Raw genomic sequence first — 67,917 nt, 5'->3', positions numbered from 1 at the left:
ACTCACTTACTTACTTACTTACACACTCACTCACTCACTTACTTACTCACTTACTCACTTACTCACTTACTTACTCACTCACTCACTTACTTACTCACTTACTCACTTACTTACTTACTCACTTACTTACTCACTCATTCACTTACTTACTTACTCACTCACTCACTTACTTACTTACTTACTTACTTACTTACTTACTTACTTACTTACTTACTTACTCACTTACTTACTTACTTTCACTTACTTACTTACTTTCACTTACTTACTTACTTTCACTTACTTACTTACTTTCACTTACTTACTTTCACTTACTTACTTTCACTTACTTACTTACTTACTAATGACATGTGCTAAAGACATTTGTATTACAACTGTGAAGAAACCTTATAAGGTCACAGACAGTGAGGCCAGATGAATTTAGTTAATTTGGCATCCTCAACTCGAAGTGAGCTTTACATGTTACATACACTATGTAGACACAATTATTGGGACACTCTGGTATATGGGGGTAGTTTTTCTGGGGTTGACCTCAGCCCCTTAGTTCCAGTGAAGGGGATACCTAAGGCTTCATCTTACCAAATCATTCTGGACAATTCTATGCCTCCAACTTTGTGGAAACAGTTTGGGGAAGGCCCTTTTCTCTTACTGTGCCCCAGTGCACAAAGCAAGGTCCATAAAGGCATGGTTGGATGAGTTTGGTGTGGAAGAACTTGACTGGCCTGCACAGAGCCCTGACCTCAACCCCATTGAACACCTTTGAGATGAACTAGAACAGAAATTGCGAGCCAGGCCCTCTCGTCCAACATCAGTGTCTGACCTCACAAAGGCTCTTATGGATGAATGGGCAAAAAGCTCCCACAGACACACTCCAACATCTTGTAGAAAGCCTTCCCAGAGGAGTGGAAGCTGTTACAGCTGCAAAGGGGCACCAACTTTATATTAATGCCTAAGAGTTTGGCATTTGGGTGTTATGTGTAGGTTTCCCAATACTTTTCTCTATATAGTGTATATGAGACATGAATACTGTGGACAATACCCACAGGATCAATTTAGGGTGAAGTGTCTTGCCCGAAGGACAAAACAACATGTTGATTGCAGTGGTGGTCAAGGTGGGATTGAACCTGTGCTTCCCTGGTCCCCTGATCTGATGATTAGCACTAAACCACTGCGCCACAGTCGCCCCATATATGATACATTGTCTTAATATGTGAATGTGTGTGTTCGCAGTAATGTGCTCAGTGGTCGGGCAGTGATGGATGCTTTAAGCTTAAACTTGCACACAAATGTCACTGGTCTCTTCACATCCTCCCTCTTGAGGTGCTGACAGGGAGCCTTCCTATAGCCTGCAGACAGAGCATTCACACAGGACGGCCGTGACAGCCTCGCACTTTGTTTGAGTCCTGGCTCCGTGCCCAGACTTGCCCTTGCATGATGTTGTGGGCAGCAGATCGAGCGCTTGGCTGGACTTCACATTGCTCATTAGCTGCCCCAGTGGCACACAGGCCAGCAAACAGAGACGGACCAGGGAATCCAGGCTCAGGCCCAGATGGAAGGCAGGACTCCTCTTCTGCACATGTGCTTGCATATTTCTATCAGTCACAGTAATCAATAGAGCCTCAAAATACAAATGAAGGTAGAAAATCTGTTGTTTACAAAGGATGAGATGTGGAATGTATCAGCATCTCTGGATAGCATGTTGTTGGGAGTCAAGTGGCGAGTGTAATTATGGAGTGTATTTAACTGAAGAGGTGGAGCGTAAATCTCACTGGAAGGCCAGTATCAGCGAGAGCAGATGGTGCAGAAAACACAATAATACCAAGATGGATTTGCATGGTCAGAGGCCAAAGTCAGTTCATTTAAATTAAATAAAATATTAGGTCATCAACCAGATGTAGATAAAGTTAGGTCCAGCGGTGTAAAAAGATAAATGACTAACGCTTGATGCTATTAATGTTAAAGGCTGTTCGATTTGTTTTGCTAACCTTTAAAATCAAATCACTAGACAGCCGTGAGTCACTGGGCTGCTAAAAGTGTAGCACAATGTCATGCTTGTTGCTTTAATAATGACAGAGGCTTGTGTTGCCACTGGCAAATTAATCATTGTCCTAGTCACCCGGCAAAATGTGCATGTCAAGTAAAGAAAGGAGCAATTAAAGGCGACTCACAATGACTATACCTCATTAACACCAAACACGCATGTTGACAATATTTCCCCTGTGTATAAACAACATGCCGTACTCTGATACAGCTGTGCTTTGTGGATCAAAGAAGCCCAACATCTTTGTTGGATTTAAAATGAACGCTCCAGCAACTTGTATCATTTTTAAATTTAAATGTTTCGTTTATTCATCGTTTTTCTGTATCGAGATAACTGTAAACCAATGCCACACACACACAGCATTGAGAGCCCAGAGAATACATCTATGTGGTATTTTAGATTGTTCTCTGATGTCTACAAAGAAGGTATATAACTTTGGTTGATCCATAAAATGTCCAGATGCGGTTTAACAGGCCCATTTACAACCCTATGATTTGGTCCTAGAATGAAACAAGCTGAATGGCCTTATTTGGGGCTCATTTAAATAATTTTGATGAGCTCTGCTCTGATTGGCTGGTTTACCAGGAGCAACCCATGGCTGCCTCAGAGCCCACAGAAGTAAGTGAAGTTCGCGAAACTGTGAGCGATGAACCATGGAGGCTATTGGCATCCAACCTTACATGTTTGAGCCTTTATCGGAGGAGGAAACCGATGAATTTGAAGAACAGCCAGTAGGTCGGAGATTGGAGAGCAACGTTACGGTGTGGTGAGTGTTAGCGTTAGTGTTTCAGCAGCTGGTGTATGCAAATGTTGGGGCTGGACTACCGTGTGTGACGTAACACACAGGGATTGTTGTAATACTCTTTTACTGCTGTGATATGCATAACCATGATTTGCACATGAAGGAGGAAACAATGGTGTTTGAGGTTCACTGTATGTCAGTTCAATGTATCGAGCTCTCCTTACATGACACAAACTAAAAAGCAGCATAATACAAGAAGCAACAATCATTCTCGACAACATGACTGGCCCTTATTTATTTCATGTAGCTTGGAAATAAACAGCAGTGCATTGCATTTGTTTACACTCATAGCTCTGCAGTAATGTCAGAGCAGTCTGTTCAGATGAGCGTGATAGAGACACAACATGAGGATGACCTGCAGCTGTCAGTTTGTTAAAGCACTGGACAAATGTTTTTTGACGTGACATTATATAATTAAATATATTTGGATTTGCTCTTTACACTCAGGGCTGTTTATTCTGCTGCTCCAGAGAGCTTCCTACAGCATCATCCTCCTCCTTCACCTCCTCCTCCTCGCCTCGCTCACTTAATTTCTGCCAACATCAGCTCTATTGAGGCATGAATCTGTGACTGATTCTCACCTGCACCTTCATTTGCTGGCTCAGCTTGTTTGGTGTTAAAAGCATTGCACGATGGATAATCCCAGCTGTTCGGTATTATCCTTGAGCTGCGGACATATTTGTGTACTACTATATTTCATTTTCCCACCAGTACAACCTTTTATGGGTTATTTTTTTTCTCTTCAGTGTGATAACACATTGTAAACAGGCCCTGTTATGCTTTTGGGGGTTTTCCCTTTCCTGTAGTGTGTTTTTTAGATGTGTGTGCATGTAAATGGTCTGCAAAGGCTAAAATCCCAGATACTTGCATAATATAGACATCACTATATAACAGTAGCGCTTTTATTGAGTAGCGCTCCAACACATTGAATGTGATAGGATAAGGGGCGGGACATCTCCAAGTGGTTGACCAATCACAACATAGCCAGCCAGCTAACCAATGAAAGCAGACTGAGCCCTGGTTTCAGACAGAGGGTGAAAAGAGGTGCTGCATCATAGGCAGTATGAGAAACATAAATACTTTTTTAACATTAAAGCCTGGAGACATGTCACAGTAGAGACACAAAATACTAATATGTCCTCTTTAAGCTTAGTCTCTCCCTTCTTTCTACACGATATGTTTCCCTCACATGCTCTTACACATACTGTATATACTCATCCATATATTCATTTCAAATTAAACATTCATTTAACTTAACTGTGTTATAAATAATTTCTGTGATTTAATTAGCTAACCTAGCAGGGGAATTACTCTCATCCACAGGGTTTCGTCTCGTCCCAAATCCTTGACTTAATTAAAAAATTCATACGGTGCCTGAGCCGGGTCGTATACTATGAACGGCATTATACCTGCTATTTTCTTATTGCCAGGCAACAATCAATTATTTACCATTTCATTGAAGCCGCCTGATCTGTGGAGCTCGGCTCCCCATCCCGCTGTCAGCTGCAAAGACTTATGTACTTATGCAGAGGAAAAAACTAAACAATCTATTCGTACTGCGTCTGTTTAATCAGAGATTTGTCACAAATGTGTCCTCGTGTCGCTCTCGGTTCCTCTCCCTGCTGTCGCTTTGGGTGTTTATATGCCCTGTGTGTCTCTGACATTGGCAGGAAGCTGCTGGGGTTATTCATGTGACGCAGTGATGTGTGCAGAGTTGGAGAGATATTCCACATCCCTTTTGGGAGGCATTGACCCTCAACGGCAAAGGGACTGTCTCTCAAGTGCAGCGCCGACCTCCCTCTGTAGCACAACTGACATTGACCCAGAAGCGTGCAGTCTGTTTTTATTTCACTATTGTATGCGTGTGTTGTAGTTGAGAAAAGTGTGGGCAGTTCAGATTTCATCCTTGAGGGGTTGAACATATTCATTTTCCATCCCTGCAGGCTCTACTGCTGCAGTGAAGTGAAATCTGAAAGTTGGTTTGAAAGATATCTCTGCTCACTGTGTGTTGCTAAATCTATTACTTCAATGGATTTATTTCTAAATTAGTTTTGGTTATTCATGGTTGCCCAACTCAATTAAAATTGAGCAAGAGGAAAGTGTCCTCAGATAAGTTAATTTGCATGGCTTTCACTAGAGGATTCAAATGCTGTTTATTTTCAACACTAGGATGGTAGATAGGTATCAAAGTCATAACTGTCTGGAAGCTGAACTGTCATTTACAAGCTGCACAAAGCATTCTTTTAAAAATAGTATAAAAAAGGGAAAACAAACAACAACCGAAGATTAGACAGAAAGGAGAACAAAGGAAACAAAAGACACAAGAAAAGAAGAGAGGTAATTATGGGGTACGTTGTGGGGAGTGTCTAAGCTTGTGTAAACAGGAATCAGCTCTGGATGTACTGCAGGAAAGGAGAACAGGCTTTATTGACGGGGTTGGATTATTATTTAGGGTTGTGAGAGTTTTTCCAAGGCAGAAGCTTCATTCTAATATAGTTTATCACATTTGTTTTATATGTTATCCTTTGCTAAGACAGTTTATTTGAGGCTTCAACTGTTTAACTTGTTTGACGCCAAACTGAGTTGGTAATATTGTCTTGGTCAACGTTTATAGCCAGTTTTTTGCCTTACAGGACGACATACCAGGAAGCATCCCTCCTCTCTTTCTCACATGTTATGTACAGGGCATGAATGGACAAAAAAATGATTGCAGTGACTTATACATATTTCAATGGATGTGCAAATATTGTATTCCTTTGAAATAACCTGTCTTTAAGGCTTTACAATGTGGTTGTTTTTAATTGGTTTGCTCAGTTTTTACACAGGTCTCTGGTCATGTTTCTCTTTCTTGTAAATGAGGCCCTCCAAATGATGATTTTTACTCCCTACCACAGAGATCCACTCATCTGCTTTTCGTGTAAAGCAGAGGCCAAAACACCACAGGGTGCCTTTGAAATGATGAAGCACTGAAAGTAAGAAGAAGTCTGATTAATCATCACGGTGATTCCCTGTGGGAACAGTTAAACAGCATACCTTTCTAGTTTTGGCCATGCTGAACTGCAAAACAGTCTGACATAATGTAAGAACTCAGAAGATGCTCGAGGCGCACTGCAGTCTCTGCTTCCTGTTTTATGTAAACACTGAAAGAAAACAAAGTGTAATCACACACACAGACACACACAAAGTCTATTGACTCAAGCAAATATGCTCTCCTGCCCACATCCAAAAGAAATTGTATGTGTGTTTGTCTTTAGTCTCCAGAGCTCTTCCAAGCTGCCTCTCTCTTCCTTCTTGCTGCTTCTCTCAGAGCCCCACTGGGTGCAGATTAGCCTCCCCCTTTTGCTCTCTATCTCTCTTTATTCACTTCATCCTTCATCCTCCCGACAGATCAGTCTTCAGGGCCCATGCAGACGTCCCCTCCCTACCTCTTAGTCCTTCTTCTCTCTCTGCTCACACAGTTCTCCTCTCCCTCTGGGTCTTTTGACTCCCTGTAGACCACTATCCCCTCCATCCTCCCCTCCTCTCAAAGTCACTGCTAATCCAGTCTCTCGTCGTCTCTATATCACTTTGTTTTTCTTCCTGCTTCGGCGGAGCTCTTGGTGAGTCACCAACCTTTGTCCGAGCCGGCGGCTGTGGGACTGTCCAGCCTACACATACACACAATAATATGTCAAGCAAACACTGAAGCACCAGCATATTACTCATCCTGCCTCTGCCTGGCTGCAGCATGGAACTCCTCACATGAAGTTATCACGTCATATTAAGAAGAAAAGTTTCAAATAGCCCGTTCACATGCACACTTCAGCCACAGAGAGCCGTGTAATTGAGGAGAAACTGCAGTGATAAGGATATCGAGCCACAGGCTGAATGAAATGAAGGTTAAATTTAGCAGAGACCTTAATGAAACATTTTTGAATGCATCATGTCTGTAGATTGTGTGTTACATTTCTTACATGCCTCATTTGGTTTTGGCATGTATTCAGATAAATCCAGCATTACAAATGTAGCGTTGTCACTTAATTTTTATCCATGTTTTCCTCATCGCTCCACAGATAGCACAGAGGAGAAATCAGCAGCTTACCGCACCAGCAGGGACAGATGCCTTTTGTGTACATTCATGTTTGTGGTGTGATGAATGTACTTGCCGCCGGAATATGTCTGCACTGTCCGTGAAGTACATGTGCCACCTCTGAGCTCGCCTCACCCGCAGGGAGTCCAAGACGAGCTGAGCAGCAGCGATTACTCAAGCAGCCTTTTTCACGGCTGCAGTGAAATGTAACACAGTGTTTGCATGCCTACTCACGCACAGACACACACTCAGCAACACACACATTTTCTGTAAGTTGTGTGATGCTGTTCTTGTCAGGGGTTCGCAGCTGCAGCGGTCTGGCCAGTCCAACAGACAGATGGGCTCAGCACGGCACTCAGTGTGAGGCTGCAGGAAACACTCCTGAACACACACTGGTGTGCATGCAAAGCAGGAAGGACACACATGGATGCAGAACAATTTGATGGATCATGCACACCCATTTAATAATATAATGGCATTTTAGTCCTGGTTTGGACGAGTACAAATAAACACTGTTGTTTTATTATAATGAGCTCCATCACAATACCTGATATCCCCGGTGTTCTGTAATGTATGTTTAGAAAGTAACTGAAAGATGATGAAATACGAAGGCATGTGGGTTGATAAACAATATATTTAATATATTCAGATTTTCTTTCTTTGTTTCTAGCCAGGCTATTGATGGCAACAGATGGCAACTGTTTGATGGATGCCATAAACAGTGAAAACAGATCCATTGTTTTTTTATCTTCTCATATGTTTGCCTTTTATTTTCTTACCCTGTGACCATATCATTTCTTAAAATGAAAACAGTGAAATGATTCATGCCCCCCTTAGGATAAATTATAATACGTTCTCTAACTTTGGTGAGAATCTAACTTCTCATCCAGTATGAAAATGTGAGCTTGTCAAATGCTTTGAGCAGATGCCTGCAAAACTAATGATAATCCTATCAACTGTAACTGGACAACCATTATGGTAAATGGATTTGCTGCACATGAACAATAAACCTGCCTCACAGAGCTGCTAGTATGGCTGTCGATTCTCAGTCTGGTTTATGGTGATAAAAGACATTGTTGAGCAGGTAAAATCTGCTCAAATGTAACATTCTGAAAAGGAAACCTTATATTTAGCTATAACTGCTTGCACCTCATAGACATTGCTTCACTATTAAAGGCAATAGGCCAAAGGTGTGGGAGTCAACAAACCAAATGCTTGCAAATCATTTCTTTTTCATGTACAAAAACATTGTTATCTTAGCACTTATATCACAATGACTCTACTACAGAATAGCATCTCTCTATATATAATAACATACTGTCCGTAACTTTTTCTAAAGTTTGTCAGAATTACTTTTAATGAAATGTAAAATCCCACTGCTGTGTATGTCTGTCCTTCATTCATGGAAAACTGCAGCGTTCCTCCTTGTTGTACGTTTTGGAGTGAGTGGGTGTGCATTAATGGTCAAAAATGCTTTAAGTTGCCCTGGGCCATTAGTTTATTTTTTGTCTTGTTTGAGTGGGTGAGTCTGAGAGATACGGTAAAACTGGCGTAGGGGTTCAGTAAGTATGGCCCTTCAGTCAAGGTGCTGTGGTTGTTGATGTTTTAAGCCTAGAGCAATACTACTGAAGTACATAATTACTGTTTAGAGGCGCTCATTGTGTTTGTTTTGCAGCTTAGACTGTGTTAAAGTGTTGGTGTTAATTTAGAGGCTGTGAAGTTGTTAAATGTCTGTCACTAAGTGCCGATAATGGTTTACTTTTAACTTCTGTAGTTTTCCTTCTTTTTATGACTCACTTCAAGTCTTTACAAGTTATTTACTTGACACACACTGTATACTGCTGATTACATAACAACTAAATATGACTTCCTTTTGCAGCTGCCTTGGTGACTGTGATTTATTGGAGTTGCAGCTTAATGTGCTGGTGCGGTACTTGCCAACACTTTAAGATTGATGTTGTCCATAGAAGATGTTTTACTAACCCTTCAAGCTGCTGTGGACTCAAATGATAACCCTTTTATTGAGACAGTATTTCTGCAGAGTAACAGTTTATATTACAAACCATTCATGTGATTTGTCTGCCTGTATACAAAGAAGGCATCATCACCAAATCTGAATACCCAGTAGGAATACAAATGTCCTGTATAACATCCACACATGCACATTTATGCAAAATTGTTGCATCTGTGATCTGAAAATGGAAGAGATAAGTTCTCAAATCCTTTAGATACACATATGCTCTTTGCAAAATTACAAAACTGTAACTTAATGTTAAAGTATTTAATGAATTGAAATCCCTGCCTGAGTGCCACCATGTTTCAATCATAGCACTTTGATTCTTTTTTCAGACTCTCACACCCACACAGAGAAAGCAAGCATAAGCACTACTTTCAATTTGACAAATTACTATAGAGCCCTGGAGTTAATGCACAGCCTTTTCGACCTGCACAGTAGGCAGATACATTGCCTTCATGTTTTATGTATAATGTATTTATCAACAACCACCCCCTCAATTCTTCTGGAGAAAACCGGTGAAAATATTACGCCAGAAACCAAGAGAGGACTTGGTTTCACTGCTTTCCTCAGGTATGAAGCTTGGTGATTATTACTGTGCTGTGTTGTTATTGTGAAACTGCTGCAGAGCAACTAAGCCAACACAGTTCCCTCCACCTCACAGCAAAGCTTCTACCTTGAAATGCTTGAGGGGAAAATGACATTCATGTGAAGGTCATTGTACCTCAGGATATTGCATTACAGCAGTTTGGGCTTAAGTTAACAAAACCAGTGTCAAAATCGAGATTCTGTAAAATGAAGAGACCAAACATGCACAGAGACTGCAGCATGCTCCATTATTTCTTCGAGGACCGCACCGCAGACTGCAGATAAGATGAAACATGGCACAGCCTCCATCTTCACCTGGATATGACACTCCTGCACTGCCTCAGGCACCGATTTATACTCTGTAAAAATAAAAAAGTGACAGAGAAATGTAAAAGATGTGTGAGGATGCCTGGAGGAAGAGTCCTTCCCGAGTCAGCATGTGAGCCCATTAAAGATCCTTTCCATTAAAGAGACTAGCACTTAGGTTAAGAATGAATGGTGGGGTAATATCTTCTTCACACTACTTAATGTGGACATATGATCATATTGACTGTCCTTGTAGGCTGTGGTGTCTTATAGGATTTGTGTGTAATCGATTATGAAACCAACATACTGAATGTATTTTGTTCTTGTATGATAACTTAATTTTGAATCATGTGTTGGATTCACAAGTGTCATATTGGTTCAAACGAAACATTTCCTTTAATAATAATAAAGCAAATAACCTGGATGTTATACAGTATATACATTCTTAAACCTTTTTGTTTAATTCACAGTATATATGATGCAATTCCCACGGAGATTTAAAGGGCAAGAGCTTCTTCCTCAACATGACATGAAATTCAATCCACCCCGAACAACCTAAAACGGTTTCAACCACATGACACAGCTCACCGACCTCTCTCCACTTTCACCGGAGTAAGAGCAGCTGTCGCTTAGTTTGTGGAGTTGGAGCAAAACACACATCCCCAAATTGCACCCGCTTTGTGGGTCTCATAGACTCAAAAAAGTAAGCTACATTTATATGAAGTAATATTCATTCAATCATTATTTCCATGTATTGAGATGTCTTTTCTATGGCAGTTTTTTAAAATCAATTAGGGGAATTTAGTAAACTGAATTGATCCAGGCAGGTTGAGGAGAAAGTCTGTTCAACACTTACCCTCAACTCTGGAGCTCTGAGTGTCTTTCAGCTCATTGATTTTGGTTTTACAACCCACAACTTTTCTATTTTGGTTCACTCTCAGCTGCAGGCAACTGATTTCAATGGGGAAAAAATTGGAAGAACAACCATGTGTGGTTTCTGCTTGTAGCTCAAATCGTGGTATGAGTAGTATTGACCAATCATTTTGCGCCGGCTTTTGTTGCATGCAGGTAAACACCTAGTTAGGGCATCTGCAGAAAGGAAATAGGAAGTATGTCAACCTCTATCAATTATTTTAAGGGATCTATTCTCAGAAATGTAATATTATAATAACATTTTTTTCACGAGTCTATAATCACCTGACACTAAGAATCTTTGTGTTTTTGGATCATCATAGGAAGTGGGTCCTCTTCACAGATTACAGAATGGACAAATCACACACAGCTCTATACCATACATGTTTAGCTGAAGGCCACTGTAGTTTTTTGACAAGCCTGTTAACTGTGGCAGCGTCCCTACCTGAATTTTGCATCTCCTATAGTAATGTTGTGATAATGATGGACTCTGAGTGAGGTCAAGGTCCCCAAAGATATCATTAAAACCTTACCATGGTTTTGCACTTGGCTTCCCATTACTGCATTCTTGTAAAGAGAGGGGTATACAGTTGGTTGCAATCTGCTACCCCATCGCTACATAGCTACTGCCAAATCCGACATCATCCTTTTAAGATGTGCAAATATCTCTTAAGTTAGTTAAGTATTTTGTTGCATTTCAAATTGCTATATTTAGGATTGCAATGACAGCCTAGATTAGTAAATACAGAGAATCATAAGAATAATTCATAAGTAAATGTATTGGTAGGCTACATTCATACGTTTCTCTATATTTATTCACATATTTATTTAGGAATATCTTATTTTTTCATACACTTAGTCCCTGCAGAGTGCTGTTAGTATACCATCCATCAGAAAGCTAAAGTGAGAAGAATTTTTAAGTAGAGATCTCATCTTTCGTTTCCCCCCCACAGGACGTGAATGCAGCACCAAACAGCCCGAGTACGAGAGAGGGAGAGAGACTGGAGAGAGAGAGAGAGAGAGAGCGCGCAGATGAGCCCCAATGAACAGCAGCCGGGTCCTCTTTCAAACACACACACACACACACACGCACGCACACACACACACACACACACACACACACACACGCACACACACACACACACACACACACACACACACACACACACACACGCTGACACACATGCAGCGCTCCACATCCCACACACATACATGCCAGGACACTCATACACGTGCAACCCAATAACGAGAGCACTGTCAGTCCGAGCTGCCTGCCGCTGTCGGTGGCAGAGGAAACCGCTTCACCGACACACAACGCGGGATCCCGCGGTGAGACGAGCCGCTGCTGCTGCATTCTTCCCACAAAGAGGAGCGGAGAGGGACCTCATTTTGGGGGCGGTAGATAATTCAACAGCAGGGCTAGGAGGAGAGGAAGGTGAGTGAATGCAGTCCAGTACTACAGCTGCTGTTACAGAAAGAAGAAGAAGAAGAAGAGGAGGAGGAAGCTCAGTGTTCAGTGTGTGGAGGAGCAACATCATCCTGCACACAGACTCAGAGACAGAGCAGACGGCCAACAGTGATCATAGCACTTCCAGGCTTGCAGATGTGGAAGGAGCACTGTGCAATATCTAGTCCTGGGTGAGCCAACTTCACACTAAAACACTCACACACACACACACACACACACACACACACACACACACACACACACACACACACACACACACACACACACACACACACACACACAATCATCTGGTGGTCCACTTGATGTGCTTTCTGGCACTTTTTACCACAGAGAGCTGAGAGAGATGGGCTTTAATGTCTTGTGTTTTTTTCCCCCATGCTGCCATGTCCCTCTCCAGATCTCAATGGTCAATTAAGCATGAGGACCTGCTGAGTGTAAGATTCACCCCGTGTTCACTGTGACACTAGTTCACCCCCTCAGCCTCTTCTCACTCTGTCATGGTGCAGTCTAGGCTGATCGATTTGCGCTCTAACTCGAATGGACGTTTGGTCTTATTATAACGCCGCCCGTGCTTTTCTTTTGTCATCCTTGAGATGTTTCATCCATGCAAGCACATCCTCTCTGTGTGTCTGTGTGTGTGTCTTTGGTTGCCAGTTCTCAATTAGGTTTTAATGATCTAAACGGGGCAGAAAGGGGAAGACAGCTTTTGATCGATCCCTGCAGTCATCTTAGTGTAAGAGGCTCGGTGCCTGTTGTCGCTGTGACACATCTGAGCCTCTGCCTGTGTTTGCTCAGCCCCTCTCCATCTCTGTTAGTGCCGTAATTGTGTCTCTGTTCAGTCCAATGTGCAGTTCTAGAAATAAACTGTTTCATAAGAAAGGTCTGCAGACAGTTTTGCTTTTATCTCATCTGTCAGGGTGTAACACTGTCCCGGCATTTCTTGCATACATTTGCCTAGATACATTGCAAAAACATGTAATAAATGCACATTTAAATTTGGATTTGCATATAAATATATTTGCATTAAGTTGATAGTCACAACTATAAAGTGTTTTTCTTCATGTAGCTTTCGCAGCATTATTAGAAAGTTGACAGCAGGGAAGAGACAGGAATTTAGGTGAGATTTTAATGTGGAGTGACATGCATCAGAAGTGCTTGGCACGATCCGAACTGCAGACATTAAACATTCATGGTTAATGCCTAAAACTCTTTGACTACCAGGGGCTAACAGGGTTGTCTGATTTGAATGTTTTGAGTAACAGACAGTTCACTTTTTGTTAACTGATGCCACTGCTATCCCCAAAAGAGTGCGACACCAATCACAGTAATGCAAAAACCCCACAAACCCACTGAATTGGGCATCTTTTAATTTGTCATTGCCGGTACATTTCTTTAATTAAAACCCCAACACTTTATCATCCTCTCTGTGGTGCTCAAGTGCAGTGAATGAGGCATTAGCTGATTTGTTAACCAAACAATTAAACATCTCATGCATTCATCCTGTGAGAAGATTAGGTACAAATGTGTTGTATGTATGGGGACTTGTCTAGTTTTTGGGCAAATGTTAGTCATTCCTGATTGCCATGTTCAACTGTTAGTTATCTAATGACTCAAAATATGATGTGCAATGGCTTTCACAGCCACCATTAGTGTGTGAAATAATGGCTTAATAAAAATCCCATTGTAAAGTGCTTTGACGTTCAATCACCATTTTTCATGTTTATCTCATCAAGTTAAAGCCATACTTGTCTCCCATGTGTCATTGTCGTCACACCCTGTTGAAAGCCACATTAGCTGCTACTGTCTAGAAAGCAAGAGGAGCAAACCAGCGTTGAAGTGAATGCAATTATACAACAGCACTTAATGGTACCCGAGGTGCCACTTCGCCTCGATAATTTGACAGATTTATGTATCTGTAATGAAATGTCTGCTGACGGCTCTATGTGGCCCTCGGAGTGCATTGTTGAATCAGGCCTGTTAGTCTACTCCTACACTTACCTCCTCATTTTGATGCTTTTTGCCACACATAAAGCTGTCAGCCGTGCTCAATAGTGACATAAGCTCAGCTCAACACTGCCAATGCTCGGCTTCATTGTTTTCAACTCTGGAGTATTTATGAGGGCAGTAAAGCAGAGATGCATTCGCTGTCAGCAAGACGAGGGCAGTGCTGCTCTTACGGAGGGAGTATGCCGGCTGATGAGGAAGGACTTTAAGGAGGAAGAGGAGCGAGCACCCCTATGAGCGGCTGTCAGATACCTGCAAGATGTCCAGCTGGAACGATCAAGGCCCCTGTGTGCGCTGGCCGTCCTCCCACACACAGACCACTGTAATGCCTTTATAGATGTTCAGATGAGGCTGTAAGCTAATGCAGAGCTTAGAGAGAATTTGGGCCCTACAAATCTTTTATTTACAAACTTGATTGCTCTTTTTTAAATTTGTTGTGATGACAGAAGCTGGCTGACCTGGTTACCTCAGGGAGGAGGTCTACTGACATTTATTCAGACAAGGCAAAACAAGACTCTAGTTGTACCTTTTATTGAAGCCGCTTGGTATGCTTTATTGGACTGTTGATAAAATGTTGATATAATTTTGTTACTGTAATTGTTAAGGTTAGTTTAAGGAAGCCCTTTTATGTTTTGGGGGGGTTTCCTTTTCTGTAGGTTGTTGTGCATGTAAATGGTCTTCAAAGGCTAAAATCCCAAAGTCCCCCCCCCCCCGAATCGCCTCCATTGGACTCCTGTGTTTACTTCCACAACATAGTGACATCACTATGTAACGCGTGTTCTTTTATTGGCTAGTGGTCCAACACATTGTACCTGGTAGGCTTATGAGCCTACCTATCTCTAAGCGGTTGACCAATCACAACAGAGCCAGCCAGCTAACCAATCAGAGCAGATTGTTTCAAATGTTCTTGTTTGTCAGAATTGCAACATGTGTTTTCTAAGTAATGTAGCTTATTTAAAAATTTGGATATACCCTTTTAATGTTACATCCTATTTTCAGTAAAAATCTAATGAGTTGAGCTACATCTCAATCAAGTAAGCCCTGGCAATCACTACCACGGTTTTTCCTTCCCTTTTAAAGGGCTTAGGCGCATCCCTAAGGCCAAAATAATGTAAAATCAATGAGCAGAGCATCAACTAACTTAATTACTTTTCCCAGACCTAATTGTATTGAATGTTAGTTGGTCCACAGTGGATTTCTTGAGCAAGTTCTGTACACAGGGCGATATGTTATGTTTAAAAATGATGTGAAATGAACAAAAAATAGTGCCAAAACACAAGCTTGGGGCTTTGAAACTTCAATGGGTGAGTATGTCCTCTTTTTATATACAGTCTATAGTCTTTTGAGGAATTGAAGTAATCATTTTGAGTTTGTTTAAGTTTTTCTTTCAAACTCATTTGATGGCTTTGTTTGTTTCGTCACTATCTATCGCACCTGCAACTAAAGCGTATCGCCATTGGGGCCGCCAAAATGAATAAAACCGATTCTTCCAGATTGTGAATTAAAGCCGAGGTAAATATAAGAGTTTTTATTCAAAGTAGAGGAGTACAATAATGGCGAGCGTACTGCAGTTTGTCATTGAGGTGCAATTTCTTTAAAATGACTTTAAAGGAGCTAGTAACTACTGAGCTTCTGTATCTTTAAACCAACTGGATCAAAGCCCAAGCAATAAATCAACCCAGTGCATTAAAGCTGACTAATAAAAGTGCTCTGATGTTGAGGAGTCCATTTATCTTCCTCATAATGTGGTTTTGCTTTTTGAAGATGTATGTGTCTCTTAAAAAAAAAAAATCTCTATAATTCAAAACCGCTCTTGTATTCGCTTGCATGCATGTCTAGTTGCTGAATCTATTTATACACTTAATGGCAGAGTACACACACTGTCACAGTGCTAGATGATCATCCAGCACAAGCACTCATCCAAGCTCCGACCATTTATGTCGGCTGTCTTACACTTTTCGCCTGTCTCAATGCTTTTCCCCGGTTCTCTCTTTCTCTAATGTATCTTTTGTAGAAGTTTTCTCTAAGCTAAATTTAACTCAGAAGCCGACTACAGGTCCTTTGTGACTTTATTGTACCGGCTCAGGAGGACTGAAGCCGTGGCACAGATGAGCGGAAGCGAAAGGTGTGAGAAAGAGCAGCTTTGCTCTTTGGATGCTGCATATTTTATGTTTCCCGAGGTCTCTGGAAGGTAGAAAGTGAGATGAGATGTCCGTAGTATTACATAAGTACTAAAAGCGAGGCTAAGGGGTCTCATGAGTATAGATAGGCAATGCTTACACACTCAAAGAGGAGTTAAGAAACGTCTCTTTCTCTTTTGCCGTAGTAAGTGTGAGGCAACCCTGACAATCCACATTTACACATCAACATGTAGAGCCTTTGGTGTGAGAGACCTTATATTTTTAAGTCTGGAAACAGAAAACAAAGCTTTTCCTCTACTGGGATGAAGAGCTGGGTATTTGTGGAGTTTATATACTTGTCTCTCCCTACGGCTCATTTCCTTTTATGTATTTCTATTGCTGCTGGCAGCTTGAAGTGATGCGACCCGTCCCACCATAAAACAATAATCTCCAGTATGGATCGAGCATATGAGAGTGCTACAGAAAATGGAGTTCAAGGCACCTCATCAGAAAGGTACCAGCTCTACCAGCCCAGGGAAACGTACCGCTTTGAATTGTTTGCGCTGACAGAAGAAGTCGATTGAGGAAGTGGGCTGGAGCTCATAAGTAATCTGCTTCAATCAACACCAACACTGCAAGACGGCAAAATACCCAACTTCTTCTGTACCTCTGGGGGGTTCACATCAGACTCACAACTCTACTGTTGGATGTTACTTGCTTATTATTACACTCACAACTTTTCCTGCGTAAAATAACAGAAGGCAGGAACTATATCTAATCTGTGAGAATGGGCATATAATAACCATTATACTTAAAGGCAGATTAAGTAGAGTTGGCCAACCAGACTGACTCTTGTTTTAGATTTGTCTGCTTGGCGTTTCACCGGCATCGCTGTTTTTGCATTTTTCCAGGGCTATGTCTGCCATTTAGTAGCTGCTTTTTGGATGCATTTTTACAATCAGGCATCTGGTTGCTAGGTTTTTATAGCAGAAGATGCCCAGAAATCTCCTAAATACAGCAAGAAAAATCAGGCAGACGGCGTCATTGTAGCTGAAAATAGTAAAAGTCTTTAAAGGAAATAATAACATATGAAGTAAAAGGTTATCCTCATTTAATTCTACACAACTCAAACATAAAATCGTGTCTAAGATAATCGTACATTGATATTGCACAACATAATCAAGTAAGCTAAATAAACTCATAATAATCCAGAGATGTCAGAAGTAACTATCTTATTAGTCTAAAATAGAGTCCATGTGTCCAAAAGGATATCACTTGTGTATAAAAGGTTATATTTCAATGAGCTTTCAATTGCTAGATACTAGTTTTACAAAACAATTGGTAGATAACACAGATATTTTAGTTATGGACCACATACGTAGCAGGTGAACCCGGCAGACGTGGGTTTCTGCATTTTGAACCACTGAAGAGCCAGCTGTTTACTCCGGGTTGACTCAAATTTCAAACATATTCTATTTCTCTCTATGGACACATAGCGACATGGGAAGCTCTTTAAACAGTTGTCTTTAATTATGGTACTGCGATAAAGATTAGATTAACACGTGCCATGCGGTGTGTTTTGTTGTAAGACTGAATCCAAGGTCTGAGCTACGACACACACATATTCACCCTTCTTTTTTCCTTTTGCCTCAACCCTGAAACACCAAATGGCTCTGTGGCATTTAGACAAAAAACATCCTGAGATTGGATTGAAATTTAATTACATTCAGATGCCTGCAGCTGCTCACACACACATGCACTCACTCATCACATCACCAGCTTCTCCTAATTGATTTTGAAGTGCTTGACGATGAAAGGTAGCTCTTTTTTGTTTCCCCGTCCCATCAGTCCCATCAGTCCTGAACCTACTAATGACAGAGACTCTAACAAGAACTTTTCGTGTTGTGCTCAGATGCGCTTAACACTGTGCAAGGTTATAAGGCGCATTATTAAGGGACCATTTTTCAAATGGGTCTTTTCGACCAGTGATGCTTATAAGTCAGTGTGTTCCTCCCTCAATCCTCAGTAAGAATTTGGTTTTTTAACCTGTTGAACCTGTTTGTATATCTCAGTGAGCCGTTGGTTTGAACGAAGATTAAAGTTCCCTTTTTTTATCTTTCGTATCAGCCATAACCCCCGATGCTCCCCGTCTCTCTACTCTGTGAATCATCAGAACTAAAGCCTTCTTTTATCTCCTTTTCAGCCGCTGAACATAGATCAGATAATCAGTTGATCAAATCACTTTCCTGAAGCGGAGATCAGTACAACTGAGGGATGAGAGGGAACTGCTCAGTGAGGCCGCTCACTCTCTTTGACTTCACTTGATTTGACCCTTCCTGTTTGTTGCTTTAAAAGTTGCTCTTTGGTTCTTTGTACTTTTGCACGGTTGCATTCATGGCGCAAACTTCACTTCTTTCTGGCAGCTCAATAGATTACCATTGTTTGTTGGCTGATGGGTGATGCAAATCTACTTCCCCCTTGCATGTGTGCCTCCATTTGACTGGTAAATTGTGCTCATTTGTATCCTGGTTGCATTTGCTTTGGATTTAAAACCCTGTCCATGTGTTAGTCAGAATCAGTGATCTATTCCCAATTGAAATGAGTAAATCATGATTTCGGAAAACCTGTTTTTCTGTTTTCATGGGGTGAGTCGGATGAGAGGATTAAAACCACTGTCGTGTCTCCATAGCAAATCTATCAGATACATTAGCTTAGCCTAGCTTAGCACAATGCCTGAAAACAGGAAAACCGCTGCTTGTCTGGATATAAAAATCCCCCTACCAGCACCTCTGAAAGCCCACTTATTAACACCTTTTATCTTTGTTTAATATGTGCAAAAACCACAGTATGAAAGGACAATTCGCTTTTTATGGGGGGTTATGTGACAGGGCTATTACTAGTATTAGTCACACATGGTCAGGCTGTACTGTTGCATGCAAGTACATAAGTAAAATATTTTCCCGCTCTTTTCAATTCGTATTCTTTGTTGGAACAAATTCTCCTCTCTGTATCACCAGGCTAACACATAGCTACCAAACTACCTCGAGCTAACTTCTAACCGCTTAAGGCATGCAAGAGATCATTTGCATCGTCCTTGGAGATTTTGAGCACCAGAGGGATTACAAAATAATGTGGATGTTTCACCGACCCAAGGTCAGAAATGTCCTGTTGCATTTTAGTGTTCATTGTGTTCATTAGTGCTTTTGAGCTTGTACCTCGAAGGTGTTAAGACCATCTGCCAGCTGACAGAAACTGAAGCACATTACTTCATTATGGAGATGTGTTGATAATAAACCAAGTGACCTTTTACTTTGACGAGAAACTGAAGTGTTCTCATTAATCGGATATATTGTGAAAATGTTGAACTTGATATCATTGGATTTGATGGCAGTAATGATTTTACATTCAGAGTGTGCATTATCAATACAAGGCCAGTTTCTATTCAGTGTTTGAATCAGATAATGAAAAGGTACTAAAGAGCATCTTAGAGCATATGTTTTGTTAGAAATCTAAAAATAATTACCCATTTTATTGTGCAGACTTCTGTTTTTGCATGCACGTTGTAGAAAGTGAGTCTCCTCATGAAGCCCCAGAGAGGCAGCAACATATTTTAAGGCAAAGGCTTTTTTCCTGACTCTTCTTTGAAAAGGAAGTCAAAGCCTGAAAGAAAATCTCTACATTGCTTTCTTTCTGCATCATTTGGAATGATAAATCTGCAGCTGTATGTGTCCATGTGCAACGCTGACAGATGGGTGTGATGAGTTGGTGCTTAACAGACTGTGCTTTCTCTTCCTCCCTCGCCTTCTTCCTCTCATCTTCCTCCCGCTTTCTTTAGGAACATACAGATTTGGTTTGCCTGTCAGAGGTGCTTGATCAGAGTTAGTCAGTGAGGCTGTTGAACTGACATCCAGCTGTGGTCAGTTTCTCTACTGTTATTTTTTTGGACCTTGTACAGTCTATACTCTGCTTCTGTGTTGTGTTTAGTCCATTAATATCTGTGGAGGCGGGTTGCGTGCGTTTTCTGAGGTGTAAAGGGTTATGCTTGTCAGACTAGATCACAATCTGTGGATTTGTGTGTCTATGAATATCTCACATGCATGCCGAATATACCAAAACATGTCTGTGTCTATTCAGTGCACCCCTGTCACATTCCCTCAGTCTGACAGGTGTACTTTGATCTGTGCTGTTTGCCACACTTTGAGGTGAAGAGGACAAGCTGCTCCTGGACATCAGGGTTATGAATTTATCATGGGGAGCTGGCAGAGAGGCAGCGAGATGGTGTTGCATGGGGCTGACGCTCCTCTCTTCTTCCCTAGCCTTCATTGGTTAGTGATGAATTATTCATCTTTTTATTTTTTCTGAGAAAACATTGATCGTCCTGCCTGCATGACAGTCGGCCTGTATGACAGCTCGCTGTTAGAGCCTGCGTTAGATCTTTCAAAGCCAACCCTGCCTGCTTTCCTTCCCGTCTGTCCCCTATACACCATGTACACCCGCAGCTTTCTTTCAAATAATTTTCTTTTACCGTCCCGCTGTTTCTTGCTTTGTCTCCCCTGAAACGTCACATCAGAACCACTTTCAATAGATTTCTCAGAGTCGGGAAGACTGCTTTTTACATGTCAGAGTAAACAGTTTCAAAAGTGGCTGTGAATAATTTCCACGTCGGGATGTAGCTCTGAGGTTGTGTCTGTTTGCATGGTCGAGGCTTTTTCTTTTTTTTTGGTGCGGTGCAGTGTGTGTTTCTTACTCTATCCGGCATGCCGTTTCATCCCTGCACATCCGATGCTTGGTTCCTGTGTGATGTCAAAACAGATCTATGTTTAATGTGCAGGCAGGGCCCAATTACTCTGTGCCCATAGCTGTACCTAGAGACTTTAAAGAGGCCCCTTTGCATGCTAGATAACCCATGATGTCGTAATCCCTGGTTGGTGAGATGGCACGGCACGGCATGGCGATCCCCTTTAAGGACACTGATGCTCATCCTCTACTCTGGTATTTTTGAGGTTAGTTGTCTGCTCTGGGGTGAATTTCCCCCTGAAGAGTCATTTGAGTCTGGGTTTCTCTTTTATTTTGAAAATTTGAGATTCTCTGTGAAGAGCACATCAACACCCCTGCTCTTTGGTGCCTCTTCATCTCTCTCTTCCTCCTGGAGGCTTTTAAAAAAAACAACAGAGATGTCTTTCCTCCCTCTCTTTAACCTCAATCTGCTCTTCCTCCACCTTCCTCCTGTTTCCCACACACAGACACACACACACACACACACACACACACACACACACACACACGGTTACAGTCTGTGTTTCTCTGAAGTGCCTCACTTTTGACAAATCCATTTCAAAGTCTCTCCTCCTTTCATGGCTCTGTCAGGATGTATAATCCCTCATCACCTTCCCTAAAATATCTCTGCTTTCCTTTATTCATCCATCATTCTTAAAAAAATGTAAGATCTTTCTGTTCTTCTTTTGCTTCTATTTCCAGTTTAATTTTGCTTCCTTGTATCTCATAAATGTAAAGGCATTCCCATTCTGTTATTTTTTCACGGTCATCACCTTCATGCATGCTGCTTTCCTCTTCCACCGGTTCCTTTCTTCAAACACTTGACTTCCTGCTTTCTTTCAACTAGGAGCTCCTGGTTGCATTAGCTAATCTCTCAGAAGACATGGCACAGATACAAGGTCTACTGCCTCTTCTACTTCAGCTCATTGCTCAGCTCATTAATCAACCGGCACAAAAAAGCGAATACGTTGGTGATTTAACAAATGAATGCTTTGGTCATTTCTGTGAAAACAGAGCACTGCATGTGATATTGATGTTTGAAGGGTAATCAACAATTAGCTGCTGATGTGCCAAGAGACTCCCTCTGTGACTCTGTACCGTGAGAGCAGATTCAGTGCCAGCGCTGTGGCTGAAGATCCTATAATTGCTTCAGAATTCTTCCTGTAATTAACAACTCATACATGATGTGGAAAAAAATAACAGTATGTGATTATTTTTGACCGATATTGCAAATGTGAGAAAAGAGGGGTTCTCATTTCTGAAACATTATTGACATTAGCATTGAAACATAATAAAGAGGACATATAATGTTCATTTTCAGGTTCATATTTGTATTTTGTGTCTCTACTGTGACATGTTTACCTGCTTTAATGCTCAAAAGGGCCTTTATGTTCCTCACTCTGCCTGTGCTGCTGCACCTCTCTCCACCCTCTGTCTGAAACCAGAGCCCAGTCTGCTCTGATTGGTTAGCTGGCCGGCTCTGTTGTGATTGGTCCAAATGTGGTCCATATCACCTACAATATATTGGAGCTCTAGCCAATAGGAGAATGAGTGTTGAGGCAGTTTAATGCAGGGGGGGGGGGGTGTGTGGGAGAGAAAACTCCCTCTGGAGGCGACTTTGGGATTTGAGCCTTTGCAGACCATTTACATGCACCAAAACCTATGTAACACACCAAATATTGCACTTACTGCGATTTTGATATTGCACATGTCCATGTTGCGATTTTGAGCAACAGTAGAATATTTCCCGCTCTTCTTAATGATGTGTAGGCTGTCCAAATGAAACAGTTCTTCCACTTGTTCCTCTAGCCTGGCTGGTTTTTTTTTCGACAGTGAGTTGTCCCAAATTCAGAGCTTGCTGTCTTTTTGCAGCGAGATTAAGAAGAGACAGGAAGTGAACAGGGCAGTGTGGCAGTTCCCGATGGCAACAGCACTAGAGGGTGGGACAGTGAAGTAGGCCGAACAAACAAGCTTAGCCGAAATATGAACAAGAGACCTTAACATGGAACAGGATGGCCCAGTACATTTCATCAGCATGTCATTATGCTGTAATCCCAGACCCGCTACTGTACCGACTGCATGCGGATAGTCATTGGTCAGGGACACTTGTGGATATTGCTTTTTCCACCTTGACGCAGAGGAATAGGAATTTGATCACAGATGTGCCCTATTTAATCAGAAACTTGTGTTATAGTGCAAGATTGCTTTTGTCAAGAAAAGAAGAATCCAATTTAAAGTTTGTAGGTATTTTAGGAAACATACATTTAGAACAAAGCTGCAGGGGATGTAGGTTTTCTCCTGATCTTTTTTGAACAGTCTGAGTTTTTTTTATCTGATTCATGTTGTTTCTATTCATTAGAAAAATGCAAGACTGGTGATAGGTATGTCTTCTCCTGGTGGTGTGTGCGTTGTTGCAAGATGTTAATTGGATAGAAAAAAATATCTTTGAAGGAACAACACATTTGAGTTTAAGATGACATGGGCTCTTTGAATTAATGACCTTTTTGAGGAGCAAGAAGGGGGAAAAAAATCTAAAGTCTTTTTAGGGTTTATTTTTGCCAATCAAATCCGGATGTTCAAAGAAGATTTAACAATGAACAATGGAACCACATAGAAATTATCCAACTGAAAATAGTGAGCGTTCACTTGTTTTTTCCTCAGTTCACAACCACTTAAGACCTTCTCAGATGCAGAGGAGATTTAATGAGACGTTCAACATGAAGTGACGTGATACAAACTAACTACACAGCGCTACGGTTCTTCGCTTTCCAGCGGAAATGATGATCCCATGATGCTCAGAGTCAGTGAAGACAGATACAAATGAGAGGTTTCAGAATGCCAGCTAGCATCATGTTACAGCTACTAAGGCACAGAATAAGCCAGCTACAAATCTCTGCTTACGATAATGCCTTATTTCACATAAGCTATTTCGGCCTCAGACACAAAATGTAATTAGCATACCCACAAGGAGCTGATGAAGCACATGTTGCAGTGAGCTGTAACAAGTTGTTTCTGTATATTAATGTCAGCTTTTAATCATAGAATCATTTTCAGATGTATTGTTCCACTTAACAAGACCTCTGTTTTGGTTCTTAAAGCAATATTTCCAGATTCAGGGAAAAACGTTTGTATACTTTTTGCAGATAGTGAAAAGAAAACCAGGACATTGATACAAGAAATGAATTCCAAAACAACATATTCTTACAGAGGGATTATGAGTCAGACTATATCTTGGCCAGGTTCTATTACTTCCAGGAAGTGGCAACAAGACTCAAGGAAGTCATTGGTCTCCAATAACATATTCTCCAGCACACAAACTCCCATTAAATCTTAACCTATTGATTTTAAACCTAATTATTTTATATATAAAGAGAACAACATGAAACATGTTAATAAGATACATTTAGAGGTGCTTTAAGGCATATTTTGTCACTTTTTTGACAGAGCCAAGCTAGTGTTTGTTTGTTTGTTTGCATTAGGCTTAGCGAACACGCTGCTATCTTTAGCTTTTTATTGACTGAACAGCCACTGAAAAGTGATTACACTCTCCTAATTTCAGAAAGAAAAGGAATAAACCTATTCCCTTATCATTAAAATAGACCTTTATATCTACACTCTTGTTGGCATTTGTGCTGGTGTACCCCACCTCACCTTGCCTTATTCGTCTTGGTCTCCATCTTCTTTCCTTCCTCTCCACTCTCAGTCTCCTGCTCTTTTTCAGGTCACTCTGGTGTCATATCTATGAGAGGCCGCACTGCAGGCCAGGCAAACATCCCAGACAACTAAAGTCACCTCCACAGAGTACAGTATGTGTTGTCACTACACAAGCTGTGCGTGTTTCAGCATTTTAGTGATCTTGGGTACTTGTGAATGTTGAAGGTGAAAAGCGTCTGCAGACTCTCCAAAGACGAGTCCACATTCTGTGTCTGCTCTGGTTTTATCTTTCATAATGTTGTCTGTTCCAGTTGAGCTGAGCTCAGTCAGAGCTCTGTCTGTCATCGTCTGTCGTCTTGAATCACTGTAGCTGTCCTCACAAACTGTCAGTATGTGACATGAGGGAGTTTTATTTTCAGCTTCAGTTATGTTCATTCAGATCTGCTTTGAAATATGAGGGACTAGATTTTTCTTCGAATTGGTCACAGATTTCCTTGATAGTTGCTTGACAAGGATGCTGAAATGAATCAAATCGGTATGTTTACGTAACAAATATCGAACAAGTAATGTGTAACGAGAAAGGGGTCGCCCTTACCCACAGATAACTATTACTTTTATGAAGTATTTGATCTATTTTAGCTAATTTAGGTTAAATTTCCTCATTAACATAACATTGTATGAAGACGCAGAGTGCAAAAAGCGTTAAGCTGCATTCATACGCAATTTCTCTTTCCTTTTTCAAGGTTGTTTCTCACAGCCTTGTGTTGAAAATAGCTAGTTAAGTTTTATTTACATTGTTATGTCCATACATACAGCTGTCATCTGATTGATTGCATGTTGAAAGGTCAGCCGCAAACAAGGTCAAAGTTGAAATAATTTGAACTTGGCGCCACTCTCCCTAGAAACACAACGGCAACGCCAGCCAGTGTTAGCACTTTTCATGTGGATTGAGCTTTAAGAACAAACTATATGATACTTACCCAGGGCAACAGTAGATAGACAAAGTCAATGGTTAGCTGGTGATCATAGTTTAGCATTAAGCAGAAGCATTTGGAGTTGGTGGAGACCAAAGCTGAGCTAAAATGAGAGTAAATATTGGACCTATTCATCTCACATGACTCAAAATAAGTACAAATGTTGTGCATCGTGTCTGCTGATGTATTTGCTAATAAGTTAAACAATGTCCAAAAGAAGATGATATTTAAGTGCTGTATTTCAGCTTGTTTCCACTGCCCCAAAATCCCCCCTAGAAGGTAATGCAGGTTCAAGTTTCAGCATTTATCCGCATGTCTTCCATTTAGTTTAGTGAGTTCACTTTCTAGAGGAAGGAGTAGTCTTTCTCCCTTGTGGTCGTGCGCATAAAAGCTTAAATGGCTCCAATTTGGGGAAACTTGAGTCCCAGTTAGAGAAATCTTTTGCTAGCGATGTTTGAATTCTATCTTATTAGGCTTTTGACAGTGCGTGTTATCCTGACAGGGGCACGGTTAGCTAATCTCTAGAATATTGTGGACGGACAGCTGTAGGATCTAATATGATGTGAAATACACTGACTCCCAGCTATCTGCTCCATCTGTCTCCCTGCTTATAACAAGTGCTGTGCCCACCTGGGACCCTCAACGGCACAGACTCTGATCTGACTGATTCAGTGCCTTTCAAAGATGTCTCTTCCTGGTTTATTACACAGACAGAACTTTCTCCACCTCACTGCTGTCGAGTGATGAATTATGAATGGATGCGGATCCAGCAGCACCGCCGGCCGGGCCTGAGGATTTCAATACTTTCAATTCGCACACCGCTCCCCTCTCTGCCTGGCTGGTTCGCTCCGCTAGTCAGACTTCTATCTCAAGGGACCTCGAGGGCAGTATTAGATTGCCGCCTGAAACTCTAACCCCCGCCAATCATGTAAAAAAAGTTTGAGAAATGAATGTACATGCACTGTATAGTAACACAATGCTGCCCCTGCGTTTGAGTTCTACGTGAGTGGCATCTCTTCTTACTCGCTGTTAACAATTCTCACTTTCTCGCAGGAAGAGGAAGGAGCGTTGCATGTGTGGCCCGTCTCAGATACTCGTTGACTCCAGATAACCGGTTGTAATTGGCCTGGTTGATGAGCAGGCGGCAGGCAGTGGGAAGGGAAGAAGAAACGACAGGGATCTTTTTAATGAAGCCAATGAGAAGGACATGGAGAGCCTGCAGGCTTCAAGAAGGATTAGAGCAGGCTCCAGCAGATTTAGGCTTATGATGCTTCCACAAGTCTCTCAACCTTGAGGGGCTGAAAAAGGACAAGGAAGGAAAGTATTGTAGCCAGAATATACAATGAGGGTTTACACTTTTTACATTTTTTTTACTGTGCATGTGATATGCAACACTCTACTTATCCCCTCCTTATTAATACCTTGATCTTTAGCTGCCCTTCATCCAGAGATGTTGGTAAACAAAAGGATTTTTTTAAAGGTCATTGTCCTCAAGACACTAACCTTTTAATACACAACTCACACGTATTCCTCTGCAGATTGAGGACAGTGTGTGTGTGTGTGTGTGTGTGTGTGTGTGTGTGTGTGTGTGTGTGTGTGTGTGTGTGTGTGTGTGTGTGTGTGTGTGTGTGTGTGTGTGTGTGTGTGTGTGTGTGTGTGTGTGTGTGTGTTCGAATATGCATGCAAGTCTCTCTGTATCTGTATCCCTGTCTGTGTGTGTGTGTATGTGTGTGTGTGTGTGTGTGTGTGTGTGTGTGTGTGTGTGTGTGTGTGTGTGTGTGTGTGTGTGTGTGTGTGTGTGTGTGTGTGTGTGTGCGGGGGTTGATGTGAAGTGCAAAGGACTGTAAGCTAAAATATCCCGTCTCTGCCTCTCTTGATGTGGCAAGGCGTCTAAGAGTGACAAAGAGTGGAGCCAATTGGCATGGAAAGACCCTGGGCTGAAATGACGGCTGGTAACACGGTAGACAAGCCAGCCAGGCAGGAAATAGATGCCACCAGAGATACTGATCACACTCACCTCCACCTCTTGATGACTTTGTCTCTCCGCTTCTGTCTATGTGCCATGTATCTAAGTGAAAACTGCAAAGTAGTTCAATGATACCGATGTAGTTGCACATTTAAGGGAGAAATCAGGTCGCATTCATGACTCCTCTGTGTTTACAGGGTTAAAGTTTCCTGCTAACACACTAGTAAACGGGCTCTTTGTGGTTTTCCCTTTTCTTTAGTGTGTTATATAGGTTTTTGTGCATGTAAATAGTCTGCAAAGGCTAGAATCCCAAAGTTCAGAGTTTCTCTCCCACACACTCCTCCCCCTGCCTCAAACGCCTCCATTGGACTCCCTTTTTATGGGATAAATGTGCTGAAATTATCCGTTAACTGATTATTTGGCCTAAAGCATTGACACCTGGTGATGAATGTCATTATTTTGGGTCTACTGTGTCAAACTAATTGGAAAGGAGAAAATACAACAGTAGTATTCTGTGTTAAAATTGTCCCTTGGTCTCAATTTCACCAGCATAATGAGAATAAAAGAGGGTATATACAGTAATAGGTTGAACAGGTGCCATGCATACGGAAGCAGGCACGGCAGAAGAGTTGACAACCAGCCATTGACTCTGAAGAGCCACAAAGTAATGGCAGTTTCCAAGTCATTACATTTAGTATTTGATCACTGTGCTTTCAAGGACACACATATCGTTGTTAAATGGCCCTTAACGCCTTCAGACAGGATTGTGTCATTCTATCAATTTATCAGTTTCTGCCAGACGGAGACTTAATCACAAATTCAATTTTATTTCTTTTTTAAAACAACCTTAAAAGATTCGGACAAGGACAAATGAACATTTCCATCTTTTTCACTGAGCACAAACTATGCTTCTGTTCTACAAGGTCCCCCAATTATGTCCTCTCTGTGCTGTGTCACTTCTCATCCCGTACAGAAGTCGAGTAAGAAGTTTGAGAAGCAGTCTGGGGGAGGTGGGGGGGGGATTTTCTGGCTGACACACTCTGTTCACAGGGGCTTAAAGGGAAAATGGACATTTTATACGATGACTGCCAGCCTGTTCTCATGATAAGCTGAACAGGAGCCGGGGGCTGACCGGAGTTGTCGTGTCACTGTGACACCCACATATCCCCCTGTCCAGAAACAAATGAGACCGACACCAAATTGATCTAGATGACCCCTAAAAAAGGGTATTTCTTCCCAAAAGGACATTTGTGAAAATAGGTTTCACAGACACTTTTATAATGTTTTTGGGACATTTAAATAATAGAGTTATGCTGACTCACTTGCTTGGCGGGAATAAGATAAGAAGATCAATAACGCGGGTCATGTCTGATCGTTAAATATGAAGCTTGCAATACATTACGATGCGGGAATACTTTGTCAGAATTTGGTCCTGCATCAAAGAAGCTTCATTAAAGAAATATTAAGACACGATACAGGGAAACAAACATTTAAGATAACATACAATCACTGAAGGCATTGTTCCAGACCTTAAACAGACATTTGATCTGGGTTTTTAATATGAAGATTGACTGGTGCACAAAACAGCGCTTCAGTCTAAAATGACTAAATCATAGGACCGTGTACCTCCGATTTGATGGAGTTCATAATCACTGTTCAAGACATGGTTAGGGTCAGAGATTAGTTGGAGATGGTCAGCTTTGCTTAGAATAAAGACCAGTATTTGGGGGAAATTTGTTGTTTACAGAATCCAAATTGTAAAATTGGGTTTATGGTTTAGAATACCTCCAAAGATAGTTCAGAGAAAAAGTGACTGGACTGTTTGGGTTTATTTACTCAAATGAGCCCAGGTTGTACAGATGTTAGCTGTAAGATTTTTGCGCAGTGGTCCGAATCTCCCGTCATCAATACAAGATCTTGGCGAAGAATTAATACATGACAGAATTAAATGTTGTGACATTGCAGAAGCTTGTGGAAACAATGCCACAGCGACTGCATGCCGTAAAGGCGGTCCAACGAATATTAGAGTGTGTGACCTTTTTGTTTGGCTAGGCAGTGTATTTTGGTGAGCAGTGTACTCCCAAATATTTACAATAATTTCCAAACTTTTTAACCAATTATAGGCCCATTTTTAGGACCCATAATCCCACTTTACTTCAAGACCTCACCAAACTCCAGTCTTTATTAATGGTTAGGCTTAGAGAGTCCTTTTGCAGGAAATAACATAGTGTGTTTTGAACTCTGTGCAAATAAGCCAAGAAACATATCTTCTAAAATGTGTTCCTTTGTGTATGGACGAGATCCACTCAGAAATGTTTTATAAATTACTTTTGAACACAAGTTTGATTTCCTTTTAAGAATTATCGTTCCCTCAAATCAAAAGAGAAATGAATCTGGACTTCAAACCGTTCAATATTAAAGATCAGCTCTTAAATGGGAATCATTAATTACTATAATTGGATTTTTTAATAAGCATAAGTCTATTGACTGTGAGCCCTAAGGTCTCATGAGGCCTTGGAACAAACAAGCACCGGAAAAATAAGTCTGCCACCCATGTAATAGGCCCAAATTGATGAAGCACTGTAATGAATTACTGTTACGGGAGGTTGATAATGAAAACGTGTCAGGTTGTGTGTCGATACAATAACACTACTCCAGGTTCTACAAGCTCGGACTGGCTGTGTGTGTGTGTGTGTGTGTGTGTGTGTGTGTGTGTGTGTGTGTGTGTGTGTGTGTGTGTGTGTGTGTGTGTGTGTGTGTGTGTGTGTGTGTGTGTGTGTGTGTGTGTGTGTGTGGTGTGTGTGTGTGTGTGTGTGTGTGTGTGTGTGTGTGTGTGTGTGTGTGTGTGTGTGTGTGTGTGTGTGTGTGTGTGTGTGTGTGTGTGTGTGTGTGTGAGAGAGAGACTGACCGGGGGAAGATGTGTCTTCCTCCAAGATTGGCATCGAACTTAATGTCCTTTTGAGCCACAGATCCCTTTGTGTTAACTCAAGCTGAGTGTGCTCTGAGGTTTTGGATTGTGCGGAGGTGTTTGTGTAGGAACCCCAATATTTGTTTTAACCTTCAGCTGTGAACTCACCTCAGTATGTATTGGTAAAAAATAAACCAGGAGAAAGTCTGTCCTAACACGATGCTCGATTGAAATGATTTCCATAAAGAAGAATTGATTTTAAAAAAACAAGGCAGTATGATAATTAGATTATATTACATGTTCTTTATTTAGCCCAAATTAGGAGATTATTTTTTTACAGCAGTATGAGTTTACAATATAAAAACAGGAACAGTAAATACCTGCATATCAACAGTAAAAAGATGTATTATCTATGGATAAATAAGTTAGAATACACTAAAAAGAATGGATATTGGACACTTCTGCACAAAGGACATTATATTATGTTTTGTTGTTTCTATTCAGAATATGTGAAGAGACATAATGTAATTGGACAAATATCCTAGCAGTAGTATGTTTGTTTCAACAACAGCATTAACATTGTAAGGCGACATGAACATTTTAGGGTTAAGATGAAAAAAAGTAACCTTTGTGGGAAGTGTTTCCTCTTGAATGCTACCACTTTCAGCCAGATGCAGTGTGATTGTGACTTAGATATTTCCCTCTTATATTTACCTAGAATGAGAACAGGTCTTAAAGATGCATTGCACTCTGGTCTATTGTGGTTACAGATATTGACCAAACTGGTATCCTCTGTAATGAATTTGCTTTGTGTCAATACTGGATTGTGGGTCAAACAGCTTTTCATTCATTAACCTGACATGTCATTTAATTAAGAACTATCCTAATGAAATCAGGTTTGTTATTGATCCGAAGATATCCGGCAATTGGCACTTCCTGCTGGTTGTGAAACAGTTATCCATAAGTGGTAAACAACCTTTGCAAACAAGCAGATTAAAATACCCATGTGCTCACTAAAATAAAACGACCATAGTTCATGTCTGAAAAAGTTGCAACCTGGAGACATGGCATACATGTATGGAAGGTTACAATACCTCACACTTTGTTTGAAAAGTTTGAATTAAAACAGAGGAATTCACTTCAGACTCTTCTTGCAGGTTGCATTATAATTTCATCGTGAACTTAAAAGAAGTCATCCCAAACTCCCCCCCCCATGACCACTGTCTGATTAGATATATGAGCCTAAAACTGTATGTTAATGAGGACAAAACCAAACAAGTTTTGACTTTTAATTACTAAAGAAATGATGCACTCTTAACACACACTCCCCTTTAAGTTGCGTGATTAATGAACCCATTAGCATAGATGTTATTTTCAGAGTGCCATACAGATTAATGTGAAATATTTGGCTGCTCGCATTCATCATGCTTAATGATGTTTGTCTTTTGTTTACGTTTGTTTTTGAAAAGGACACATTAGAAGCTGACAGCAGGTTATTAAATCTAAACAGATGGAGGTGTGCAACACGCAGGTCTGTGTAGCATGAATAAATGGATTGAGAGAGGCAGGCTATGACAAGCAAATCTCTATTATTCAGACCTCGGTCAAAACTGAAACTGCTCAATGTGTCTACAAATTGATACAGACCAATATTCACAAACTAGTTTAATAATGATTCATTTGTTTCAGTAATTTTGTTAGGCTCTGTTACGATTGGTCAACAGCTTAGAGATGTCCCACCCCTTAGCCATCATGTACAATATGTGTTGGAGTACTAGCCATGAGTGTAACATAGGGATGTCGCTATATTACAGGAGGAAACAAAGGAATCCAGTGGAGGCGTTAAAGGCCTCTGGAAGGAACTTTGGGATTTTAGCCTTTGCAGACCATTTATGTGCACAAAAACCTATATACCACACTACAGGAAAGAGAAACCCCCTCCAAAGCATAATAAGGCCTCTTTAAGTGAATATTCTATTAAATAATCAGCAGATGCATAGGTAATGAAAATTATGCAGCCTGAAACTAAAGTCTAGCAGCACAAAAGTTCAGTTCATGCATAACAAGCGCAGAATCAGTTACTGTAACATTATATTGATGAAGTGTTTTATCTGCCATCAGTCATGTACTGCAGGTCCGGGATGTTTATCAGTGCTGTTGTCGGTTGAATGAGAGTATCATGTGTTTGTCTCTCTGTCTGTACATCTATAAGCCCCGAAACAGGTCTCTCTTATCAAAGATTCATTGTACATGGCACGACACATTTTTAATCACCTCTTAGTTTTCAGAAGTGCAATTTAAGAACCTCACTGTAATCCATTATTATAATTAAAATCCCATTTGGCACCTTTTAAAACAATGTTCCATATGATTACATATGCATGTGGTGCATTGGTGTAATGGAAATTTCCCAACATGTCTTATCAGTGAACTGCTGCAGTTTTATTATGCGGGGCCGGAGGACAAAACCACATTTAATTAGTGGACTGTTTGCACACCATGACCCTCATCCATCTTTTTCTGACCTCTACTGTCACGTAAGGGTCCACAGCTGCTGGTCAAATACTTACACATATACTATAGTCATGTAAATGCATAGGCACACCCACACTGTACCACAGCTTTCTATTTTCCACGGGGTGGCTTTGCCTGTGGTGGGTGCCCTGGCTCTGCCTTTAATAACCATCCATCTGCACCAATCACTGCAAGGTGGAAGTTACAGGGTCATAAAAGGGAACAAACCACTCAGTAATACCTCTGTCTCTGTGCTTTTCTATCACTGCAGGTGAGTGTGTGTAATGTGCGTATGTGTGTGTTCCCTGGACCATGCATGCACTGCCAGGGATTTCAGGATGTTCCTATACAGATTGATAGACACTGGCGATGGAGTAATGTGTTTTCTCTTGTGGAAACACACGCACACGCACTTACAGTTTGTGCTTATGTAAAGCAAAATGAGTGGGCATTGTTGAAATCAGTGTGAGTGCAGCCATTTGAGGAGCTTTTGTGGATGCGATGCTTCGGCCTGTGCGTCTTTCTGCGTGAATACACCTACACACACTCTAAAATACACTTCCTGCTCATTTGTCATCGGGGAAACCTGCAACACGATTATCGGCCTGGCAGCCTTACCCTCTGTACTGCTGCTGTTCATTTATCCAGGCCCTCTCTTGTTTTAAATAACACACAAATAAATATACATTATATATAGAGATATATTCAAGCTTGTATTTGGAGGCCCTTACATAAATCTCTATAGCGATTCAAATGCTTGAACAATATTATACAACATGGTACATTTTTATGTCACTTTTTTAACCTATTGCAATGAATCCCCTAAAACTAATAAGAACAACCAAATATAGCTTATTCCATTGTGACACAGAGCTCCAAAAAACTATTAAAAAGACATCAGTCTGCCACACTGTTGCACTGGCTGACAGGTTCCTTCATTACTAGTAACATGGGAACTGCAGTTTATTTTGAGTACATCCCACATCCACCCTCCTGCTGCCGGAAACACTCACTAAAGCAGCACATGTGTATTAATCCGCAGCCTAAAATAGTCCCCAACAAATCCATTATTTCTTCCCATTTAAGTCATGTTTGTCGAGCACTACAGTGCCCGGCTGTTTTTTATTTAAAAAAAAGAAACTATATACCCGTTACATTTTAAAAGAATTTCAACAAACAGGCTTGGGGCTGAAAGTATGACGAGACTGACTAACGCTTTGTAGTTTTTGGTCTTTTCCTCTTTTTTTACTTTGCTTTCTTCTCCTTTAAGGTCTCACATTACACGAGTACGGCCCACACAGCTCTGTATTTGCAAACACAGGTCCAATCTACTTGCTGCTGGGCTGCATTTAAATCCTTTATCTCTCCACTCTCTCTTCCTCACACACACACACACACACACACACACACACACACACACACACACACACACACACACACACACACACCGTTTTCATCATATTAGAGAAGCTTTATGCATACGTTAGTAGGGTGTGTGAATGTGTAATGTGTACGATTGGTCCAAGCTTCGGCACTGCCCTCTGCCTGATCCCATCCTAATGTCCTTATGTTGAAACATGTGGGGGCCTCACCATCTATTATTTTTAATAGCCGAAAGGGAGCGTTTGCATAAAGCCCATTAGCGCAATTTGCTGTCATTCAAGCCCCTAATGGTGTCTGTTTAAACAAAAACGTGTCTGGTGGGAAGGTAAGGCTGGAGTTAGGGTAGTCTCAGGAATAAATGATGTAGTGCTTTGTGCAGTGGTTTGTGCCTAGTAAGGGGGTAGAGGAATGGCAGAATAATCGCCCGAGCCCCCTGCCCTTGAAACTTTAAAGCCCATTTACTGTCTAATCTGGCTCTGCTGCTGTCTAATCGAACTTTTGCTTTAGCTCAAAGGCCACACTCCCTCTCCCTCTCTTACTTACATTACAGGGATTTGGATGGTAATTGGGCTGCGGTCAGAGAACACATGAATACCGGGTCAGCCACTCTGCCATCTGTACTTTACAGACTCAGATAGATCCATACACAGAGAGAGAGGACACCTGGCAGGAAGAGCGGAGGGGTGTAATTGCTGGATGATTGCATACCACTCATGCAATTAAATGATTCACTTACAACTGTAATTAAGAAGGCCTAAAAATAAATCTATATCAAATAACTAATTAAAATGTTGACCTAACAGACACTATTAAAAGTTAAGGTATCCCAAAAATGATAGCATTTCAACTTAAAAGAGAGTTGTGTTTGAGAAACTGCGGCAATGCATCCGGTAGATTTTGAGACCACTCACCTAAAACAACAGTCAACCTCATCTGGTTTGCAAAAGACAAAAAACAGATGATTATCAAAGTCATTATGAATACCCGCTCAGCCACTCGGCCACCTGTACATTACAGACTCTGAGATGGACTCTGAGAAAAAGCACCTCTGGCAGGAGGAGCGGAGGGGTGTAATTGCTGGATGATTGCTTACCCCTCATGCAATTAAATGATTCACCTACAACTGTAATTAAGGAGGCCTTAATCAGCATTTAAATTTTGTTGCACAAGTATCAGAAATAAACTCAAAAGTGGAGTTATAAATAATTAAACAAGACTTAGAATCAGCCATGCTAGCGGCTCAGTGAGGATGCACTGGGAAGCAGCACTTTTTTAAGCTTAATGATAACATCAGCATTTGAACATGCTCATGTTTAACATGTAAACCATGTTCACCAGCTTTGTTTCGGGCGTTAGCATGCTTAGATCTGCACATTAGCGCTTACCACAAAGTACTGCTGAAACTGATTGGATTTCATGAGCTTTGAAAGTATTATTTAAAAATATATATATTATAGTTGTTTTTGACGGAGAAGGAATGATTGCGTCCTTGCTAACTCTGACGCCCTTACAGCTATGTCCATTCCTTTATAAGATTTCATGACAATCCGGGGGAAAGGTTTATTCTGAGATATTTTCCTCTAAATCAAAGTGGTGGAGCCAAAAAGTTCAGCAGGTAATTTAAGTTTGGCCGGTTCTGTGGAGGTGACCGTTATAATCACATGATCAATTGCAAAAAGACTGTGTTTATGGAGATTAATTGGAGTTAAATGCAAAAATAGCTCAGGTTAAAGACAGGGCCATGCCCTTTTGGCTCCACTAAAGTTGCATGTAGATGAGACGGGGCAATCAGGAAGATAAAGGCACTAACATCTAATTATCGCCTTAGTTTGCATGAATAGCTGCAATTTTCTGAACGACATAATGAAGAAGGGGGTATCAACAACAGCTATTTTCCTTAATGAATTTTTAATAACATCATATTCCCAGTAGTTTTATCCAGCTCCTGACTAAAGACTCTGATGATCCCATGGCAATCACTGTACACGTGTGATGAATATTGTAATGTCACTGAGAAAGTTGTTTATTCATGTTGTTTATTCAAGTCGATGTTCCTTAACTCTTCCTAAATGTTAAAGGGGCCCTATGAGGCTCAACTTCAATTTGTATTTCATGTCTCTCCTGGGACATGTCTCCATGCTTTAATGTTCAAAAAGCTCTTTATGTTTCTCATACTGCCTGTGCTGCAGCACCTCTTTTCACCCTCTGTTTGAAACCAGAGCCCAGTCTGCTCTGATTGGTTATCTGGCCGGTTTTGTTGTGATTGGTCAACCTCTTAGAGATGTGCTGACCATTAGCCTGTCAAGTACAATGTGTTGGAGCGCTAGCCAATAGGACGGGCGAGTGTTACATAGTGATGTCATTATGTAACGGAATATAAACAAATCCAATGGAGGCGTTTCAGGCAGCGGGGGAGTGTGTGGGAGAGTACTCCCTCTGGAGGGAACACAGGGATTTTAGCCTTTGCAGACATGTACTAAAACCTATAATACCCACTACAGGAAAGAGAAACCCCCAACAAGCCGAACAGGGCCCCTTTAACTGTTCCTAAATGTTAAATGGAAATCATAGCTTCTGCATGAGAACATTTGAAAGAATCTTTGACTTTCTGTAACGAGGCTTTTATTGAGCCAGAAACATGCTGTTCTCTTTTAAGAACTTGAATGCTTGAGGCAACAGAAATGTGTGCCTTGTTGCAAACATGTCACCCTAAATGTGTATCCCAAAGCCAGTGTGAGCTGCAATTTCAAGCAAAAACAACAGTCTTTCCCTTTTGAATAGAGTGTGTTTTGCGCTCCAACACGTTCATTTGATTTAAGATCCCACTTAAACTTTGCATATTTCCCTTTGGTGAAACACTTCTGAGAAAATCTTACATTATGAGAGTTTTATGATACTGCCTTAAAGAGAGAGTATCTTTAATCAAATGCCTTTTTCATGGCAGACATTTTGGTATACCTGTAGCCAAAGCGCAGGTTTAAAGTAAATGATGATGGCTCAATTGTGTTCAGCTATTTCAGTCTTAGGGTCCTGGTATTGTGCATGCTGACTCACTTCCACACTGCAATGGCTTACATGGACACTTTCATTTTACAGAACCATTGCTAATGTTATTAGTTACGCTCGTCCAGCAATAATAAGTTAAAATGTCTGCTGTAAAAATCGTCTCTTAGCCTCCAAGCTCAATACGATCTTCTTCTAAGTAAAAAAGCTGTTTAACTTTCATAAACTTAAAGTCCACAACAAACTATCCGGTGATGAAGGCCGTGTCTCTATAAGCCTTGAGGCTTTACAAAGTCATTACATAAATAATGTTAAAGTCAACAGCTGGGATGCCCAAATATGTAAAGCTGGTGTAGACAGCGCATTATTCTTACCAGAAAAAAACAGCTGTTTCAATTCAAAACATAAATAGTGATGTGTTTCCAGAATACAGCATTACTCCAGGCACTTTTTCTAATAGAAAGTACTGGATGAGTAAATGTTGCCTGGCAACCGGATGATAAGTTAAAGAAAACTGACCTTTTGTCAAATGCTACAGGATGCGTGCACACAATATGTACCGACAATGATTTCACATATAATTCATCTTTTTGATAATTACAGCAAATGGTCTTTTCATCACCGTTTTTTGGCAGCAGGTGACCTAAATATGATCACAGAAAAGATGCAGCAGGTAGAGTTAAGGCAGGAAAGCAAGGTACCGCAGCCTGAAGGCAATATTTCATTTGCATGAAAAACTAACCTAGATTTTAATTGTGTTGATAATAAAGGAATGAGCAGCAGCTGTGCAGGCAGGTGGCTGTCGACGGAGACATTCAGGTGAGGTCAGCGCACGGAGGCTGGAAACTCGTTGATTGTGTCTAGTGGACAGGTGTGTTTCAGACGGGGTATGTAAAAAACACTATGAAGGGAGTTTGGAGCTCGAGATGGTTGAGGTGGGTGGGGGGTGTGGGGGGGGTGGGGTGCAGGCATCTCCATGACAACGTTAGACACCTACGGTATTGTCCTATCGAAGCTGATTTGCAGTTTATAACAGAGCTGCATATTGATTGTGCCTGCCAGACATAGCTGCTGCAGATCGGATGGTGAACATCCTGCTACTTCACTGTGAAGCTTTTATGTAACTCATCTTGATCTGCAGTAAGTATAAATGCAATACAAGGACTAACAGTGAAGGTGCTCTTTTCTCAGCAGTACCTCCGCTCTCTGTCTTCAGTGTCAGCTGAAGGTCAGCAGGGTTGAGCACGGTTGTGTTCCTGCTGTGCAATCAAAGATAACAACGGTTATTTCTGACTTCAGCTCACTAGCAGGTAACAGTAGCCTCCCTCCTGAGAGAGCAGTAACTCTGTGTGGAGCCCACAGGGGGGATCATGTATAGCACAGTGCACACTGCTCCATCCACCTGCTGTTGACCTGTGGTGCATCAGCTGGCCGGGGTCCTCATGGCCTATTGTTGAGTGACTGCTACCAGATATGTGTTAGGAAAACTGCCCATGTGACTGATGTTTCTAAATGTGAGGTATGGGAAAGGAAGTTTGTGGTGGCTGTTTTAGTCGCTGCCCACCTGCTGTTTACGGGAACACATCACGTTGTGCTTTAAGAAACATTTTTAAGATGTCACTGCATCTTGAAGTGCACTTTAGCATTTTTATTTTTTTTCTAATAGTAGTAGCCACTCACACAGTTTTAAGCCAATTCGCTACATGCCAAATGTCAGAATTGAGCTCTTACACTTAATACATTTGAAAAAGAGGACATTCCCAATGAAAGTAATCCTTTCTAGAATAAAGTAGATTGATTCATTTGAAAATAAATGATCAATTACCTGTATCAATGCTAAACTTCCTACAGTAAACGCACATTACCACAAAGACCATTAGTAAGGGAATACTCCGATCTGTTTGCAGTATCAGCAGAGGTGATAAATTGCATCAAAGATAGAACTACAAAAAGGAAATACAATTATTTTTTCACTGTAAGGCATTTGAAAGTACCTGCTTCCAGTAGCTGGTTCAGTACAGAGGTTTATTTAACTTTATCAGTGAGCACGTGGTGTATTGTTAAATATGAGCTGCATGACTTACCACACCTCTTGCAACACCAAAGGGAACATGATTGTGTTACCGTAAGGTCTATTTCATGCCATAGATTATTATAGCTACTGATTTCAGTGATATAGTGACAATCATACATATACAGTATTGTATATTATACAATTATACACATTTTACTCATCAACGTTAGTGTAGGCTACAGGTCTTTCAAACACACTTTCTTCGTGGAGTTAGAGAGGAGTGAATTTAGCAGATCTTTGTAGCCCGATCCTCATCTCTGCTTGAGGCTAGCAGGCCAGGATTACATTTCAGAACGATGGATACTCTTGCATTGTGGTTAGGTGCCAGGTTGTGAAGAAGAAAGAAGAATTTGTGGAATAAAACAAGATGATATATCTGGACCTGCTGCAATGATTTGTAGATCTTTAGACATTGTTTACACAAGTTAAAGGATAAATCGATGCTTGATTAAACAACGCTTGAGCTTTCATGTTTCATCATTCATAAAACATAAACTGCCGTTGAAGGCAGAAATAGCCTTTTCTTATTCTAGTGGGCCTTAGACTACATTGATAGCCTAGTCTGCTCTGATTGATTAGCTAGTAGACTATGTTGTGATTGGGCAACCGCTACTAGATATGCCACCCTTAGCCTGCTAAGTGCTAGTCAATAGAAGTGCAATTGTTACATAGTGATGTTATTATGTTACAGAAGTAAACAAAGACAAATGGATACTTTCTTGTCCGAAATTCTCAGAATTTAGATTTTTTTTTTCAGAAACTCTCAGAATTTTGAGTTTTTCAGAAATTCATATTATTTTACATCCTTGTTCTGTAAGACGTACGATTCTGATACACAACCTTTCATTTCAATTCAGATGTATTGTTGTTGATATTGTGTAGTATTGTTCTATAAATCATTAAATTAACTCTTTTTAACTGTTCTAATAGTATGTTTGAATATTTTGTCAGTCTCAGGTTTATTGTAGTAGGTAAACACATACAAGCAACTAGCTTTGGTATACATGGTGCATACAGAGACACAGTTGCACACAGAAGATACGTTCAGAACTAGAACATTATTTACATTAAATCTGTATATACTAAAAACCTACGTACAGTATCTGCTGCAGAGTACTGGAGTAGTGGATGAGAGGTAGCTTTGTGTACAGATGTGGGGACTGCTGATACTGAGCTGACATAAATAACAACAACATGTTATTTATTCTGTTTTACTGCTGGTTTCTTTGTCTTTATGTTACTGGTTATTAGAGATGGGGGGAATAATCGATACAGCAAAGTATCACAATACTTTGTTAGGCGATATTGTATCGATACACGGACGGCAAGTATCGATATTTTATCGCAATATATTGTATCGCAATACTTAGCATATCGTATAATCGCAGTAGTATCGTATCGTGGCTTAAGTATCGCAATAGTATCGTATCGTGGGGACCCTGGTGATTCCCACCCCTATGTAATACCTTATTTCTCAAAGTCATAGATGTGTCTATTATTACTTTGTAAATGATGAGGAGGACCGGTTTATTTCTTGTAAAATGTGTGTTTCTATGTGTTTTGGGGACAATTGTGTCAATAAGCACATGTCCCGTTCCATTTTAGTGACATAACCAGCACATATTGAAGGTTAGGGATGTCCTGATGTGTGAACCAGTTATAGTCCCAGTGCTCAGTGTTTTAACACACTGTCAGCCTCACCACTCAATAATGACGATGTTATTCAATATGTTTTCTGGAGTTTCTCTCCACCATCCCACTAGTTGGTATTTAACAATGGGCTTTAAAAGGATTAGCACTCTGCTGCCAACATCCACCAGCAGACGGAGGGGTGAAATCGTGCATGTGTGTGTGTATATGTCCGTGTGTGTTATATGAAACCCATAGGCAGGTCTGGCTCCTCTCATATAAGCCTCATGCCTCAGAGACTTATGCAGATGATGTGATGGACTGGGCTTTTGTGATGCACTGAGTCGTAGCCTTCTGCTATGGCCAGTGACCTTGTCAGGCATTTGCTCAAAGATATACTGCGCCATACGATACAATCTGTTGATGGGATTGTTCATTGTCACTGCCATATTTTATTTAGCATCCTTACATGCCGGTATTTTCTTCAACAGAGTTTATTTGTTGATATTCTGCCTCCCCACGGTGTATAAATGAACCGTTTTCAGTGCTTATAGCTGTTGAAGTACTTTGACAGGCTGCAATTGTGTTCCTTTTTCATGCATTTTAAGTTGTCTCTATGAGGTCTTATGAATACAATTTCCAATTAAACTGTTTTAATTTACAATGCATGAAATAACTAGAGAGCAAAACCACTGTCAAATGTAAAATTGACTCACAGCTATAAACTGTTTTTGGTGTGTGTGTGTGTGTGTGTGTGTGCTGGCATGTGACTGCTTGTGAGGCACAGTCCCCCATTTTAAAACCAACTGTTTCCACTGAATAAAGACTCCGTCCTTTGAGGATTAACTTGAGCTCCAGCTTAAATTTTGCTGCTGTGCCGGGTCAATTATATTTTATAATAGTAATTCCACTCATTTGGAGTGTTTGGAGGGGAATTGAGATCAATTAATTTGTCTCACTGTTGGTCTCTTTGTCTCTCCCTCTCATTCTCTCTGTCTTCCCTTTTGCCCTCCCGCTTTCCTGTTCTCTTTCCCTCTTCTTTCTCTTCACTCAGGTGTCTGGCCCAGTGATTCAGCACCAGACAGGAGCAGGAGGAAGCCGTGGAAAGGAGGGCCATGGGGGTGAGCATGGGCCAGGATGTACGCTGGCTCCTGCCTTTCCTGTTCTTGCTTCTCATGATCACAGTGTCACCCACTCATGCTCAAGCATGTCCCCAGCGTTGTGATTGCATTGCGAAACTCAAGACTGTGTCCTGTTTCGGTAAACGCCTTTCCTCAATGCCAGATGGTATCCCAGGGGACACAAAGATCCTGGACCTAACCGGAAATAAACTTCGCTGGGTGGAGCATGGTGACCTGCTCTCATTTACACGTCTTGAAAAGCTGGACCTGAGTGAGAACATGATCAGTGTCCTCGAACCGAACGCCTTTTCTAGTCTCCAGAACCTGCAGTCGCTTTCACTGAGGGGCAACCAACTGAAGCTGGTCCCCATGGGGGCTTTCTCACGTCTCTCCAACCTGACTTCATTGGACCTCAGTGGGAATAAGATTGTTATTCTTTTGGACTTTACTTTCCAAGATCTGAAAAGTCTGAAAAATCTGGAAGTTGGAGACAATGACTTAGTTTATATTTCCAACAAGGCCTTCCTGGGTCTAGTGGGGCTGAGGGAGTTAACCATTGAGCGGTGCAACCTGACATCTGTCTCCAGCCAGTCTTTGTCCTACCTTCACAACCTGGTGACTCTGCGCCTCCGCTACCTTAGTATTTCCAGCTTAGAGGACCAGAACTTCCGTAAGCTGGGAAACCTGAGGGGCCTCGAAATTGATCACTGGCCCTTCCTGGAGCACATTGCCCCTCACAGCCTGCAGGGTCTCAATTTATCTTGGCTGTCTATTACTCACACTAACATCACCTCTGTGCCCACCTCCGCCCTACGCAGTCTGGCTCATCTCACCATCCTCAACCTGTCGCACAACCCCATCTCTGTGCTTGAGTCCTGGGCGCTGCGGGACCTTATTAGGCTAAAGGAGCTGCATCTAGTCAACACAAATTTGGTAGTGGTGCAGCCATATGCACTGGGTGGTCTTCGGTCCATCCGCCTTCTTAACTTCTCCAGTAACGGCCTGGTCTCCCTGGAAGAGGGAGCCTTTCAGTCCGTCAACACTCTGGAGACGCTACGTTTAGATGGGAACCCTCTGGCTTGCGACTGCCGCTTGCTATGGATCCTTCAGCGTAGGAAGACGCTCAATTTTGACGGCGCCTCCCCAGTGTGCATGTCGCCCGTTGAAGTGCAGGGACGAGCTCTTAACGCTTTTTCCGACTCGGCTCTCTTTGATCATTTCACCTGCCAGAAGCCCAAGATCCGCAACAGAAAACTGCAGCAGGTATCGGCCCGCGAGGGACAGGTGGTGTCTTTCATTTGCAAAGCAGAAGGTGAGCCCACACCGGTGATATTCTGGATCTCTCCTCAACGGCGCCGCATCACCACAAAGAGCAGCGGCCGTCTGACAGTGTTACCAGAGGGCACGTTAGAAATACGATACGCACAGGTGACAGACAGCGGGACCTACATCTGCATAGCTAGCAATGCCGGTGGCAATGACACCTATTTTGCCACTCTTACAGTCAGTGGGCTGCCTCTAGATGCAGCTCTTATGGCCAACCGCACATATTATGCTGGGGACCTTAATGACACGAATCTGAATGACACCAGAGTCTTCTTGAAGTTTACTTTGGACCTAAAGACCATCCTCATATCCACAGCTATGGGCTGTATCATGTTCCTGGGGGTGGTTCTCTTCTGTTTCATTCTGCTGTTTGTGTGGAGTCGAGGCAGAGGGCAGCACAAGAACAATTTCTCAGTAGAGTATTCCTTCAGAAAGGTGGATGGACCCGCTGCCAGTGGAGGGCAGGGTGGGGCACGCAAGTTCAACATGAAAATGATTTGATTATTCGGGACTGTTTCTCTCATTAGTGTTGTTTACAAGCAGTTTCAAGCTAAAGGGACAAGACACTGGAGTAGACTTCGTGCTTGAAAAGCATTTCAAACAGTTATTTATAGGCCATTTTATTGAGACAAAGTTTTGTTATGAAAAGCTACTGTATATACAGTATGAGATCAAGAAACTCTGCATGGATTTGATATATTTCTATTGCTTAGTTGTGTGTTCTCATTTATGTGCAGAGGATCCTGGATCATTAAGGTGTAAAAGATGTCTCACAAATCTGGAATAGACTGTTAAACGCAACAAAATCAGTCCCAGCAGTCTTTAACCTCGACAAATCTCTTGCCAACTCCATCCTCCTGCCCTACAAGGAACTCTGTCCTCTTCATCTCGATGCTCCATCGGAGGTGATGCAAGGTCTCAAAACTCATGAATACATTATAACAAGGTGGTGCTCAATGAATGCCAATTACTTGCCAATATGTATTTGAATAGTTCCAGCTATATACTGCATATTTAGACGTATTTACAGTCAGGACTTTAGAGCACTTTTATCACATAAATACAGGAGCGCTGATTTTTTGCTGATGCTAGGTTTGTATAGATTACATTAGACTCTGCAACACTGCCAATTTGACTGGAAAAGCACCATGAAATATGGTAGAGGGAACCGACTTCTCATTGGGTAGCACTTAAAGTTGGTCCAAGCCGTTTTAATTACCGACAGCCCTCTGCAGGTTAGGTTTTCAATAGTTTTTTCAGCACACTGTTCAATCATCCTGATCTGAAAAAAAGTTTGTAAAAGAAAAACGCATGTACAGTGGGCTTCTTACTTTGTGTGTTATTTGTATATTTAACAATTGTTGGGGTGCGTTCATCCCAAAGCTGGGTATATCAAACTGTATAGGTAGAATATATATAGTGTAAAGGATGTATTATATGTTTTGTTATCATTGACATTCTTGTGGTTGTTTATAGTACTGTGATCAAACCAATGTTTCAATTCTACTGTACCGTTACCGTTAAACTATCATTGATATCCAGTCCACCTTATTATATCCTCAGATCCCTGAACTCACAGAACAAACCATGAAGGGCGTTCACATAAATGTTCAGCTCACTTCGTCTATTTTTGGTTGTAGAGGACAGTGGGGAACCGGACAGACCAGGGAGGTGTTAAGTGGGTTCTCCTCAGGACCTCGTATTTGAGACACGCATGACAAGAATTGAAGTACGATAAATGAGCTTGCACACAGAAACAAAGGTCATAATGTAATAGAGCAAGGACCTTTAGACAAGGAAGGGGACATAGCTACAATAAAACAAAGGGCTGGATGGTAACCTGTAACAATATCATAGAAAAACTGTAAAGCATTATGTAAAAGTGTAAGTATCAATGGTTATGTAGATGATTCCAAACTGTTGTAAATATATTAATTAAAATAATATTTGACTACAGAGAATGTAAATCAATGTATTGTGTTCCTTAAGATTAATTGTTACTCCCGGCATGTACAGTACATGTGTCAGTGTTGGGCCTTGCAAAGCAATTTGTGGCAGTTTCAATACTTTATGAAAAGCACAAACTGGCAGAATAAATGCAGTTTCTTTCATAGTTCAGACAAAACTTAGTGAGACTGAGCACAGTGAGTTCCTGTCAATATTCTCACCTCAAGTTATATCTCTGCCTGGGAGTTAGGAACCAATTATCTGCTGCTGCAACAGCGTTACTCTGCCCTCTGTTGGTTGGAGACGGTACTGCAGTCTACACTTTTAATTGAATTTGACCTACCTACCCAGCGGTTTAAAACAAAGGGAAATACTATGTAATGGCACTTGGAGAGCGCAGACATCCTCCAAGGCTGTTTCCATAAGTGAAAATGGATGCGTGTATCTGTCCTGTAATTTGGAGCTATTTCAAAATGTATTGGTTTCTTCCTTGGCCCATGCTACACCGTCTACTTTAGTTTCATGAAAATCTGGCAGGTAGTTTCTCCCTTAGCTATCCCGCTGACAAACACACAAACAAACCTAAAAGATATTGTGTAATTTACATAAACAATGCACAACAATTTCTACAGATTAAATTCACAAAATAGAATAAATAATTATGAACTGTAAATATGTTACCAGACTAATTTGACATCAGTTAAGTTTTAGAAGTGTAAAACAACAAGATACTGTTCATTGTCCTTTACTGATGTCATCCTGTAAATATGTAAACCATTGTGTCTGGAAATTGTGCTAGACTGTTTTGTATTGTACTGTTTTATAAAAATGAAGCACACTCTTTATAAAGCATGCTTATTGTCTGCTATGATGTCTTTGCCCTGTCCCATTTTTATAGCAGTCAGCTGGTCACGCAACACCTACATATACATCTGGGACCCCGTCACTGTGAAATAGTGTTTATTTTATTTCCAGGAGTTCTTCATATTTAAATGTTTAAATCTTATGGATGGATGTCCCATGTACATGCCACATTAAGATATACTTCCATGATTACTCAAGTTAGTGATGTTTGTATAAATTCTGCATAGACTTTATGAGAAGCGTTATTATTGTTCATTTTCTATGCATTCATCAGAACAAAAATTACAAAAATAAAACACATTTTGGGAGCCCAAAGAAATAGTGCTGCATTCTTGGTTTTATGTGTTTATGGATCCAGACTCTTCGTTTAGCTTTTAAGTTGAATTTATTGGAATCAGTTTAATTTATGAAACTGAACTAAGCCCCGTTTTCATTCACTGGGTGAAGTTAATTTACACTGTGCTGATGTTCTGACTGGTACAGGGTCACTAAGACAAATAAAATAAGTATGTGCACTTCAGCAAAACCTAGATGAGGAAGTAGAGTAAAAGAGGAAGAAGCTCAGGCCCCAATTATCTTACATGTATCTAAATCTGTTCCAATTATATCATTTCTAAAGTGCATCCACTCAAATGTGTTTTGATTATTGTTTCTTAGCTTACAGGTTTAACCTTAACTTTACTGAATGATGTATTGCAGCTGAAATCCAAGTCCAATATGCAACTTGTGATTTGAATACTTAGCAGACCTCATGGTCCAGTAGTTGCATTCAAATATACCATTATTTGCATAGTCATAGATTCTGGGGTAACATGAAATACCAAGTCACAAAACATGAAGAGATCTTAGTATTTTCTCTTCTGAGAATACTTGTTTTAACATTTCTTGTTGAGAGACAGTGTATCTTTCTCAAGAGTGACACAGATAGAGTGACATTTAAGGGGCCTTGCAGTCCTTTATTTGATAGTGTCTTTGTAAGATGTTACGTAGTTTCGATTACCCTTGGCACAAATCAGGAGTTTTACTGGAGGGATGCACAAGATGTTCCCTCAGTTGGGAAGGTGGGGGTTAACACGGTCTAATATGTCAATACAAAATCTCCTATAAGGATTCAGTCACAGTGACAGTCCAAGCACATGATTAATTCATCACGATCATTATTCAGCGACAGCTCATGCCCTGTGGGTGGGGGTATTGCCACCATGGAAAACACCTGTAAGTGCACGATGAGTAACTTTGTGTTGCTTTGCAGTGGCCAATATCTAAGGAGATCTGGGGATCCAAACCATGCCAAGAAAGGCGCCTCACTGTGAGGATCAAGAATTCACGCCTGAACTGCTCTCTTGGTGGTCACCTTTGCACCCACCCACAACCAAAATTGACTCAACCGGCCATATTGTTATTTTCCGACACCCCAACCCATGGTTTTTGTACTACTGAACTCTTAGGTGTCAATTAGATCATCACTTTTTTTGTTGTCGAGATCAAAATTCAAGTCTGTTCGGAATATGTATATATAAATAAACCTTAACTGTACTGAATGACGTATTCCATCTAAAATCCAAGTTGACTATGCATGTTTATGCATATAATGATGGGGGGGGTCTGAATTGTATTATGTACTACCCCTGTATTGAAGAATCTGTTATGATTCTCTACTCGTTTATTCAAGTCTCTTCTAATGTTCTCTGTTCTAACAGTAAAAGATAACAGATCATCTTGTTAACCACTTTAAAATGTGTATTAAAAAAAAGTAGCAAAACATGTGACATGATTCCTCTCGAAGCTTCCCTTTTTGTAACAAGTGAGTGACTGAGACCATGAGTTGTTGCTTGTGGCCCCAGCTTTGTTTAGTTAGAAAAAAAGCATTCTAGTTATGATGATACACTGAATGATATACTCAGTTATTGATGTGCATTGCACTGCAGTTCATATAAATGTCACTCTCCGGTGAATATTGGAATGAACTCCCATCCAAGCTAAACATTTAGCCAAACTATGTTGAATTTGATCATGAAATGATTAAACCCTTTATTTTCTTTTACTAGAAATTGCTGTGAGTGATTCTGCTTTCTAGAGTGCAATCTTCAGTAATATATCTATAACTCCCCCCCTCTTTGTTAAGAGTTGACAGTTGTCTTCTATGCTGAGAAGGTGAACTCTCTGAAGAGGAATTATCACATGTCACCAACATTTCCGATGAGCCACAGAGAGATGTGTCATAACTGAGCATTAGACACACATCAGACTTTGTAATTAAAACATTAAGATGGATTCAAGAAGGTATTTCATAGACTTTGAGTAGACAGCAGCAGTAAGGTGCTATTTTCTGATATTCATGGGAACATTGATGGCTGATTGAAGTAGAAGTAGAAGTAGAATCGGAGGATGAAACCCTCTTTATTGTCACATACATGCACACAGCAGAGCACACACAGTGAAATTGGTCCTCTGCATTTAACCCATCCTAGTACTAGGAGCAGTGGGCAGCTATTGTGCAGCGCCCGGGGAGCAATGGGGAGGGGGGGATTGGAGTGTCCGGTGCCTTGCTCAAGGGCACCACAGCAGGGCCCAGGAGGTGAACTGGGACCCCTCCAAGTAGCAGTCCACTTTCCATATTTTCAAGTCTGTTCGGGGACTTGAACCGGCGACCCTACGGTTCCCAGTCCAGTCCAAGCCCCTACTGACTGAGCCAATGATGTAACTAATCGTGTGGGAATAAAAGGATTGTGCCTGTGGGTAGTAATCACACCTTTTGTGTTACCATGGTGTGGATACGTTGGTGGTTTAAATGGCACTGTAGTGGTTAGCAGTTGCAGAACAAACTATGAACCTGAGGATAACGTGTGCACATCATTTCATCAAGAAAGATCTATATGAAGATCAGTTGATATGCTGCACACAATCATTTACATTTTGCCTTTTATTCTACTCCTTTCAACAACACTGGAATATATCAACACAAGATCAGTCCCTATAACTGTGATCACCTACAGATGAACCCCAGATTTATACATTTCTCTTTATGACTTACAGTTAGTTTGCCAGGAAGATATAAATGTCATGCAATTCATCTCTGGAATTTGCCACTTAAAAACCCTTTAAAAAAAGTTTAGTTTTGGTTTCTGAACTCTGTTAGTAATGACTGATGACTGGTGAGGTGCAATTAGCTGCCACATTAACTTGCTGTTGATGTTGAGGTTGCAAGAGTGAAAGAAATCCAACGAGTCAAACAACCAAGTATTTATATCCATCGCGACTTGATTTAGTTTGGTAGTTTATGGCAACTAAATGCAAAGATCCCTGTCTTCTTTAACGGACATTTATACAAAGGAAATGGTGTTAAAGTTCTACTTCTGTCGTGTTTTACAGACAACGGGCCCAGACTTATTAGTTTTGTTTAAAAAAAACTGAGCAGCCTTTTAACATTGACACCAAAGATCAGCCAACTTCAGATTGAATTGCAAAAGCACATAGTTTGTCCATGCATATTAATTGTAATGAACAGGAACAAGACTGGATCCCTGCCATGTCTTCACATTATAATTCCGTTTAATAAGAAACATAATGCTGAGGGCTTTACTCTGGGCAATGTAGCCCTTAGGGAGTCTGAGGTGCCAAGAGGGATTTAAACTATATTTAAATCAACTTCAAGTAAACAGTATTTGCGCTTTCTTGTCTAGGATCTTACCCTAACAAAAGCATAATAATGCAGCATGGCCTACCAAGCAGTGAGACAGCCGGGTTTTTTCAACTTCTATAGTCTTATGTGATAGAACAACACAATATATATTATAGAAACATTTTAGAAATGTATGACACGTAATTGCAGATCCTAGAAGTAACACATATGTTAACTTAGAACACTTTTGAACCAAGCCTGTCATAGATAACATCAGTTTTTCACTGCGATCAAGCCTACGGAAATTTACTCCGGTGCGCGTATCCTATCCTATGCATTACCCGTTACGGATATTTTACGGTAGTAGCACATTATAACTGAGTGAAACTTTCTCAAATGTGAAACTTAAGGATACATTTATGAAGACATACCTGATCATAAAATTGAACTTTCCATTTCCGCTTGGTGACTCATTTCAATTGGTGTTGCGATAAGGCCATCAGAGAAAGTCACTCCAAAAATAACATTCTGATGTATGATTTCCAAATAATAGACTATTGGCATCTCATACATGAGCTATCGTCCAGGGTAGTAGCAGGCCACCCTAACGACCCACTCGGACAATATCAGGACATTCTGACGTAGGCTACGGTTTCAAAAAAAAAAAAGAGACCCGAGCGCACTTACGGTAAAGTCCTCTACCGATAGGTCAGGTGAACCCTTACAATTAAAGATGGCGACGACAACGTTCCAATGAAAATAGCCTCGACTAACACTCTGCTCCTCAGTTCATAGGCTCCAAACTGGTATTATAACACAACTAACTGGTTTGAAGGGTCAACAGTATAAGAACAACATGTCCAGTTTGGCCTTTTCCAGACTTGTAAGTATATATCTCACGTTGACTTAATTACAACAACATTTTCAATAAGTAAACAAATGTTTTGTCCTAGCTGTTAGCATTGTGAAGTGTATGCTAGGTTTTTTTTAGGAGTTAACCTAAACACACGACACGTTCATTCAGTGAAGTCTATATTTGGAAGAAGCTAAGAGGGATACACAGTATATTCAATGCAACAGTTTAATATTAGTTAGTTAGTAATTAGTTTGGGGGTACCTGTATGATATAACTGTGAGCACAATGGTGTTTCTACCATAGACTGTACTGTATACAACGGTTTCCACCTGCCCAGACTAACATCAACAACCTGTGCCTTTTAGTTTCTAATGCTTTTGACGGGTACATTGATTTGCCTTGTAACCTAGAAAAATGAATTAGATCATTTAAGGACACAATGTAGTATTTCTAAGTCAGAAAACATGGCTCTCTTTGTATCACATCATTTTTTTTCAGTTAGTCAAATTGCTCGACAATAAATTATTTTATTTTTTATTGCCGTAGTATTATCAGCTCCATTTGATCAAATCATTTTTGTTACTTACACCACTCAGATTTAACTACATACTACTCATAAACTTGATAAGACATGTTTGATAGTCTTGGGCTTAAACACAACCGTTATATATTTCTAAAACACTTACTTAGTAGTCAGCTGCTCTCGGCTGTACTGGCACTGACTGCAGAGTTTCCCTGGGTTTGTCTCTGAGCCAGCAGCAATTTTGCCATCAGAAAGCAGCTGTAGCCCGGGGGTGTTGCTGACTCACAAATAAACTGAAAGAAACAACAGATGTCAACTGGAAGAAGAGAGCTACAGTCTGTGTTACCTAAAGCTATAGCTTTGCTGTTGGTCTCTGGACCCGGGGCTTTATATTTTCCACAAGCCTTCAGTCTCCCTGAGGCTGCAGAGCACTGAGGGGTTAGCCTCTTTATGAAGACGCAGCTTCTATGTCCTTTTCTGTTGGGGAAAGCAAGCGACATCGTGATTTTGAACCATTATATGGGGTTATGCAGGAAGAGAGGAGAGCTTTTCTGACGTTTTTAACAACCTGGGTTTCAGGTTTGTAAAATAAGAAAACAATTTACACTTAAATATTTAGTTGTTTTAAGCTTTTAATGTTGTATATATTGAACACAATGTCATCCCCAAACTTATTAGAATATTAAAAGATTGGTAACAGATGTGCAAAGCTGACTTCTTCTGCCCACACAGGAAACCCAAAGTGTCTCATCACACTTCACTGTTTCCATTTGGAGGGAGGTTGTAGGCATGTGAAACCATGTGATGTCGTTATATTTGTTCAATGGGTTTGTCTTTTTAAAATTTAAAAAGATTTGCATTGAAATGTGTTTTCAATGATGAAAAAGCAAATGTTTGTGCAGCTTGGATTGGTTGGATCGTTTGTGTCTTCTAAGTCAGCTGTAATCTTCTCACCACACAATTCCACATCTCCTCAACTTTGTCATTAGAGTGCACGCAGAGAAAAGCCAAAGTAGCTTAAGAGATCTATTTTTGTGACACATGGTTCAAACTTATACCTGGATGGAATCTATTTAAACACCAACTTACATTTTTCGGCCATAATGTTCTTAATGTGGCTGTGGTGTGGGGAGGTTCCCACACCTGGTGACCTTTGTAACAGTGCATCTTTGAAGTATTATGCACTATTAATTCACAAAAATACAGCTCTTAAAGTACAGTGTCAGCAAGAAAATGGGACAGTAAATAAAGAGAAATTAAGAATTTTGTTTATCAGTCAGTGGACACTCCTTTTGTGTTTTTGGTTAGGGATCTTCAGATGGTATTTATTTTACTTTTCGATACATGGACATTAAGAACAGAAAAATGTATACACAAAAAACTAATGCCAAACAACTGAAGATTATCTAGTTTTAAAGTGATCTTGTATTTTCTCATCTCTGGTGGAAGTTCCATATGCACAGTACAGATGAGGGCAGTGAGTCTAGAATATTAGCTGATAAATTATAAGATAACCTGATGTTGTGTTACCGCATTGGACTCATACTCCGACAATACCAGACCCATCATCGTAGGCTGTAACAGGGGAATACAGGTATCGATATCGGAACAACTCTAGGAATGTATAGTCAGTCGGATATGTATTGTCTTGCTGGAGAGTAGTTTCTATCCACTCAGGAGGTGATTTTGCCTGGTGGAACAGGCCAGGACTGGGACAACACCCCAGGGACCTGCTGCTCCTCATCCTCATCTGAAGCAGCTTTCTTAGGAATAGGCCTCAGGAGGGGAGCTCTGGGATGGGATGAGGGCAGGAGATTTTGAGGGAGGACAAGGGGAGATAGGAGGCTAGAGCCCATAGTACCAGAAGCGTTCAAATATGAATAACCTCTCATGGCATGGAGGGCATAAGCAGGGATTAAGACAGGGTGAGTAGGTTGGTGTCTGGGCATCACAGGGTCTCTGCCACCCCAGTAGTAGTCCCTCTGCAGGGCCTGGTGGTGTGTGATGGGCTGGGTGCTGCCGTGGTATGGCAGTTGGGAGCTCTGGTGAGCAGTGTAGGCTGCAGAGGGGACGAGGCCAAAACGCAGTTTGACGGCCATTAATTCAGCACTTAGTCTGGTGTTTTCTTCTTTCAGGGCCACGAGATGAGACTCCAGCACATAGTCATTCATCCTTCTCTTCTCCCGGGACCGCTTGGCTGCCTCGTTGTTCTTCTTTCGTTTCTCCCAGTAGAGGTCATCCTTCCTCTCCTCAGGTATGAACTCTCTTTTGCGACGAGGTCCCTTATGAACCAATTCCTCTGTCACTTGTAAAATATTACCATCTCGGCCTCCATTAATGAGTGAAGACAGGGTGTCCATGCTAGATGCAAAAGGGAGTAACAACCAACCTGAAATCAAAAGGAGAGTTGTGAGTCTTCTGTGGGAGGTTGAGTAATACAGGTACTTCCTCCTTGTATAATAGTATCTGATTTGCATTTACCTCTTCTTATCTTGATTGCCTTCGATGAACGCACCGTGGTATTTCTGAATGTGGTGATGACCGAAGTCTGAGAGACTGCAAACAATCTTTTGACACGTGATATCCACAGCTGTCTTTAAAAGGGGGGGGGGGGAAATGGTCACAATGAACAATCAGTCATGTTGAAAAGTTTATTCCTTATGACAGCAACATTTCAACTAATGCATCTGTTGGTTTTGAATGTAAAAATCTAATTGGAGGGCGCTAAGGTAGAATAATTTGAAACGGGGTGTTTCTCGGCCCACACATGTTCCGTCTCAGACTGAAAACCCACTTGCGCCTTGTCCAATAATTTGTTTTATCTTTTCTGTGCCAGTATGTCAAAAGGACTCAAGCAATTACAGCAGGCTCCAATGGGTAATAAGTTACTATAGGTTGTGCACATGTGTCTGTCTCTCTGAAAAGCTGCAGAGGCTACAACAGCCCACTCGGTAGCACCTACTCTGTCTAGCGCCTAAAACATTCATAACCCACCCTTCCTGACCTCATCTTCTACCTGTCTAGACCACACAAAAGAATGTGAAGGGAAACAAGCAGACTGAGAAAAATGTGTTTGATGATCAAAATGTTCATAAATTTGCAGTTGTTTCTGCTGCAACATTCATACATTCATAGTTCAATATTTCAAACAGAAGCTAATGTACTAACCTGCACCACAGGTTGTTGAGAGCTCACTTTATACAGGTTAAGCTAATCCCAAAATGTACTTGCATGCGGAAACCTTGTCCTTTGTTAATAGTATACAGCATTTTGGGATATTTCAGATAGCATTTTGAGTATTGTACCTAGCATATGCTTTGGTTGAGTGAAGTAATCGAGCTTGTCTTATTGAAATTATACAGGTTGTCATCATCAAAACTTTTCTTTAGTTGAGTTTGAGTCTAACAATCTTGGTGTTTCTCACTTTACCCGCCCCTCATCTTCCGGTTTGATGGACTTGTCCACCCAGTCACCACTTCCCCCTACTCCATCTCTTTTATCTACTTGCCTCTCTTTACTCTTCTAAACTGTGTGGGGGGGAAGCAGTTGGTAAAGGTTTGTCCACACTGTGACATAAGGCAGAACATAAAAATCTAACTGTATGAGAGGAGTGTTTGAAGCTTCTAATATAATGTGTTGTATTTGCATGGGTTTGTGGCTGGTTTCATGGGAAGCTGTGCAAGAAAGATGAGCATTGTGTTGAAAACCACAGACAGCTCCCTCTGTGCGTGCAACAAGCAGAAACACACACTGACCCCCCCCACACACACGCTTTCACACGTGCAATTTACCTCAATGATCTTCCTCTCACACCTTATTTTAATTCTAACAACGGATAAAGTTCATTTCTAATCAGACATCATGCTGCACTCTATTGCAGCTACATGTGTCACCTCATAAATGAACTGTGAAATAAACTGTCACTCATGATTTCATACGAGGAACTGAATCATAATAAACATTATCATGCAGTGTCCTTTTTTCTAAGTAAGTTCTCATTTTGAGTTACGTGATTCACACTCAGAGATCCTTCTCAGCATATTCACAGGCCTTCGAGTGAAATGTTGAAGTGCCAGTCAGGCTGCTAAAAGCATCAATACTAAACTTTCAAAGAGGCCATGCAGCCCCTGTGCGGTGGTTAGAACTCGCATCAGGTTAAAAATATTCAAGCCTGTGCCCAGCGAGAGCGAAGACCCGAAGCACGAATGTGTTTGTCTGTGTGACAACATGTACACCTGCATATGACTGACACAAAGACTAAGCGTTGTATGATGTGCTAGCAACCCCGAAAAAGCAACAGCAGGAAGAGAGAAAACAATAATCACACAGGGAGACGGAGAGAGAAAGAAAAAAAGAGTGGGTTCCTGAGTGAAATCTCTCTTGAGGCTCACCCTTCTTTCTTCTCTACTCGACATGTGCACCTGTTACTTATTGGCTAATTATAGCCCGCCTGCTTTTTAGTAAGGAACTCTCAAACTTCTTCTTTTTGAGTCTATCCGTTTTCTCATACCTAACCATCTGCTGTTGTGCAGCCTGGCAGCTACTGTTAAAACAACTACCTAGAGGAGGAGAAATTGGCCATTTTGTGGCTTTCCATCTTCTATGTTTGAGTCTCCTGTTAACTGCCATTGAGGAAGTGACAGTACATTGGATGCTCTCTTGAGGGAATAAAGTATTTTCTCATAATTATTGACTTGAATTTTCAGTTAAACGGATCAATTCCTTGACGGGAATCGCTAATAATTCACAACACCAACTTTGTGCTGCGCTCTTTATATATTGTAAATGGAAGGCACCATTAAAAAGTATAACATTTACTTTGTAAACTGATGATCAATGTATTTACGGCATCATAAAAAGAGGAAATAAGGGTTTGTATAGAGACAATGTGACCCTAAACCATCATCACTGGGGGTTATTTTTGTCTTCCAAATCCAGTTTGTAACCATCATATAATACATATTTTGTATTTTATTGAATTCAAGATTCCGCTTTTACCCAATAGTCCTATTTTTTTAATCAACATACTGTACTGTAGTAGGCTGATTTACACTTTAAAATCATCAGTCGAGATGTATATACAGCTCTAGATACTAACTTGTCTGTAAAAAGGGTTTGGGGATTTCAACTAGACTGAACTTTCATATGGTGAAACTCATTTGGTAGCTTTTATTCAGTGAAGAACAAAAGCAGATGTATCTCTCAGTCTGAAAAATTGCGGCTGCCGCAGCTAAACTAATTATGAGAAAATTAAATGTTGTTTCTCATGCGGTGTTTGTAGCCGACCATAATGTGAGACTTCGAACTGTGTGTTATGCAACCAGGACCAAAATATCCTGTAAGAAAAGTTTGTCACTGGTGTGGTGCAGCATAAGCACAGATATTAACAACTAAAAGCGTAAACTGGTCAATGAATTATGATGTTGTGTTGGACCTTGATGTTTGGAAAGGTATATTTTATAACATCACATTGCATTATTGTCAAAAACAGACCATTTGGATGAACATGCTTTCAGCTTTCTGAAGGATGTATCACAGAAGAGTTTAACTATGATATCATTTGACTTTTTATTCAGTCTAAAGACAAAGTTATGAAATATTAGTAATACACTTTAAATGACAAACTCTTGTGTTAGGATCTTCTTCTGGTATCCTCAAAATGAACATTGATTTCTCTTAAATTAACATAATCTCAGATACACTTTCATGTGTAAATAAATGGTAATGGCTGGTTTGATAATTGAGTTACTGTTAAGGTAATTTTCCCTCATTCAGTGCTTAATGTCTCATTATTTCCTGCTTTTCCCTGTTTTATATCATATTAAACTAAATATATTTGGGTTTTAGGTTAATAAAACAAGACATTTAAGATTTTGTTCAACCTTGAGGAACTAGGATGTGCTTTTTTGACAATTTGTTTTTGACTTTTTATAGACCGAACATTCATCAAGAGTATAATCAATTGATAAACAACAGTTAGTTGCAGCTGTACTAATCAACCCTCCCCTCTTACAAGATAACATTTTGGCCTTCGTTATCCTGTTGACTTATCTAAATTATTATGGCTTAACATATTTGTAACGTTTAGTTACTTATGTTATAAAAACATCATCAATATTTTCCCTCCTTGTAATTAGTTTGATATTTACAAGGTAGTAACACTTCCTCTTCCTCAAACAATTATTGACAGATAATAAAGATCATAAACATTTTCTGCTAACGTATTCTTTAATTGATTTTCCTACAAAATTAAAAAATGGAATCTGAGACGCCTCACTTATATGTTTAACGGTTATAAAAGATTTCATATTTTTTTGTCTCCTCTCTTGAATACATTACCAGGGTCCAACTCACTTTAGATTTGAAAATAAACTCAAGGCCTTACCTTTTAGCTGCTTTGTGAAAAAAGCCCTCCGTCGCAGAGTTGCCAACGACCTAATGCAGAGTTATCTCGCGCTCACCCGGTGCTAATACACAACTTAACGCTTTGAACGGTCCTTTGAGGCTGCGTCATGAGATGGATGCACATATACAGGGGGGCTCGTCAACGTGTGTCGCTTTTTCGGTCCTACCCTCTCTTCTTCTTAGCTTTCTCTGAGTCTTTGTGTTGTTTTCCTGTCTTTAACTCTGATTGTCCACCTCTGCTGTCACATGAAAAGTGTATGACTGGCCCCCTTGATCTTTATAGAGTTGTGGTGTTGGTGGCGTGCCCACACAGGGTTCTTACCTTTGCTGATACTGTCAGATTCACATTGACATATGTCATGTATGGTTTTATTGAGTTACATAAGTTACATAAATTTGTTTTCTTTGAATTCAGTAGTTGGATTACAGTGTGTTGTAGTATTCAATAACATATTCCATAGTACAAGTAGTAGTGGTAGTACATGTGCATCTGATCTGAGGGGAATTTCTTGTTGTGTGTTTTAATTTGTGATGTGTGCCATTTTGTAGCTTCACCTGCTGTATGAAAAGTGCTATATAAATAAAGCTTTATTATAACTTGAAGCAGTGATAGTATAAGTAGCAGCAGTGTTACTACAAGCCTCAACACCCCAGGAAAAGATCACTGAAGTCTTTTTCTTTTTTTACAGTAAAGCATAACTGAGATAGGCGACTGGTGTTTGTTGTGATAAGTTCTGCGCGTGTTAAATAAATCTTAGACGCCTCAGATTATCAAAAAGAGAAGTGTTTGTCTCTTATCAGTGTAGAGATTACTTTCGAAACACCCCTCACTGATCTGAATACAATACACAAAATACAAATTCACTTTGCAATTGTAATAGAATACTTTTGTTCTTACCGTACATTTTACTTCAACCTCCATTTCTACTTATAGACACTGTAACATGAAGACAAGTTAGATTTTAGCTTCCTATTGTGATGCACTTAAACTGTTAAATGTATTAAAAAAAACGCACCAGGGGTTAATGCAAAAATACTGTATTGTTGTTATACGGCACAGAGGTCGCAGTCTGATCTGTATGACGACAAAGACATAAAAAGATGACTACCTTTCTAGCAGGGTGATTTGAAAATAGATCCTAATAATTCACCAGATAAAATAAAAAATATATTTTAATCTCATCTGTTTCTGCTTTTCATAAAATGCAAATCTTTAATTAAAAAAAGGTATACATAAAAAGATATACTCATACATACAGGAGGGGCAGAAATGTCATCTTATTTCTTTAAAAAAACATAAAAACAATCCTTGTTTGTAAACACTGTTGTAGCGCCATCTGCTGGTAGCTTCAGGAACATTTCCTGACAGAATATGACGCGATGACATGAAAACCTGGAGAAATGAATTCCCCTTAAAACTTTTCTTTGGTTAGGAGAAACAGACACTAAATTAAAAAACTGAGGACCGAAAGACGCAAAACTTTGAGTGCTTTTACTCTTTTTGTCCAAATTAAGATCTACTGAGCATCTAAACCTGGTTGGTAAGTAATAGTTCAGCCTTCCTCCCGTTTTATTTAACGTTGTTTTGTTTTTTTGAGTGGCATGGCCAGTGAGAATACCTTTCAAGGACGAATACAACTTTTAGTGTTGCCTTCATGTATTCCAGTGTTGCTGAGTGCACCTATAAGGATACAGGCCTTTAAACAAAATGCAGGAATAAAATATATGCTTTTTTGTTGGACCTTCAGATTATTATTAATTAATTAATAATTATTATTAATTAATAATTGACTTTGAAATTAATTTAACCTTTTGTTAAAGGACCTACTGATCCTAAAGTATCATTAGTTACGCCTATTATTCTATTCCTAATTCCTCACGAAACATATCACAGAGTTGTTTTTTATTGGAACTTGCAGACTGCTTAAAAAGGGATTGTAAGCATTCTAACATTTTCTTATTGATATCTAAAAACATAAAGGTAAAGAAAAGGAGAAGCAGATGCAATGGAGGGCAGGGTCTCATGATGCTGGAGGTTTGCAGATAAACGGTTTGATTTCCCACTGAAACTAAGTTTGCTGGGAAATCACGCAGTGGGGATGAAGGGGAACACCAAGCCAACAACAACCTAGTTTCGCTGTCTCTGTCAGCATTATTTCCACCGCAGATATAAACTGTAAAAAAATCACATCAATAAATCTTAACCCCCAATCAACCCCGACATGTCTTGCTACAAGAAAAGTAATTATTTATTTATTTATTTTAGAGTAGCATTAAAAAGCGAAAACTTAGAATTGTTCTGGGTTTCTGACAAGGCTATTTCATGCTTACAATAAAACAGTCCGAAAAAAGGCAACGTACTTGAAACCTGCAGTAAATTCGCATTAGACATGGATTTAATACTCTATAGTACATTTTGATAAATATGCACACGACCTGTTGCATTGTGGTTCAAATTACCAGATGGTAAAACATGTTTTGCATTGGCCCTCTCACACGGTATTAAGTGCAGTGACACAAGCGTCAATCAGGGCTGAGGTGCATCCCGTGTGCTGAAACCTCGGCCGGTGCACTGCTGAAGCGGCTCTTGAATCCTCCTGGCTGGATATCTGCCTCCACACCGAGACCCTGGCCTTGTCTCTCCTGGGAGTAGAGAGGCATACTGCGGTAGAAGGCCGGTGGGGTCAGGTATGGAGATGGCCACGGGAGAAGGAAATTATTGGACACTGTTGGGGGATTCATGTGGGGCAGCAGCCAGGTTCCAGATGACAGGATGGAGGCATGGTGGTCAGGTGTGGGCGGAAAGGCTCGGATGGAAGACGCATCGGTGGAGCTATGGATGTCGTAGCTGGAGGAAACCTGTCGCTGAGTATCAATCTCTGCCTCTGGAGAGAGCACACGGGTCCCGGAGAGGGGGGAGGTGCCTTGTGAAAAAAGGGAACTTTGTGCATTGAAACCATCCACACCTGTTGCGCTAAAGCGAGGAATCTTGGCGTCTAATGAAAATGCATTGCTCCTGTTGTTGCCCCAGAGCCCTGGCTGGAATACGGCATGTGATAAGGGCACATTTGATGTTGCAGAAGCAGGTTTTCTCTTCTCTGCACCTAGGCTGCTGTGGTACATGCTGAGCAGCTGAGCTCGCAGCTGGGTGTTTTCGTCGCTGAGGGCCAGCAGCTGCCCCTCTATCATCAGGTCGCTTAGCCTCTTCTTCTCCCGGGACCGCCTGGCCGCCTCGTTGTTCTTTTTCCGCCTCACCCAGTAGCTTGAATCCTTCCTCTCGTTGGGGATCATCTCCCTCCTCCGGCGGATCCCGCTGCTGCTGTACGCCCGTAAATTCAGGAGGCGTCGAGCCAGCACGGAGGACCGGGTCACCGGGAAGATGTGGCCCGGGTCTGGTTCAGGTTCCATGCAGCGGCTGCTCACCATCCCGGGACCGGCAGGGCTCCCCGGTGTGGACATAGCACTACAGGAAAACGTTTTAACAACTTTGTATTTATTATTTTAATAAAGATGACTCCTCTTAATTGAAATGACACATTTTGGTTTTATTAATTTAATAAATATAAAATACTTAAAATAGGTTAAAATAGCTGCTATATGAAATGCTGCATGTCTTTCAATGAATATAGCCCCAACTCAATAACATCGACGATCTTAATTAGTAGGCTTTATGAAAACACAAATATTTAGCCTGCATTAAACTTTAACGGATATTTTCAAGATAAGTACTTGTAAGTCTACTTTAGCAAAATTATAAATGCAGGTTTTTAACATTAAAGGAAGTTTTGCATTATGTAGCCCATGATCTGAGTACTAAATCATTAGCTACTCGTCTTAACTGTAAAAATGAGATGAAGTGTCTTAGCCCAATATTTATTTTGAGACATGGTTACAATCAATCTCAAGTCATCTTAAATAGCCAAAGTAAGCCAGTAGTTTAGCAGCAATGTCTCCCACAAACCAATGCAAAGCTGTGTTACAGTTGTAAACCCGCCGCACTGACCTGAATGACAAGATGCACTTGTTAGAGGATCTGGAGGAAAGGATCAACTTTGCGAGAGCTTCTTATAATTCTGCAACACACACAGTCACGTACCGAATTTGAGGTTGCAATCTGACATTTTCTCGTTTATTAACACGTTTGTTGATGTTGAAACTGCGCTTACCTGTCAATCACACTTAACGGTGCTGAAGAGAGCAGACTTGCGCGGCGGTGCGGTGTGCGCATTTACTGAAAGCACGCAGCCAGGCTGATTGCAACTTCACTTTGGAGAGCGGAAGTCCAAGACAACCGTGTGGCCACGATCAAACCAACAGGTGATACTGAAATGAGTCACTTTGGATCAACTGCCCTACTTTTGTTTCTTGTTTAACTTAACTGCAAATCCATTCACTCATTAATCTGCACATAGTCTGCACAACGATGACGCTTTCTAACAGAGTTCACACAGTAGGTTGCATTACGTTCATGGTACATTAGATTGTTGGGCCGTTAATACATTTAGTAATTCATCATTTCAAATATACTGTTAAATAATATACAAATAAAAGGGATAGGCCTATACAAGATTTAGCCCAATTAATGTTGTTTATTTAATGAGGTAAAATACCAGTATATCTACCATGGAAACCTGTGGATCCTACTTTTCTTCAAATCAGTCATTTCAATTTTAACAGGAACATTATTTCTCCTGAATCTAAATGTCACACTGTAAATGTTGCTTATTTAATGCCTCCTCTGAAGCATTGCGTGGTCCACCCCTTTGGTTTATCCATCCGTGTAAACAAGGATTTAAAGATTTCATGTTGACCTTAAAACACACAATGACAGTCATATTATGTTTAATGTTACATGTACTAATGTTAAAGAGAGTTCATCCCCAAAATCCATAAAATCCATATAACTCCTAGTGCTACCTATAAATCTAAATAATTTGTTGTTGTTTTTTTAAGATATTGCCTTCTTTCATATAAAATTAAACCACATATCTCTTTGCTTGTGGTGCTAAGGGTGCCAAAAAAAAAACACTAGGAAAAAAAATCAATAGCAATGAAATCATGACTTTTACAGACAGAGCATTATCCATCGCTATCCCTAACCTCTGGAACTCACTCCCACAACAAATCAGAGACTGAGCTGACCATCTGCACCTTCAAAACACTGACCAAAACTCACCTTTCGAGACTAAAGGTGTGATTGATGACGTGTCCTTGTGATAAATGTGGTCATATTGCTCGATTTTAATTCAACTTTTGATCTTGTTTTTTTATCTCTGTAAAGCGTCTTTGAGCACCTGATAAAGCTTTTGATGAATAAAATGTATTATTATTATTACTCAAAATAATCCTCTAACCTTGTTTTGAACAGTTTTATAGCAACTATTTCTGTATCACAGAAATCTGGCATCTGCTCGTGGAATAAATTCTCATAATTGAGTGACATGTAAACATTAATAGCGTCCTCCTCCTGCTGAACTGTAATGTTAACTTCATCTTAGAAGAGCCTTTTGTCTGCTTCCTACTGCAGAGTGATGGCATCGGACAATGATCCACATCTGTCCTTGCCTCCTTTTTTAAGAAAGACAGCTTCCCCCCTGAAGTTGTGAAGACCCATTATCGGAATCGCAAACCGTATTTAGAAACAAACGAAAATGGAAAACCACACTCGATTGCATAAGAACACTTTTTTGTAGTTTACATTTAGCAGTGGTTAGGTGAGTTTGGGGGCTGTCCACATCATGGTGAATGCTATCTTTTCTGTGTTTTTACGAAACTCGTGAAGAATTTTCTGTCTGACTCACTGTAACCACATCTGCCAAAGTTAACCATCTTCCAACAGTCAGGTTCGTCTTTCAGTAAAACCTTTTCTCCAGATCAGAAAAGTGTAAATTATCAGGTTAACAAAACCTAAAGCAGCAGAAAATCAGTGGATTTAATGCTATTAACCCTCCAGGTGTATCTTACATGTGAAATGATTCCCGTATAGGGATTAATTAATAACAATGCAGAATTCATTGATTTATTCCACTTCGGCTGTACTGACGTTATCTGTGCCCTTTTGAGGATGACTCATTGTCCCTGTTTCAATGAACATGTTTACACAGTCTCGTGGTGTATCAAGATATGCCTGTATAATCTTTTACCACTGGCACTTTGTCATCGTGTGGCAACCCCCACATCCTGACTGCATGTTGCAGAGGATTGCTCTGCATGTGTGGGATCTATATTGAGCAGTACATTTCCTTAAAGTTTGTTAACAATAGTAACGTTTCTCACCTATGGGAGATTTCCTGACTACACTTCTTTGCTTGTTACCTAATATATATATGCAGTGGGCTTTTCCCGCCAGCCTTAAAGTTGAAGCAAACTGCTGATTTTATAATGACACTTCTTATTGTCATTGAAGGCCATTAAAAGCCCAAAACCAACATTTCTTTGGTGTTATTGTAACCCTTTTTAGTGGAGCTACAAAATATATACAAGAACTGTAGAAACAAATGTGATATCTATCTATGGTTAGTAATGTCAGAAGCTCTTGATACGACTACGGAGCCAAGGATAAACCAAACAACACACCAAGAACAACTCAGACACAGCATCTCTCCTTGAGAAAGAACTACTCTTCCCATTTAATGAAAACAGGGATGGATGAATAGGAACACAGTTATACAGTAATACACAATTCTTACCCGGGTAAGTATAAAAATAAAACTAAATGATTCAGCTGTATTGATAATCTTTAGGTTCAATGTGCCATCTAACTCCTTCTGTTCCTCACAGCAGATAATACTGTGCAGTCCACTGGGAAAGTGGCAAGTGTGTTGGGTGTGTCTGTGGAAACAAAGTTGTTAACGTTCAGGTTTCCAATCTTCTGCATGCAATTGAGTTTCTAGTTCCTCTCTCTAGTAGCTCGCCATCAAACGTCCAACAGTCTCCAGGCTCCAACTCCAGGTGGGTCTGGAACTCCCCAGATCCACAAAAAAGCCTGACCTATTGTGAATAAGGTCAGAACATTCAAGCTTTTAATCTGTTCAAAGTATTAGAGAACTAAAGTTACTGAAATAACTGTTCACACTGAATTATAACAAAAATAATTCCTCCTTCACATATCAGCATTCACTTTCACATATCACATATCACAACTGGCATACAATATTAATAGTACAACAATAATAATAAGTAAAAGAAAACACATGCTGTGTGCATCCTTTGCTTAAACAACCAACACATAGTGTGCAGATTTGTGTGCTTAAACAGCACAACCTAAAGTGCTTGAATCTAAACAATTAACCATTAAGATACCCTAACAGATATGCAAACGTTAAATAGATTCACAAACACATACTCTCAGATCTCACACTCAAATAACAAAGCTAACATCTTTAGCATAAATGAATGGCATTCCAATTGAGAGTTAGCATTTGTGGCTAGCGCTCGAGTTAGCATTTGTGGCTAGCGCTTAGCACGGTCCAAATGTCTCTCACGAATCCGTTTCTCCTCCGTGACTAGTGATGACAGGTCCCTCTCGCCGTGCTCTCACAGGATCGCGGAGTTGAAGTTATCCAGTGGATTTTTTTATCAACATTTCAATAAACTTTTATAGCTTTTCTTTCCGTGTTTCATATGTTGCTTGTCTCGATACTTGCTCTCACTCCTCGCGCCAAGTGCGGAGGTCAACAAAGCGGGAGCTGATATCCGCTGAGCTAGTATCTTGAAATGTAAAAGGTTAATAAACTGTCCTTTCCAAAAATAACTTCGAGTCCATCTCTTCTGGCATTGTTCATGTTTATAATTGGTTTCTTTTCATATTATTTCTAATACTGACATTATCTTCTGTACATAGTTTAAATATGAATTGAGTAAATTTTAATGTGGATTTCTTTTCAACAGTTCTTCTTCATGCATACGTTACTTAAACCTTGGTTACACATTGTTTCTCTTTAGTTTGGACACTTACTTTCCCAGCCTGCGGCACTCAGCCCATTTATTCACACCAATGATCAATCTTTAAACGGATCACAAATTAGTTGTTTAAAAAATGTTTTTGTATACAGCTGGTCACTACAATTTTAACGATCATAGTTGAACAAGAGTGTATTTATTTGGGACTACTCTCAAAATTGGATGAGGCCGTTCCATTTCTATGCATCTTCTTTATCTTTGCTTTTCATTTAGTCAGAGTTCCTCTAAATCTGTGCTTTTGCTAGCACTTCAAATCCAGAATTAGTTTGTGTTAAGCATTGTGTTTAGCTATTTCCATAATTTCCTGGTTAAAGTATTATTTTCTGTTCAGTTTTTGTTATTATTTTTAGTCTTCATGCTTTCCAGTAGTCAAAGGGAGCTTCTATCAAACCTGATCTTCATGTAATTGTGATTCACGATATTTTGAATTTCAACACTCAATGATTCCACTGAAAGGTTATTAACTATAACATTGAATCACTGCCTCGTCCTCGATATAGAGGGACACTGTCTATGGTTGTCCTCCAGAAATTGGGGTCTTGTCCTCCAGGTTTAGTCAAGTTGCATCCAACCAAACCCGTAACAAGCTGTCAAAATGTCACGGTGACTCACTATTGAGGATGAGTCAATTCACTGTTCCCATGAACTTTGAGGGTTGTTTTGTTTGTTTTGTCATCCCCACACCCTCACAACACAAACACACTCCCACCCAAAAACCCCCATGTTCTACTTGACAATGGGCCGTACATTGAAGCGCCACTTCATTGTGAAGTCAGGGTTGAACTGAGGGTAATGCACTGCTCAGATCCTGTGAGATACAGAATAAAATGAGAACAAACCAGCTCACATTTAGCATGAGGTGGAAACTTGGCCTGTATTTTTAACTGTGTGATGCATTGCATAGTGATAATTAAAGTATTGGTTTTGGGTGGTGTCGCATTTGATAGTAAGGTTGATATAAACTGCTGATAAGGATCAAATGAAATTATGCATTGCTCCTTGATGCTTTCTGAAGTTGCAGTAAACAAAAGACAAAGAAAGAGTTAAATCATTTGAGACTGTCTGGAGAACAACACAGTGATAACCATCAAGAAACACGCCTGTCATTTTGCATTACTGACTTGACATGTTTTACGGTTTGCTCTTATTTCCATTTCGTAATGATCGAAACATGAGGAAGTTGCACTCGTCATCTTCTCCTCTTGTGTTTTTCTGATGCTGCGGTGAGTGTGTGGACCTTGATGTGACCTTGATATATTTTTTTTAATTCATACGTGACATTTTGAAAGTTGGTCACTTCCAAGAATTTAAACGTGTAAAAATACCTAAGGATTCTTACTAATTTGAACAGAGCATGCTTCCTGTTGGCTGCTGGCCTTTTTAAAGTGTCATGAGTATTGTCAGATAACCGAAGGTATGCACTGTTTGACCTGCCAGTTCCTTTTTTTACAAGCACTGGCAGAAACAAACTAGGGAGCTCATTGCGATGTCCTACTCTGCGCTGCCTAACATTTGGCTCATGTGTATTTACTTTTCAGCTGTAGGGGTGGTAGATATGGCTTACACGTTATTTATAGAATAGGTTAATATTTCTTTTAAGTCTCTCACATCAATACCGAGTTAATTCCTGTAAAAAAAATAAAATCCTGTGAAGAAATCCCTTTCTTATGCAAATCCAAATAAGGGATGAAGGGAAAAAATCAGGCTTGAAAGATACCAAAACAATACCTTAAATATATATATTGTTTTGGAAATAATAAGAACTGTGGATAGTGTTTCCCATCTCCTACATTTCAATCACATAGGATGGGAGCTTTCTGTCAAGTATTTTCAGGAAAAACAATTTGAGGTGTTTTAATGTACGTGACAATATTGTTTTTAAACGTGTAAAGCATATATTTAAGCATTTTATTTATCACGTCTTTTTTGACCTGTTTTTTAAATTTAAACTTATTTTAATTATTCAATTTCAGGTTTAAAATTGTGGCTTGGATGTATTTTTTGTATTGTGTTTTTTTGTTATTTTAATACCTGACATAAATGTTGAATATAGCTTGATCCTTTGTCTTTTTTCCCCCATATTTCCTTT

At 40.4% G+C, this 67,917-nt stretch overlaps 2 protein-coding genes across 3 annotated transcripts; one reads left to right on the top strand and one right to left on the bottom strand.

Moving 5' to 3' along the window:
- The first annotated feature begins 11,881 nt into the window (after positions 1-11,881).
- Positions 11,882-48,166, top strand: lingo3a (leucine rich repeat and Ig domain containing 3a). The gene is made up of 2 exons (XM_063890600.1): positions 11,882-12,367; positions 42,257-48,166. Exon 2 carries the CDS (start codon positions 42,318-42,320, stop codon positions 44,148-44,150), a length of 1,833 nt encoding a protein of 610 aa, XP_063746670.1. The 5' UTR covers positions 11,882-12,367; positions 42,257-42,317; the 3' UTR covers positions 44,151-48,166.
- Positions 48,167-59,967: 11,801 nt separating this feature from the next.
- Positions 59,968-62,093, bottom strand: si:dkey-172o19.2 (nuclear factor interleukin-3-regulated protein). Of its 2 annotated transcripts, XM_063892359.1 has the most exons (3): positions 62,033-62,093; positions 61,870-61,939; positions 59,968-61,329 (listed from the first exon to the last, which is right to left on the bottom strand). In XM_063892359.1, the coding sequence occupies exon 3, from the start codon at positions 61,323-61,325 to the stop codon at positions 60,390-60,392; it is 936 nt and encodes a 311-aa protein (XP_063748429.1). In that variant the 5' UTR covers positions 61,326-61,329; positions 61,870-61,939; positions 62,033-62,093; the 3' UTR covers positions 59,968-60,389. The 2 variants fall into 2 exon arrangements, with proteins under 2 accessions (XP_063748429.1, XP_063748430.1); XM_063892360.1 differs by lacking the exon at positions 62,033-62,093 and having other exon boundaries at positions 61,870-61,951.
- Positions 62,094-67,917: the final 5,824 nt, after the last annotated feature.

Source organism: Eleginops maclovinus, chromosome 9 (genome assembly GCF_036324505.1).
Source record: "Eleginops maclovinus isolate JMC-PN-2008 ecotype Puerto Natales chromosome 9, JC_Emac_rtc_rv5, whole genome shotgun sequence".
Taxonomy (NCBI): Eukaryota; Metazoa; Chordata; class Actinopteri; order Perciformes; family Eleginopidae; genus Eleginops; species Eleginops maclovinus.
The sequence above is the reverse complement of the archived record's forward strand: the minus strand, read 5'-3'. Positions and strand labels throughout refer to the sequence as shown.

Excerpts from the sequence above, each read along its gene's own strand:
- lingo3a (XM_063890600.1), top strand. The coding sequence starts at position 42,318 with ATGGGGGTGAGCATGGGCCAGGATGTACGCTGGCTCCTGCCTTTCCTG.
- si:dkey-172o19.2 (XM_063892359.1), bottom strand. The coding sequence starts at position 61,325 with ATGTCCACACCGGGGAGCCCTGCCGGTCCCGGGATGGTGAGCAGCCGC.